Raw genomic sequence first — 72,089 nt, forward strand, 5'->3', positions numbered from 1 at the left:
GGTCCAGGGTGTCTCCCCCTTTGAAGAGGGGGATGACTGCGGCAGCTTTCCAATCCTTGGGGATCTCAGACGATATGAAAGAGAGGTTGAACAGGCTGGTAATAGGGGTTGCGACAATGGCGGCGGATAGTTTCAGAAATAGAGGGTCCAGATTGTCAAGACCAGCTGATTTGTACGGGTCCAGGTTTTGCAGCTCTTTCAGAACATCTGCTATCTGGATTTGGGTAAAGGAGAACCTGGAGAGGCTTGGGCGAGTAGCTGCGGGGGGGGCGGAGCTGTTGGCCGAGGTTGGAGTAGCCAGGAGGAAGGCATGGCCAGCTGTTGGGAAATGCTTGTTGAAGTTTTCGATAATCATGGATTTATCGGTGGTGACCGTGTTACCGAGCCTCAGTGCAGTGGGCAGCTGGGAGGAGGTGCTCTTGTTCTCCATGGACTTCACAGTGTCCCATAAGTTTTTGGAGTTAGAGCTACATGATGCAAATTTCTGCCTGAAGAAGCTGGCCTTTGCTTTCCTGACTGACTGCGTGTATTGGTTCCTGACTTCCTTGAACAGTTGCATGTCGCGGGGACTATTCGATGCTATTGCAGTCCGCCACAGGATGTTTTTGTGCTGGTCGAGGGCAGTGAGGTCTGGAGTGAACCAAGGGCTATATCTGTTCTTAGTTCTGCATTTTTTGAACGGAGCATGCTTATCTAAAATGGTGAGGAAGTTACTTTTAAAGAATGACCAGGCATCCTCAACTGACGGGATGAGGTCAATGTCCTTCCAGGATACCCGGGCCAGGTCGATTAGAAAGGCCTGCTCACAGAAGTGTTTTAGGGAGTGTTTGACAGTGATGAGGGGTGGTCGTTTGCCTGCGGATCCATAGCGGATGCAGGCAATGAGGCAGTGATTCCTGAGATCCTGGTTGAAGACAGCGGAGTTGTATTTGGAGGGCCAGTTGGTCAGGATGACGTCTATGAGGGTGCCCTTGTTTACAGATTTAGGGTTGTACCTGGTGGGTTCCTTGATGATTTGTGTGAGATTGAGGGCATCTAGCTTAGATTGTAGGACTGCCGGGGTGTTAAGCATATCCCAGTTTAGGTCACCTAACAGAACAAACTCTGAAGCTAGATGGGGGACAATCAATTCACAAATGGTGTCCAGGGCACAGCTGGGAGCTGAGGGGGGTCGGTAGCAGGCGGCAACAGTGAGAGATTTATTTCTGGAGAGAGTAATTTTTAAAATTAGTAGTTCGACCTGTTTGGGTATGGACCTGGAAAGTATGATATTACTCTGCAGGCTATCTCTGCAGTAGACTGCAACTCCTTCCCCTTTGGCAGTTCTATCTTGACGGAAAATGTTATAGTTGGGTATGGAAATCTCAGAATTTTTGGTGGCCTTCCTGAGCCAGGATTCAGACATGGCAAGGACATCAGGGTTAGCAGAGTGTGCTAAAGAAGTGAGTAAAACAAACTTAGGGAGGAGGCTTCTGATGTTGACATGCATGAAACCAAGGCTTTTTCGATGACAGAAGTCAACAAATGAGGGTGCCTGGGGACATGCAGGGCCTGGGTTTACCTCCACATCACCCGCAGAACAGAGGAGGAGTAGTATGAGGGTGCGGCTAAAGGCTATCAAAACTGGTCGCCTAGAGCGTTGTGGACAAAGAATAAAAGGAGCAGATTTCTGGGCATGGTAGAATATATTCAGGGCATAATGCGCAGACAGGGGTATGGTGGGGTGCAGGTACAGCGGAGGTAAGCCCAGGCACTGGGTGATGATAAGAGAGGTTGTATCTCTGGACATGCTGGTTGTAATGGGTGAGGTCACCGCATGTGTGGGAGGTGGGACAAAGGAGGTATCAGGGGTATGAAGAGTGGAACTAGGGGCTCCATTGTAAACTAAAACAATGATAACTAACCTGAACAACAGTATACAAGGCATATTGACATTTGAGAGATACATACAGCGAGGCATACAGTAATCACAGGTGTTGATTGGGAGAGCTAGCTAAACCAGTAGGTGAGACAACAACAGCTAATCAGCTAGCACAACAACAGCAGGTCAAATGGCGTTGACTAGGCAGAGAGAGTCGGATTAGCTACACACAGAGCCTGAGTGCGGCTGGGGCCGACAGATAAAACATAAACAAACAGAATGGAGTACCGTGATTAATGGACAGTCCAGCAGGCATCAGCTATGTAACCAAGTGATCACAGTGTCCAGGGGGCAGCGGTGGATGGGACAGGGAAGCTAGACTGGCGAGTATTATCCAGGCTAAAAAAAACTGGCTGACTGTGCTGAAGGTAAAAGCCGCTAGCAGTGGCTAACAATGACTAAATAGCTTGTAGCTAGTTAGCTGGTTAGCTTCTGGAGGTTCTTGAATATGTTCTAAAAATTAAAAATAATAGTGATTCCGTATCACATTGGGTGAGGCAGGTTACCGGAAGGTATAATCGAATTAAAAATCGAAAAGAGATTGAAAGTAAATATGGGTCCAGTGAGTGGATGGGCTGGCTGGCGATGCGGCGATTCAGACAGGTAGCAGGCCTGTGCTAACAAGCTAACAGTTAGTAGGCCAGGGCTAAACAAGCTAGCAGTTAGCAGGCCGAATTAGCAAGCAAGCAGATAGCAAGGGCTAGAAAGTTAGCCTTTGGGGGACGTCGCGATGGGGGTTACGTCTGTTTATGCCTCTTCATGCGGTGACATCGATAGACCGGTTGTGGGTCCGGATATTGTAGCCCAGGAGTATGCTTCGGTGGTAGCAGAGGAGCTCTGGCCGGGCTAGCTTCAAGCTAAGTAGATGGGAACGCTAGCCAGGAGTAGTCATCCGGGGTTGCGGTTAGCTAGTTAGCTAGTTGTAAAGATCCAGATGAAAAAGTTCAGTTTGCGGTGGGAATCCAGGGATAAAAATAATAGGTCCGTTATGCTCTGGGTAGAGTCGCGTTGTTCGAACTGGTGAGAGCTTTCTGAGCTAAAGGTTAGCTGATGACCGCTAGCAATGGTTTGCTGACTGATATCTGGTAGTGAGCTGGCTAGCTTCAGTTGAGGGGTTCCGGATCCGAAGTAAATATAAATACTTTAGAAAAAAAGCAGATCCACCCTACATTGGGTGAGGCGGGTTGCAGGAGAGTATTTAGATGTTGAGGTTTAGAAAAATGTTTTAAAAGATATGCGAAGAAAAATATGTTTAAAAAAAACAAACATATACAAGGGACACGACACGACAAGACGTCTGACTGCTACGCCATCTTGGTTTCATCAGACCAGAGAATCATGTTTTTCGTGGTCTGGGAGTCCTTTAGGTGCGTTTTGAAAACTCAAAATGGTCTGTCATGTGCTTTTTACTGAGTGGCTTCCGTCTGGCCACTCTACCATAAAAGCCTGATTGGTGGAGTGCTGCAGAGATGGTTGTCCTTCTTGAAGGTTCTACCATCTCCACAGAAGAACTCTGGAGCTCTGTCAGAGTGACCATTGGGTTCTTGGTCACTTCCCTGACCAAGGCCCTTCTCCTCCAATTGCTCAGTTTGGCCGGGCGGCCAGCTCTAGGAAGAGTCTTGGTGGTTCCAAACTTGCATGGCGCAGCAGTCTTAGGCACCGCATCGCAGTGCTTGAGGCGTAACTATAGACCCATTTTCGATCCCAGGCTATGTCAAAGACGGCCATGACCGGGAGACCCAAGGGGCAGCGCACAATTGGCCCAGCGTCGTCCGAGTTAGTGGAGGGTTTGGCAGGCTGGGATTTCCTTGTCCTTGTGGCAGGCCGGGTGCCTGCAAGCTGACTTTGGTCGCCAGCTAGACAGTGTTTCCTCTGACACAGTGCGGCTGACTTCCGGGTTAAGCGAGCAGTGTGTCGAGAAGCAGTGGAAGGTTCGTGTTTTGGAGGACGTATGGCTCTCAACCTTCGCCTCTCCCGAGTCCTTAGAGGAGTTACAGCGATGGGACAAGACTGTAACTACAAATTAGATATCACAAAATTGGGGAGAAAAAGGGGTAAAAGTTTTTTTATTTTTTATAAATATAACATTTGATGGAGGCCACTGTGTTCTTGGGGACCTTCAATGCTACAATCATACCATCCGGTCTCAGAGCTCTATGGACAATTTCTTCACCCTCATGGTTTAGTTTTTGCTCTGACGTGCACTATGGGCTAACTAACTAACTATGGGCTGTTTAACTATTGAACTAACTATTTATTGTATTCTCACATGTGAAGGTGCTGGAATTATTAGGGAATTAAGTCAAGGTCAGAAAGCGTCAGGGTTTTCCAACCCTCTCCTCGGCCCCCCCAGACATTCCCCCAAAAAATGTAACGCTAAACTGACACACCTGATTCAATAAATCAACTAATCATCAAGCCTTTGACTAACTGAATCAGGTGTGTCAGTTTCTGTCCCCCTGTCTGTATGTCCCCTTTCTGTTGGTCGGTTCCCTCATTTTGGTACTGTCGGGGAGCACGGGTGACCTCAGCCAAGAGAGCGAGAGAGAGGGGCGGAAAGGAAGGGCGGTGCGAGTTATTGATAGTGAGAATCAGTCATGTTTGTTCTGCATTGCTCACCATGGATTACCCCATTTTGAGTGACTCATAAGGCCGTCATTGTAAATAAGAATTTGTTCTTAACTGTCTTGCCTAGTTAAATAAAGGTTAGATTTTTTTAAAGTAAAAAATAAGAAAGAAAAGTGTGAAAACCAAAACGGGACTGAGACAGAAACTCACCCGCCTGCTACATGTTGAAGAAGACAGCATTGTATCCGAGAGAACAAAAGTCACCTGGCTTAATATTGATGGGAAATTCAAGGTGTGACTGGTAATGGCGTCTGTCTGCTCTGACTCTGCTTTGAAGTTGTGTATGTGTTAATCATTAAAGTCATCCTGAAATGTGGGTTCCCTGCTTGGACATCCTATATCTTAGCAGGGCAGGTACGGCAGAGGAACCAAAGTCCAGCAGGTAGGAGCCTAGTGAAAATGAACTCAGTCTTACTGACAATATCAATAGGCGAACTGACTTACGCAAAGTGGACAGGCCTGTATATTCAGTCCCCACCCAGTTTTATGGCTCGGTAGCCTATATTAAAGGACGCACCAGATGACTTGGGCATGAGGCAAATTTCCGGGCTTATTTGCAGTTCTCTGTTGTTTCGTTTCTCTTTCACTGGAACAGTGCATGTCGGAGCTTTTCACACACAGAGAAGCAGAACGGGTAAGTGACAAATATTAGTCTTCCTAATCCTAAGCACACTACAGTAGCATGATTTGTAGGCCTACACTTGTAGCCTACATGCATTTAGCTTTTAGCTGTTGAATATACGGTGCCTTCGGAAAGTATTCAGATCCCTTCACTTTTTCCACATTTTGTTACATTACAGCCCGATTCTAAAATGGATTAAGTTTAAAAATAATAATAATCCTCAGCAATCTACACACAATACCCCATAATGAAAAAAGCGAAAACAGGTTGTTAGACATTTTTGCAAATGTATAAAAAAAATGAAAAACAGAAATACCCGATGGGTAAGTATTCAGACCTTTTGCTATGAGACTTGAAATTGAGCTCAGGTGCATTCTGTTTCCATTGATCACTCTTGTGAGGCTGTGTACACCAAGACAGACATAAGGCGGGAGATGGGTGATGGGTCCTCAGATCTCCTGAGGTTCTACAGCTGCATCATCGAGAGCATCCTGACAGGTTGCATCACTGCTTGGTATGCTCGGCCTCCGACTTCAGAGGGTAGTGCAAACGGCCCAGTACATCACTGGGGCCAAGCCATCCAGGACCTCTTTTTATTTTATCTTTATTTAACTAGACATCTTTATTTAACTTAAGAACAAATTCTTATTTTCAATGACGGCCTGGGAACAATGGGTTAACTGCCTGTTCAGGGGCAGAACGACAGATTTGTACCTTGTCAGATTGGGTATTTGAACTTGCAACCTTCCGGTTACTCACCCAGCGCTCTAACCACTAGGCTACCCTGCCGCCCCCAGTTGGTGTCAGCGGAAGAACCCTAAAAATTGTCAAAGACTCCAGGCACCCTCGTCATAGACTGTTCTCTCTGCTACCGCACGGCAAGCGGTACCGGAGTGCCAAGTCTAGGTCCAAAAGGCTTCTTAACAGCTTCAACCCCAAAGCCATAAGACTCCTGAACATTTAGTCAAATGGCTACCCAGACTATTTGCATTGCCCCCCCCCCCTACCCTCTTCACACCACTGCCACTCTCTGTTGTCATCTATGCATAGTCACTTTAATAACTCTACCTACATGTACATACTACCTCAACTAACCGGTGCCCCCACACATTGACTCTGTACCGGCACCCCCCTGTATATATTGTTATTTTTTACTGCTGCTCTTTAACTACTTGTTACTTTTATCTTTAATTCTTATCCATATATATATTTTTTTTACCTACACTGTTGGTTAGGGGCCCGTAAGTAAGCATTTCACTGTAAGGTTGTATCTACACCTGTTGTATTCTGCGCATGTGACTAATAACATTTGATTTGAGATGCTTCTACAACTTGAATGGAGTTCACCAGTGGTATATTCAATTGACTGGACATGATTTAGAAAGGCACACACCTGTAGCAATTGGTATGTGAGGGTGCAAGAACACTGGGTTAAAATGAACAATAACATTCTGCCTTGGAATCTATTTCTCTATTGTCAATGTCATTGAGTAGCCTATACAGTGTCGGCCCAAACTAGAGTGAATTGGATCAGAATTCATGCAGGATCAATGATAACTTGATTTCCAAAATTAAATAGACTGGTGATGGGGAGATTTGTGGAGTAGATTTTGGTCACATAAGATGCTCCAAAACGTCATATTGTCACATTAAAATCAGTGTAGATCTGATGATCTGATTCGTCTGCATATGTCAAACAATACTGTAATCTCCTTTCTTCAGACAGATCAGTCATCAGCCATGGCTTCTATCAGCAGCTCTAACACAGCCTTTGCCTTGGAGCTGTACCGCACTCTGGGTCAGACCAACACAGGGAACGTCTTCATCTCCCCATTCAGTATCAGCTCAGCTCTGGCCATGGTCTACCTGGGAGCTAAAGGAGACACAGCTGCTCAGATGGCAAAGGTAACGCACACATACTCAGATACACAGACATGGGCACATGCACACACACACACACACACACACAGATACACACTGAGAGAGATAGACACACATTCACACCCTTAAAGTAGGCTACATGTAACGTAGATGGAAGACATGACTAACTCTGACTATTGCTACTCAACTTGTACTTTGGAACGTACCACAGCAGTATCTACGTACGTATCACTGTCCAGCTAGTTACCATGGAGAGGGCTATAAACCCACAGGTTACTTTTTCCCAAATGGCACCCTATTCCCTATATAGTGCACTACTTTTGACCAGGGCCCATAGGGCTATAGGCAGGGAATAATAGGGTGCCATATGGGACGCATTTACATTTACATTTACAGTAGCATATTACACCATAACAATTTCTTTGTGTGCGAGATGTACACTGCACTTTATCTGTACACAGTCCAAGCTTGATTTAGTCACCTTTATTCATTTCATCATCATAACCCAAAGGGTTGCAAAGGGAGGGTATATTACCAATAACTTTCTAGATTTACCAGTAAACTACCAGAATTTAGGAAACTTGGGTATGATTTAGACATTTTAATAATGTAAAATATATAAATTAATAAAAAATAAGAGGATTTTAAAATGTTTTAAAAAAATTGACAAAGCTGTAAAATATTATTCTAAATATAGAATACTTGTAAATATTTTTATACTCTTTTATTTATTTTGCTATGTCAACATGTCTTTGTTGTAAATGTTTTGGCACTTAACTGGTGGCAGTTGTGAAAAAAGTTGGAAGAGTTGAAAATGATTCCATTGTTAATTAGAATTTGTTTTTAAATTAATTACGCCATTTTCTCATAGTTTATCCATTAGAAACTCATGGACACCATGGACACAGATATAAAAATGAATACGAATACGAATACATTTTTTAAAAGTTATTCAAGTATACAGTATTTACCAAAGTTACCTTCAATTGCAATAGATTAACTGTAAATGACCACAAATTCTGGTGACTTTGGTAAATGATCAGTTGTTTTGCAACCCTAACCACCATTATCATCACTTTAACCATCTTTCCTCTCTGAATTCTCTCCAGGTTCTGTCATTCAACTTGACTAAAGACGTCCACACAGATTTCCAGACACTCAATGGAGATATCAACTCTCCCTCTGCATCTTACATCCTGAAACTGGCCAATCGCCTGTATGGAGAGAAGACCTGCAACTTCCTGACTGTGAGATTCACTATAAACTATACTTTTCATGCAAGTAACAGCCACACTACCACTTTAGAGTCTACTAATCTATACAATCTTTACACTTTTCGGATATGTTGAGGTAATAATTACATACCCGATGTTCTCTAGTAATACTAGTCCTGTGCGAATAGGGCTTTATTGAAACAGACAACAGACTGGCTGTGCTATTACTGTCTCCAGAAGTTCTACTGTGTTTCCCTATATGCTTATTGAACTGTTCTCTCTGCTGTGTTGGTTTTACTGTCCTCTATATGCTAATTGAACTGTTTCACTCTGCTGTAGGAGTTTTTAGAATCCACCCACAAGTTCTACCATGCAGACATGAAGGCAGTGGATTTCCTCGGAGCAGCAGAGGAGGCCAGAGGAGAGATCAATGGCTGGGTGGAGCTGCAGACAGCGAGTATGATCATTCAACATATCAATCAATCATTCAGTTAATTAATCACATACAGTAACAGTCACAAGTTTGGGCACACCTACTCATTCCAGGGGTTATCTTATTTTTTCTGTTTTCTACATTGGAGAATAATAGTGAAGACATCAAAACTATGAAATTACACATATGGAATCATGTAGTAACCAAAAACGTGTTAAACAAATATTTTAGATTTCAGATTCTTCAAAGTAGCCACCGTTTGCCTTGATGGCAGCTTTGCACACTATTGGCATTCTCTCAACCAGCTTCATGAGGTAGTCAACTGGAATGCATTTCAATTAACAGGTTTGTCTTGTTAAAAGTTAATTTGGAATTTATTTCCTTCTTAATGCGTTTGAGCCAATAAGTTGTGTTGTGACATGGTAGGGGTGGTATACAGAAGATAGCCCTATTTGGTAAAAGACCAAGTCCATACAGTGCCTTGCAAAAGTATTCATCCCCTTTGCGTTTTTCCTATTTTGTTGCATTACAACCTGTAATTTAAATGAATTTTTATTTGGATTTCGTGTAATGGACATACACAAAATAGTCCAAATTGGTGAAGTGAAATGAAAAAAAAGAAAAGAGAACAAAAAAAACGGAAAAGTGGTGCGTGCATATGTATTCATCCCCTTTGCTATGAAGCCCCTAAATAAGATCTGGTGCATCCAATTACCCTCAGTAGTCACATAATTAGTTAACTAAAGTCCACCTGTATGCAATCTAAGTGTCACATCATCTGTCACATGATCTCAGTATATATACACCTGTTCCGAAAGGCCCTAGAGTCTGCAACACCACTAAGCAAAGGGCACCACCAAGCAAGCGGCACCATGAAGACCAAGGAGCTCTCCAAACAGGTCAGGGACAAAGTTGTGGAGAAGTACAGATCAGGGTTGAGTTATAGAAAAATATCTGAAACTTTGAACATCCCACGAAGCACCATTAAATCCATTATTAAAAAATTGAAGGAATATGGCACCACAACAAACCTGCCAAGAGAGGGCTGCCCACCAAAACTCACAGACCAGGCAAGGAGGGCATTAATCACAGAGGCAACAAAGAGACCAAAGATAACCCTGAAGGAGCTGCAAAGCTCCACAGCGGAGATTGGAGTGTCTGTCCATGGGACCACTTTAAGCCGTATACTCCACAGAGCTGGGCTTTACGGAAGAGTGGCCAGAAAAAAAGCCATTATTATAGAAAAAAATGGTGGTGGCAGCATCATGCTGTGGGGATGTTTTTCATTGACAGGGACTGGGAAACTGGTCAGAATTGAAGCAATGATGGATGGTGCTAAATAGAGGGAAATTCTTGAGGGAAGCTTGTTTCAGTCTTCCAGAGATTTGAGACTGGGACGGAGGTTCACCTTCCAGCAGGAAAATGACCCTAAGTATACTGCTAAAGAAACACTTGAGTTGTTTAAGGGGAAACATTTAAATGTATTGGAATGGCCTAGTCAAAGCCCAGACCTAAATCCAATTGAGAATCTATGGTATTACTTTAAAGATTGCTGTACACCAGCGAAACACATCCAACTTGAAGGAGATGGAGCAGTTTTGCCTTGAAGAATGGACAGAAATCCCAGTGGCTAGATGTGCCAAGCTTATAGAGACATACCCCAAGAGACTTGCATCTGTAATTGCTGCAAAAGGTGCTGTACAAAGTATTGACTTTGGGGGGGATGAATAGTTATGCACACTCAAGATTTCATTTTTTTTCTTATTTCTTGTTTGTTTCACAATAAAACATATTTTGCATTTTTAAAGTGGTAGGCATGTTGTGTAAATCAAATGATACAAACCCCCCAGAAATCAATTTTAATTCCAGGTTGTAAGGCAACAAAATAGGAAAAATGCCAAGGGGGTGAATACTTTCACAAGCCACTGTATTATGGCAAGAACAGCTCAAATAAGCAAAGAGAAATGACAGTCCATCATTACTTTAAGACATGGAGGTCAGTCAATACAGAAAATGTCAAGAACTTTGAAAGTTTCTTCAAGTGCAGTCGTAAAAACCATCAAGCGCCATGATGAAACAAACTCTCATGAGGACCGCCACGGGAAAGGAAGACCCAGAGTTACCTCTGCTGCAGAGAATAATTTAATTAGAGTTATCTGCACCTCAAATGCTTCACAGAGTTCAAGTAACATACACATCTCAACATCTGTTCAGAGGAGACTGCGTGAATCAAGCCTTCATGGTCAAATTGCTTCAAAGAAACCACTACTAAAGGACACCAATAAGAAGAATAGACATTTTTCAAAGTCTCGGGCCTAACAACACCAGTGCCTATAATCTGGTTCAGGTTATTAATCAACCTACTAAGGTGTTTACAAACACTACAGGAACAAGATCACCCCCATGTATCTTTCACATTTTTACTAATACTGTAGAACTTTGCTCTAAAGCTGTATCCATACCCATTGGATGCAGTGATCAAGATATAGTGGCTATAAAGTTCCAACAGCTGGGCCTAAAATAGTGTATAAAAGATTCTGCATTTTGCAGCGATACGCCATCCCATCTGGTTTGCTTTTAGTGGGACTATCATTTGGTTTTCAAACACACCTCCAGGCAGTGTAAGGGCTATTTGACCAAGGAGAGTGATGGAGTGCTTGCATCAGATGACCTGGCCTCCACAATCACATGACCTAAACCCAATTGAGATGGTTTGGGATGAGTTGGTCCGCAGAGTGAAGTAAAATCAGCCAGCAAGTGCTCCTCATGTGTGGGAACTCCTTCAAGACTGTTGGAAAAGAATGCCAAGAGTGTGCAAAGCTGTCATCAAAGCAATGGGTGGCTACTTTGAAGAATCTAAATTCTAAAATATAGTTAGATTTGTTTAACACTTTTTTGGTTAATACATGATTCTATATGTACTATTTCATAGTGTTGATGTCTTCACTATTACTCTATAATGTAGACAATAGTAAAAATAAAGAAAACCCCTTGAAAGAGTAGGTGTGTCCAAACTTTGGACTGGTACTGTATATTGTCTAAATTGGGAAATTTGTAGTGCAATACAGGGAGGAAAAAACACAACATAAATACAACAGCATACACAGCCAGAAGAGAACTGGCCACCCCCTCAAAGCCTGGTTCCTCTCTGGGTTTCTTCCTAGATTCCTGCCTTTCTAGGCTGTTTTTCCTAGCCACCGTGCTTCTACATCTGCCATGCTTGCTGTTTAGGGTGCTAGGCTGGGTTTCTGTATAAGCACTTTGTGACATCTGCTGATGTAAAATGGGCTTTATAAATACATTTGATTGATTGAACCATCAGATCTGTAACTAGGATCAGCTAACATGGAACTCAACAAAATATGAATAAATGTGTCTTTGCTTAAATTACATAATTAGAACCATATGGTACTTCTTGTTTTAGATTGTTTCATTTTGTGTGTGTACGTGCATGTGTGTTTGTATGTTTGTGTTTACAGATAAAATCAAAGATCTGCTGAAGCCGGGGACAGTCAGTGCTATGACAAGGTTGGCTCTAGTCAATGCCATCTACTTCAAAGGAAACTGGCTGAATCGATTTGACCAAAAAGACACCAAAGAGATGCCCTTCAAACTAAACCAGGTATTTAGATAGATATCTATGCTGAGTAATTCAATAATGGAATTATAATATAATTATATACTACACTACTAGAAGATATGATGAAAATGGATTCAAAAGCTCACTTTAAATGGGCCTTATTTACAGCAATGGTACAGGCAAAGATTTGACACGTGTGTGTCATCCAAGAGACAAAACAAACCTTCAAGTTACACTGTATAGGCCTATTGTGAATTATATGGTGGTCAGATGAACTCATTCTCCTTGTCTGTTATATTCTGTGATTTTTCAGAATGAAAGCAAGCCAGTTCAGATGATGCACCAGATGAAGAAGTTCCCCTTTAACTACGTCCCAGATTATAACCTCCAGATCGTGGAGCTTCCGTATGTGGACGAGGAGCTCAGTATGTTTGTCCTGCTACCTGAGGAGGCCACTGATGGATCTGATCCCCTAGTGAAGGTATACACAACCTCCTGTAACCTTTTCACACTACTGAAGAAACCCTTACTAATGAGCCATGTTACAAATCCCACAAAGTGGGCTCACCCTATTGGCTCGATGCGTAGGGGGGTTTGCCTTTCATGCCAGCAACCCAGATTCGCTTCGCTGTCCCTCTGTTCAATACACTACAAAACCTCCTACAGTTAAAGTGATACTTCACCCAAATTACAAAATTACATTGGTTTCCTTACCATGAAAACAGACTATGGTCAAGGTACAGTGATTCTGTGGCACGTTATTTAAGTGACAGCCATTGTTGCCATTAATGCTAGTTTTACCACCAGAGGGCATCTTTGAGAAGTTAAGTTATTGAAATGACATGGCGCTGTAGACTTAAGAGTCCTTAAGAGCTGTTATAGCTTAACTTACTTATTGGCATACAGGCCTACTTCAATATACAGTATATCAATCAATCATTAGTTAATTTGTGCGTGTCATCACACAGCATACAAGTCTTACATGTCTTTAAATGCATTCAAGCATTTTAGTTATAACTTGAAATAACAAAGGGAGCCATGAATATTTAAACAATGAATAAACCTCAACATGTCGGCTAAAGCGATTGAATTCAGGAATGCATTTGACGGTTTTTAATATTAAGAAAATATGGCGCTGTACAACGTGACTGGTCGGGAGTAGGCCTAGGCTACTAAGTGACTGCGAGTGAAGAGCAAAAATAATCCTAACATTTCCCACCCTATTTGTAGGCTAACCAATACCCAAACGGAGATCAAATTAAAAAAATAAAATCTCATTTATTCATCAAGCCCAGTCCCCATGCTTGTCTCAGAGCAGCACAAAATGGTGCTGAAAACCACACGTGGGTAGGCTATTGCTTCAAATCCTATTATAACAATTGGATGACTTTGGGAGTTTCAGTAAGCAACAATTTGTTGCCTTCTTTAGCCGACTTTATTCCACTTTATTCCAATAGTTCTTTTATTCAGTGATATTTATGCCCATAGTAATTTGTTATGGATCCATCCAGATGTGGTTAGAAAACAGTGCATTTGGTGGGCTATGCAAAAGTATGGGAGAGGTGACATGCCTTGCAAACATCCATTACTACATTTAAAGTCCCTAAACTCGGCAAGTGTCTATTGTCCTGCTGATAGCCTATCAAGGGTGGAAGGCTTCTTTTGTAGTCAAGAACTCCAGCACAAAGAGAAAGGAGACTTAAATAATTCAACAATGAATAAATCACAACATGTCAGCTAAAGAGATTGAATTCACTAATGCATTTGACTGTTTTAATATTGGCCATCAACCAAAAACACAGCATCTACCTTGGTAGAAATATGTTAATGAATTCATTTTTTTTACTATTTCAAAATGCTTATGTTTATTAGGCTACTGTGCAATGTCTTTAAATACATTGGTCCCCCTACCCTCCTTTCCTATTGTTCTGCTAATAGCCCATCCTCGGTGGATAGCTTCTTTTGTATTAACTACATTTTTTAATTACAGTCATTTACCATTCTCATTCTCGGAATGTAAACGTTGTTAACAACCTGCTACACTTGTGTGAAAAACAAGTGTTTGAAAACATGTTTTCAAAATGTCTCCAACTGTTAATCAACTGTATTCTAAAAAATAAAAACACAGGATCTACAGTGGTACAAATATATTATTGAATTGGGTTTTAAAAAACTGTTTTAAAATGAATATGTTTACTAGGCTACTGTGCAGTCTGACGAAACCAACAGGGCAATGAGAATAGACAACAGAAGCAGGAACAGCATAGGGCTGATTGACTTACTCATTCCTGGCTTTCGTTCAAAATAAGTTATATTATTAAAACAGCGTCTGGTGCTCTCTAACGTGTGGATAGGCCACTGGGAGTAAACGGATACTGTACTGCACTCTGGTCAAAGAGTGATGACAGACACAGAAGACCAGTCTAGGACTTTAATGATGAACCAGAGTATACATGTGGTCTGTGTACAGAGGGAAACAGGATACAAGAAATAGAAAATTACTACAATGTAAATCCAATAAACAATGTTACATTAAACACTCATGTCAACAATCTCTATACACAATTGACAATAAGAGAAAAATAACACACCACAGTTCCTCTCAAGAGAATGAACATTACAGTTACACCAACGGGTAGGCTAATCACACAATTGTACAAAGTGGTAAGGGAACTGGTGAAGAAAGTTACATGCACATTTCTTGTATTTCCATATAGCAACAGGAATATTATAAAAGTGACATAAGTATTTGTTCTGACTTAAATTTGGTCAAAAATGCACAAATATCCTTGCAAATGAAAATAGTCTGATCTACACAAAAGCCAACCTAACTAAGAAATGCATTTAGTTTGTTGCCATGGTGAATAATCCAATAATAATTGGTAGGACACATAAAAGGATACATCAGAGTTTACCGGAACCTCGAAATTAAAATACTGGCAGATCAATAAAATGTCCTTGTAAATCTTATTACATTTAGAGGATTCTAAATTAATATCTAAGGGGCTTTTATACAATTATAATGCAGGGTTAATAATAAATTAATATATTTGTAGGGGTTGATACATTTTTTTGTTGGGGCAAATCTGTTTTTAGAGTACTTAAGCATTGTAAGTTTGCCCATTTTGGGCCTGAGGCTACACTTTAGAATAGGACAAATTTGGGGATTTTTCACACCTAGCCAAGCTATTATAGTATCCTTTTGTGAAAAACAAGTGTTTGAAAAGATGTTTTCAAAATTCCTCCAGCTGTATATAACTACTGTAAATAAAAACAGAATCTACAGTGATACAAATATATTATTGAATTAGATTATTTTTAAACTGTTTTGAAATGTATGTTTATTAAGCTACTGTGCAGTCTGACAAGTAGACATAGCCTACAGTACATAGTAAACATGGCAAAGTGCCTAATTCCTTACATAAGGGAGAGCAGGCCATGTCCAGACTTTCTCTGTGACCTCAAGTACTCATTAACTGTGTCTTTAATGCTTTTTCGGGTTCCATCAGTCAAGGACACAAACTTCTGAGACACACCCGGAGGTTCACTGGTAAGCCACAATTGTCTCGGATTCCATCCCAGTTGGTATTCTGTGTCCACTCGTGGTATCTCTTTGGTTACACATCCTAGGAATAGCAGAACAGCATAACGGTCCGGACGGCCATTGCTGTGTCTGGTGAGCAGTTCGTCAAGTTTTCTTGTCAGAAGAGGAATGGAAATGTCAGTGTGAACCGACGACCTGACGAACCCGCCACGTATGTTGACTCTGCAGGTCAGAGGTGGCGTTCCAGAGCGCACAGGTGTGCCTGGCATGGATTGTGACTCCATCTCGTTCCTCGCCCTCTTCGACGTGTCATTCTCCACCTGACTCTCCGCCAATACCGCCTGGCTCTGGACCAATGGATCAGCTGTCGCCCGTATCTCTCGTATCCCTCAGAGAATGTTTCTCTTTCTGCTGGTCTGCCGTCAATGACTTCATCTCGGTCTTCAAAGTTTGAATCTGATCCATGTGCATCTTCATCAGATGAGCCGAATGGTACAGCCCTGAGCCCACTATCGATTACAGTGGCCTATGGAATAAACGGTAGATAAATGAATATTAAAAGTGACTACAAACACGCAAATGCTGCGTACAGAAACACATTTTAAGAATCTAGCTAAACTAACCGCTTTTTGGGGAACCAATGTATTTTTTTATGTTGTCTAGCCCTTTGTCCACTGATCTCCATGGATGGTTGGGTCGGGTGAGAATGACCAGGATCTCTATTCATTTAAGTGAGCAGATTATGGTTTTCAGGAGGAACGGTAAATCTACTGGTTTACTGTTAGACTTGGGGATTATGTAGCTGAGATGTACAGTAGTTGAAATGAACATCTACATTTTGAAAGAGTATTTTTATCATTATTTTATTGACAAAAGCATAAAGATGTTGATGAACAAATACTGTACTGTACAAATACTGTACTCCCTCCAATTTAGGATTGGAGGATTCTAAATTTAGATCTAAGGGCATTTTTCGTTAGGGCAAATCTGGTCTGTGAGAATCTAAGGGGCTTTTATATAATTTGAATGCAGGGTTAATAATAATAATAATCGCTAGATAACAGATTTGCTTTCAAAACTCATTAAGAGACAGCTTCTGTCTTCAATATAATCATTAATTCAGAAGATTAAACCCATAGGTTTTAGGCCTGCAATAGAGTATAATAATCCCTGCCTTCTGGGAATGTTACAAATTAGAATTTTGGCTGTTAGATGCACTAAAATCAGCCAAAGTCAGCCTTTAAATGCTTTATTATCCAAATGTTTAAAGTGCGTGTGGGTGATGGAGAGAAACAAAATGGTGCAGTTTGAGGCCATGAGGCGGAGGGTGACGCAGTGCTGGAGATAAAATAAATGAGAAGGGGAAAAAAGCTGGAAAAATAAAGCTTTGCAACATGCGTCTGATTATTCATTATGAATACGATTGATTTTGTTGACATTCTTCATTGCAACCACAATGTCACGAATAATTGAACACACACAACATGAGCAGATTAACTTGGTCCAAACAGGCAGAACATTTATTTTTAAAGAGTATCAGAAAGAGTGTTGGTACTTATTTATTTTGATCCAAAGCCATGAATGAGTGAGTCACTCTGCTGACTCTTTCATTCCGTTTCTTCTTCACATCAGCAAAGAAGGACTCCGTGTTTCAGAAACTCACTTTATATAGAGGGGCTATCACTCTTTCACACGGTGGTAAATAAAGCCTGTTTTTTTTATTTAGAATGATTTATTTCTGTTTTCAGTGAGAGAGAAACCAAAAGCCCACCCTGCCTATAAATCCTCGTTCGATGGTCCTGGAGTTAAGTTCTCTCTAGTGCCAGAGAAGAGAGACTCTCAGACTGTAAATATTTCCATTAATTCTTCAAAAAGATAGTCAATTTGTGCCACAGTTTAGACATCCAAGAGATCAGCGTTCTAATTCCCCCTTGTGATAGTGTGGTGCAATGACAGAATCTACCACTAACAGAATCTACCACTAAACTCTAAACTTTTAAAGAAGAACCACTGTGACAGCATTCCATGTGTTGGTTTTGTTTCCCTGGTTTCCAAATGCTAACGTTTTAGCATTTGTGGCAAAATCCAATGCAAGTCATGGTACCTATATTAGCATTTTCCACGCATCATTTGCCACTAGGTGGTGGACTTGGCTCAGGCCCGGGTAGGCTGCTGAAAATCCCACTACTACAATATCATCTATCATATGTAGGAGTGTCAATGCTGCTACGCCTCTCTACACTGATTGGGTTTTAACTGTGTGTGTTTCACCTTCTTTCTATACTTTCTGGGTTTTAACTGTATGTACCATTTTAGCTGGAGAGAGAGCTGACCATGGAGAAACTGGACGAGTGGACCAGCAGGGACAACATGGACACGGGCACAGAGGTCATAGTTCACCTGCCCAAGTTTAAACTGGAGGAGGACTACGAGCTGAACGAGCCCCTGACCCAGCTGGGCATGAAGGACGTGTTTGAGGGGGGCAGGGCCGACCTGTCTGGGATGAACGGGGAGGGGGGGCTCTTCCTGTCTACGGTGGCCCATAAGGCCTTTGTGGAGGTGAACGAGGAGGGGACGGAGGCTGCCGCCGCCACTGCTGGGATAGTAGCGTTCTGTATGATCCGAGAGGAACACTTCACAGCTGACCATCCCTTCCTTTTCTTCATCAGGCATAACAAGAGCAAAAGCATCCTCTTCCTCGGCAGATTCTCCTCTCCTCAGTAGAAGACTGGTTAAAAAAAGCATAAAGATTTAATTTAATTTCTAACATTTATTTGACAGGGACAAATGAACATCATTCAACATTTCTGTAAATGTGGCAGATTTAGCAAGCTAGCTAGTAGCTAGTTCCATCAGCCCTTGATTGAATCCGCTATAAAAAAAAAAAAAAAAAATAAAATGTCTATATTTGTCTGTTTGAAAAGTATTATTGTGTGCGATCTTGGTTCCCTTATACACTTATTTTGACAACAGAGCAATCTGGGATTCAAATAACAAGGGGGAGAAGTAAACAGCTGAGAGTTGGGTCTGGAAAAATGTAGTCAAGTAGCCTTGCACAAGCTGATAAGACTGCTCATCAAGGAGCCTGTCTTCTGTTTCTGTAGCGTGAGGCAGCTTGTATTCCCCCTGGACAGGATGCTAGTCTATTGCAGGGACTTACCCCAATCTGTCTACTTAATGCTGAGTGCTAAGCAGATATGCACTGGGTACTATTTTTACAGTCCTTGCTTGGTATGACTCGGCCGGGGATCGAGCCACTCAAAACACAAGGTCTCTGAAATGATTGAACAAATGCAACCACTCAAATACATAGGCAGAGCTATAGATGCAAGGACCGACCATCCATTTTTAACCATGTTTTGAAGCTGTGTTTGTTTACAATATCATAACAGAGTTGAACTAAACTAATGAGAAGGATGTATGAGATGTATTCAGAAATCAATGGCTATCCAGTGCATTAAAAACCTATCCAGACCCCACATTTTGTTATGTTACAATCTTATTCTGAAATGAATTAAATTTGTTTTTTCCCCTTATCTGCACACATTACCTCATAATGAGAACGTGAAAGCATTTATTAATTTTTTTTGCAAATTTATTTAATCGAAAAAATAAAAATAACTTATTTACATAAGTATTCACACACTTTGCAAAATTGAGCTCAGGTGCATCCTGTTTCATTGACCATCCTTGAGATGTTTCTACAACTCAGTTCACCTGTGGTAAATTTAATTGATTGGACATGATTTGGAAAGGCTGACACCTGTCGATGTAAGGTCCCACAGTTGACAGTGCATGTCAGAGCAAAAACCAAGCCATGAGGTTGAAGGGATTGTCTGTAGAGCTCTGAGACAGGATTGTGTTAAGGCACAGATTTGGGGAAGGGTACCAAGAAAATGTCTGCAGCATTTAAGGTCTCCAAGAACACAGTGGCCTCCATCATTCATAAATGGAAGAAGTTTGGAACCACCAAGACTCTTCCTAAAGCTGGCCGCCCGACCAAACTGAGCAATCGGGGGAGAAGGGCCTTGGTCAGGGGGGTGACCAAGTACCCAAATGGTCAGTCTGATAGAACTCCCGTGTTTATCTGTGGAGATGGGTGAACCTTCCAAAAGGACAATCATCACTGCAGCACTCCACCAATCAGGCATTTATGGTAGAATGGCCAGATTGAGCAACTCCTCAGTAAAAGGCACATGGCAGCCCGCATGGAGTTTGCCAAACGGCACCTTGTGCTCAGGTGCATCGTGTTTTCGGCAGGAAAAGGAAGGAAGCACCTTGTTTCTCAGATTCTCTGGTTGGAAGAAAACGAGATTGAACTATTGTGACAGATCCTTGATGAAAACCTGCTCCAGAGCACTCAGGACCTCAGACTGGGGCGAATGTTCACCTTCCAACAGGACAATGACCCTAAACACACAGCCAAGACAACGCAGGAGTGGCTTTGGGACAAGTCTCAATGTCCTAAAGTGTCCCAGCCAGAGCCCAGACATGAACCCTATCGAACATCTCTGGAGACCTGCAAATAGCTGTGCAGCGATGCTCCCCATCCAACCTGACAGAGCTTGAGAGGATCTGCAGAGAAGAATAGGAGAATCTCCCCAAATACAGGTGTGCCAAGCTTGTAGAATCATACCCAAGAAGACGAGGCTGTAATTGCTGCCAAAGGCGAGGCTGGCTGATGCTGTAATTGCTACAATGTACTGAGTAAAGGGTCTGATAACTTATGTAATTTGTAAGTCGCTCTGGATAAGAGCGTCTGCTAAATGACTTAAATGTAAATGTAAATGTGTTTACAAGTAAGGTATCAAGACGGCGCCGAAGAACATGGCTGACATTTTACATTCTCCCAACCAATTGTGCTATTTATTTTTTTGGTGCGTTTTGTATAACTTATTTTTTACTTATTGGGTACATAATGTTGCTGTTACCGTCTCTATGACCAAAAATAACTTCTGGACATCAGAAAAGCGATTACTCACAGTGGACTGGAAGAAAGTTTTTCCTTTAATAAGTCCGACGAGACTCACGGGAACAGGCGCAGATCCACACCTTTTGTGTGAAGAAAAGACACCGGAAAAGGGAACACAGATCGGGGATCCTTCTGAGAAGCCGAAGGCGAGCGAGTAAACTCCCAATGTCTTCCATTCTCCTGGCTAACGTGCAATCGTTAGAAAATGAAATTGATGATCTACTATTAAGATTATCCTACCAACGGGACATTAAAAACTATAACATCTTATGTTTCACCGAGTCGTGGCTAAATGAACAAACGGACATTATAGAGCTGGCGGGGTTTTCCATGCACCGGCAGAACAGAGACGCCACCTCTGGTAAGACGAGGAGTGGGAGTGTGTCTCTATGTCAATAACAGCTGGTGCGCAATGTCTAATATTAAAGAAGTCTCAAGGTAAAGCTCACCTGAGGTAGAGTACCTTATAATAAGCTGTAGACCACACTATCTACCAAGAGAGTTCTCATCTGTACTATTCGTAGCTGTCTATTTACCACCGCAAAGCAAAGCTGGCACTAAGACCACTCTCAACCAACTCTATAAGGCAACAGGCAAAAAAGAAAATGCTCACCCAGAAGCGGCGCTCCTAGTGGCCGAGGACTTTATTGCAGGCAAACAAATCAGTTTTACCACATTTCTACCAGCATGTCACATATGCAACCAGGGGAAAAAAAATCTTAGACCACCTTTACTCCAAACACAGAGATGCATGCAAAGGTCTCCCCTGCCCTCAATTTGGCAAAACTGACCACAATTATATCCTCCTGATTCCTGCTTACAAGCAAAAACTAAAGCAGGAAGTACCAGTGACTCGCTCAATACGGAAGTGGTCAGCTGACGCAGATTTGCTAGCACAGACTGGAATATGTTCCTTGATTCATCCAATGGCATTGAGGAATACACCACATCAGTCATGGGCTTCATCAATAAGTTTATCGATGATGTCACCCCCACAGTGACTGTACGTACATATCCCAACCAGAAGCCATGGATTGCAGACAACATCCGCATCGAGCTAAATGCTAGAGCTGCCGCTTTCAAGGAGCGGGAGACTAATCCGGACTCTTATAAGAAATCCCACTATTCCTTCAGACGAACCATGAAACAAGGAAAGCATCAAGTCAGGATTAAAAATTAATCCTACTACACCAGCTCTGACGCTCATCGGATGTGGCAGGGCTTAAACTATTACGGACTACAAAGGGAAACCCAGACGCGAGCTGCCCATTGACGTGAGCCAACCAGACGAGCTAAATGCCTTTTATGCTCTCTCCGAGGCAAGCAACAATGAAGCATGCACGAGAGCACCAGCTGTTCTGAATGACTATGTGATAACACTCTCGGTAGCCGATTTGATCACAAGCTTTAAACAGGTCAACATTCACAAAGCCGCTGGTCCAGACGGATTTCCAGGACACCCTGGACCCACTCCAATTCACGTATCGACCCAACAGATCCACAGATGACGCAATCTCAATCGCACTCCACACCGCCCTTTTTCACCTGGACAAAAGGAACACCTATGTGAGAATGCTGTTCATCGACTACAGCTCAGCATTCAACACCTTAGTGCCCACAAATCTCATCACTAGCTAAGGACTGGGACTAAACACCTCCCTCTGCAACTGGATCCTGGACCTCCTGACGCACCGCCCCCAGGTGGTAAGAGTAGGCAACATCTGCCACGCTGTTCCTTAACACTGGGGACCCCCAGGGGTGTGTACTTAGCCCCCTCCTGTATTTCCTGTTTACCCATGACTGAGTGGCCAAACACTACTGTAACACCATCATTAAGTTTGCTGACAATGCAACAGTGGTAGGCCTGATCACCGACAACGATAAGACGGCCTATAGGGAGGAGGTCAGAGAGCTGGCAGTGTGGTGCCAGGACAACCTCTCCCTCAATGTGAGCAAGACAAAGGAACATATTGTGGATTACAGGAAAATGCAGGCCAAACAGGCCCCCATTAACATCGATGGGGCTGTAGTGGAACGGTTCGAGATTTAAAAGTTCCTTGGTGTCCACATCCCCAATGAACTATCATGGTCCAAACATACCAAGTCAGTCGTGAAGAGGGCACAACAAAACCTTTTCCCCCTCAGGAGACTAAAAAGATTTGGCATGGGCCCCCAGATCCTCAAAAAGGTTATACAGCTGCACCATCAAGAGCATCCTGACCAGTTGCATCACCGCCTGGTATGGCAACTGCTTTGCATCTGACTGTAAGGCTCTACAGAGAATAGTGCGAACGGCCCAGTACATCACTGGGGCCAAGCTTCCTGCCATCTAGGACCTATATAATAGGCAGTATCAGAGGAAAGCCAATAGAATTGTCAGAGGCTCCAGTCACCAAATTATTGACTGTTTTCTCTGCTACCGCATGGCAAGCGGTACTGGAGCGCCAAGTCTAGGACAAAAAGGCTCCTCAACAGCTTCTACCCCCCCAAGCCATGAGACTGCTGAACAATTCATAAAAACCGCCACTGGATAATTTACATTGACCCCCCACACACTCCTTGTACACTGCTGCTACTCGCTGTTTGTTTGTTACCTATGCATAGTCACTTCGCCCCCACCTACATGTACAGATTACCTCATCTAGCCTGTACCCCTGCGCACTGACTCAGTACCCCCTGTATATAGCCTCGTTATCGTTATTCTTATTGTGTTACTTTTTATTTTATCCTACTTGATAAATATTTCCTTCTTCTTGAACTGCACTGTTTAAGGGCTTGTAAGTAAGCATTTCACGGTAGTCTACACTTGTTGTATTGGGCGCATGAGTATCTATAATTTGGATGGGTTCGGACGCATTCAGACTTTGTGTCCCTGGCAACAGCTTTGGCCACGATCTTCTCATAATTATTACTTGTCGTTACATTGTGTTCACAATAGACCCAATATAGCATTATGGAGTTGCTTCCAGGTTCACACAACTCCCTCCAACTACAGTACACAGGACAGTATTCCCAAAAGCAAACATTATAGGATGGATGTATTTAATGCTTACCCTACGAAGTCTGGAGCCTGCTGGTTCGGTTCTACCTGATAATTAATTGCAACCGCCTGGTGTCCCATTTCTAAATCAGTCCCTGATTCGAAGGGAACAATAATTTTGAGAGATATTAAGCCTTGTTCACACTGCAGGCATTATTACTCAAATCAGACGTTTTTCAAATCAGTTTTGGACTACTGACTATCCAAGCAGCAAGTTACAAGCGACCAAATCGGATGTGTGTTCAGACAGCAGTCATTTGCTGAAATGCTACGCTAGTTGTCATTGTTATGACGGTGGTATAGGCCGAGTGGTGGTGGTGCTCGTGCTTCCTATCCCTCAGAAGTTATGTAGCAAGCTAAGGTGACAATAATGCCTGCCGAGGACGTTTCCCCAGTTGCTTTGAATGTTCAAAATCATAGTGTAAGAACACTTTGAAATTCTCAAAGGATAAGATGATCCAACTTTCAAAATTTTTGGCTAGCCACAGCAGTGGTTAGCTTTCTAGCACATTTACCAATTTGTTTGTAAACTATTAACAAACGAGTTAGCTGCCACGTTCTTGTCAAACTGTCAGAGTAGCTAGCAAGCAACAAGATATCCCAAATAAGTCTAAAAACTAAATAAATCAGATTTAACCATTTTGACAAAAGTCACATGGCTGGGAATCAGATTTGTATGAACATCCTACGAAGTTGGTTTTAAATATCCAATTCCATTTGCGTTTTGGCTGTTCAGACTGCAGGAAAAAGCACAGATTTGAACAAGATATGCAAATAGGTGTCACGCCCTGATTTCTATGGGTGGGTCATCGAGGTGAATTATATTTCTATGGTGGCCTGATATGGTTCCCAATCAGAGGCAGTGTTTTTCATTGTCTCTGATTCGGGATCATATTTAGGTAGCCGTTTTCCCCATTGCTGGTTGTGGGATCTTGTCTACATTTAGTTTCCTGTGTGCACACCAGTAGCGTCACGTTTCATTTGTGCTAATTGAGTTTCGATTTATTAAAAATGTGGAACTCTACGCAAGCTGCACCTTGGCCTACTCATTACAACGAGCGTGACAATAGGTTTTGAGTCACTTCAAATTGCCAATGTGAGCACAGCTGACAAAATCCATGAGTATGTCTCAAATGCCATCAATAATGTGAAAAATATCCCTGTTGATCTTTCCTTCTTGAACAGGCACCATTTTTCTGTTAACAAACTCCTCCATACGGTTAAGACTGAATTCCCTGAGGATTTCTACCTTGTGCTTTATCTTGGTTTGTGATCCACTGTGGGGATATGACAAAAGGAGAAAGAGCATGCAGCAAAGCTCCACGGTTACACAGATTATGATAAGTATTAAGATGTTACAGAACAATGAATGATCATTATGTTAGCAGGAGATGGATGAGTTTACAGATAGGCTCTAAGGAACGGGCTGGGAAATCCCAGTCATTTTACCCATTCGTATAGCTATAACTTCTTCTACTGTATGCCGTTTTGCTGTCAACTTTCAAAATAATTCACAAATAAAACTCTACATCCACTAGTGATCACCTCACCTTGTTTGAATACAGAAATGCACACAATGTAAGAACAGTTGATTTGGTAAAGTGGTCCAGAGACTTCTCTTAATAAAGAGAATGACTGATATATCTTGCCACTACCGCATCCATTTAGGGGATACATTTGACCCTTTATTTCCTACCATTGTTCCCCACGTGGCTGCATACATATGTTAATACTCACAGAGAGACAGACAAGAAACTAGTTAAAGTGCACCAAAAGCTCTTTATTATTAACCATGAGTGACACAGACAGCAGCAAGGGACGGACTGGGAACATGGTTACGTCCCACATGACACGCTATTCTCTATATAGTGCACTACCTTTGAACAGCTCATAGGGCTTAAAGTAGAGCACGACAGAGTGAATGGGGTGCCAGGTGGGACGGGCCCAATGAAAAGGAAGAAGGTCGGAATCAGATCTTGTTGAAAGCTGCTACGTCAACACTCTGGACCTGCAGAACAAGAGACTAGAGATAACATTCATCAAGATAAAGTACATAACCATTTATAATTTGGGAAAGCTAACCTGTACAAAGTGTGTCAGTTACATTTTTATATTTCATTGTGGACCCCCGAAGGATTAGGTAGGTGTGTGTGTGTGTGTGTTCGCGCGCCTGTACTCACAAAGTCCTCGAACTTTGTAATCTCCTCCTCTAGCAGGTCTGTCCCAACCTTGTCGTCCTCGACAACACACTGGATCTGTAGCTTCCGGATACCATAACCCACAGGAACCAGCTTAGATTGACCCCAAAGTAGACCGTCAGCGACAACAGACCTCACACATTCCTCCAGCTTAGCCATGTCTGTCTCATCATCCCACTGTAAGAGAGGAGAGGGAGGGAGGTGGGGTATAGAGAGAGGGCAGGGGGGAGAGGGATGGGAAGATAGTAATGTCAGGAACACAAACACACAGAGGAAGAGACCAAAATTCTATTCATATTTTTAAAAAAAATACTGTATAGTGATTGGAGAAAGTATTAGGAAAGGCGTGGGGTCTATGTGACATACAGGCTTGACGTCCAATAGGATGGAGGACTTTGCAATGAGGGTGGGTTTCTTTGCCTTCTTCTCTGTGTACTCTTTCAGCCTCTGCTCTTTGAGTCGCTCAGCCTCCGCATCCTCCTCTTCATCGCTGCCGAACAAGTCCATATCATCATCATCATCATCTTCATCCTCAACTGGGGGGCTGGTCTTCTGCTGCTGGACAGAGGTTCCCTGAAGAGAAGAGGCGATTAAAATACACACTCATATTGTACCAGACAAAAGTTTGGATACACCTACTCGTTCAAGGGTTTTTCTTTATTTTTTTACAATTTTCTACATTGTAAAATAATAGCAAAGACAAACTATGAAATAACACATTTCATATTGAGATTCTTCAAAGTAGCCACCCTTTGCCCTGATGGCAGCTTTGCACACTCTTCGCATTCCCTCAATCAGCTTCATGAGGTAGTCATCTGGAATGCATTTCAATTAACAGGTGTGCCTTGTTAAAAGTTCATTTGTGCAATTTCTTTCCTTCTTAAAAAAAATTGAGCCAATCAGTTGTGTTGTGACAAGGGAGGGGTGGTATATACACAAAATAGCCCTATTTGGTAAAAGACCAAGTCCATATTATGGCAAGTACAGCTCAAATAAGCAAAGAGAAACCACAGTGCATCATTACATTAAGACATGAAAGTCAGTCATTCTGGAAAATTTCAAGAACTTTGAAGGTTTCTTCAAGTGCAGTCGCAAAAACCAAGCGCTATGATGAAACTGGCTCTCACGAGGACCACCACAGGAAAGGAAGAGTTACCTCTGCCATGGAGGATAAGTTCATTAGTTAGCAGCCTCAGAAATTGTAGCCCAAATAATTGTTTCAGAGTTCAAGTAACAAACACATCTCAACATCAACTGTTCAGAGGAGACTGTATAAATCAGGCATTCATGATCAATTGCTGCAAAGAAACTAAAGGACTACTAAAGGACACCAATAAGGAGAAGAGACTTGCTTGGGCCAAGAAACACGAGCAATGGACATTAGACCTGTGGAAATCTGTCCTTTGGTCTGATGAGCCCATATTTGAGATTTTTGGTTCCAACCTCTGTGTCTTTGTAATACACAGAGTAGGTGAACGGATGATCTCTGCATGTGTGGTTGCCACTGTGAAGCATGGAGAAAGAGGTGTGATGGTGCTTTGCTGGTGACACTCTCAGTGATTTATTTAGATTTAAAGGCACACTTACCCAGCATGGCTACCACAGCATTCTGCAGCGATATGTCATCCCATCTGGTTTGTGCTTAGTGGGACTGTCATTTGTTTTTCAACAGGACAATGACCCAACACACCTCCAGGCTGTGTAAGGGCTATTTGACCTAGAAGGAGAGTGATGGAGTGCTGCATCTGATGACCTGGCCTCCACAATTACATGACCTCAACCAAATTGAGATGGTTTGGAATGAGTTGGGCCACAGAGGGAATGAAAAGCAACCAACAAGTGCTCAGCATATGTGGGAACTCCTTCAAGACTGGCATTCCGGGTGAAGCCAAGAGTGTGCAAAGCTGTCATCAAGGCAAAGGGTGGCTACTTTGAAGAATCTAAAATATAATTTGATTTGTTGAATACTTTTTTGGTTACTACTTGATTCCATGTGTAATTTCATAGTTTCGATGTCTTCACTATTATTCTACAATGTAGAAAATAGTAAAACTAAAGAAAAACCCTTGAAGGTGTGTCCACATTTTTGACTGGTACCACACACACGGGTAGACATAAAAATATATGCCGCTTTGTGTGACGTCAGAAGGCTCAGTCTGCACTGAAAATAGTCCATGGCTACTTGTCTCATAAGAATGACATCTGTCGAAAGAATGGCCACTTAGCAGTCTTTTATTCAAAGCGACAGACTACAGTGAGTGCATGCATTTTTAGTTGGTGTATGTGATCCTTGCGGTAATTGAACCCACAACCTTGGCATTGTGCGCACCGTGCTCTTCCCGACTAAGCCACATAGGACCAGAGCAAGAGGGACTTACATTTGTACAGGGGCCTGCAGAGACTGGGGCTGCAGCTGGCGACGGTGATTTCTCCAGCACCGCTACCCGACACTCCAATTTAGACAGAGCCAACCGCAGGTCCTCCACCACTTAAACACACACAAAGGAAGTCGGTAAGATTACAGACTAGTTATATCATCTGTAATACAGATTAGACATTCTGTATACAAATAGGGAAACAAACACCTTTCAGTAACATTTTCAAAGGGTAATTTGATCTCTATACATGTGGACACACATACATACACTGAACAAATATATGAAAATCATACACTGAACAAAAATATGAAAATGCAACAATTGCAATGATTTTACTGAGTTACAGTTCATATAAGGAAATCAGTAAATTTAAATGAATTCATTAGGCCCTGATCTATGGATTTCACATGACTGGGCAGGACCGCAGCCACGGGTAGGCATGGGAGGGCATAGGCCCACACACTTGGAAGCCAGGCCCAGCCAATCAGAATGATTTTTTCCCAACAAAAGGGCTTTATTACAGACAGAAATACTCCTCAGTTTCATCAGCTGTCCAGGTGGCTGGTCTCAGACGATCCTGCAGGTGAAGAAGCCAGATGTGGAGGTCCTGGGCTGGCATGGTTACAGTCTGCGGTTGAGAGGCGGGTTGGACGTACTGCCAAATTCTCTAAAACGACGTTGGAGGCGGCGTATGGTAGAGAAATTAACATTCCATTCTCTGGCAATAGCTCTGGTGGTCATTCCTGCAGTCAGCATGCCAACTGCACACTCCCTCAACTTGAGACACCCGTGGAATGGGTTGAGATAAAACGGCACATTTAGTGGCCTTTTGTTGTCCCCAAGCACTAGGCGCACGTGTAATGATTGGTGATGCACCGATATTACATTTTTGGCCAATACCAATATCCGATATTTTCCTTGCCAAAAAAAACTATACCTGATATTTAGAATTTTAGCTGCCTTTTAAGCATTCTAGTACAGTTAAACACACACACACACACACACACAGCGGTCAAAGGCACTGTATCTCAGTGCAAAAGGTGTCAATACAGTCCCTGGTTTGAATCCAGGCTGCATCACATCCGACCGTGATTGTGCTCCGCCCTATGGGACTCCCAATTGGTCTAGCGTCGTCCGGGTCGTCATTGTAAATAATAATTTGTTCTTAACTGACTTGCCTAGTTAAATAGAAGGTTACACACACACACACACACACACACACACCAAAAAGTAATTTTGTTGGCATTTACGTATGTCCCCGTTACCAGTAAAACATAATCAAATCCTATTTCTTTCACATACTTGCTGTGCTGTTTCGTGGTTAATTTGTTCAGTCGTTTCATTCTCAACCAGGATTTCTATGGAACGCCGTTTGGGTCTTTGTATGTCAAAAAAGATACACGTCCAATAACACTATTTGACGTGTCCAGTAACAATCTGTTTCAATAGCTAGCTAACTATATAGCTAGGTGTCATTTGCATCACTGTCAATGACACTTTTTTTTAAGGCAAACTGCAAATTCGACTATTGTGCCTAATCTTTATTGGGGCTAGCTTCACAACACATAACTCGTTCCGGTCGAGCCTCACTAGACAGATGATGCTAGCTGGCTGCTTATTATGGTCGCTTTGGGCAACAGGGTTAAGTAGCTGGCTAGCTATTTATTTTCATGAACTTGAGTTCAATTTCAATAGGCGAACAACAAGTGGCAACCTAGCTAAAACGTACTCACAAGGATTCCTAAATCATAGCTAAGAATAATGAAAATGACTGCAGTTTCTACTGGTCATTGTTTTCAGGCTGAATGTATTGGTGCTAGCTATCCCAGAAGTTGCGGTTGAACAAATGATGCTTTATTACCAACGCAGTATTGTAAACACATTGTTCCGTGGCCGGTGTTTGCATGTTTGCAGACTTTTGTACAGCTTTGACAGCGCTACCGTATCTTTTTTGACGCGCAAAGACCCAAACGGCCTTCCATAGTAGGCATGTCGTGAAGCTAACAGCAGTGAAGCTATTATTAACTCCGGTAGGGCAACATCTGAAAAATAGTGCACTCGGTAGTGTGTACCAGTGCTCGACCAGTCAGTGAAAACCAACATCACCCACAACAGAGAACGGTTGATTGTCAAGGACAATGTACTCTTTCAAATGACTGCTCGACTTGTTGACTGCTCGATCCACACAGGAGACATTGTGTGGGCTAGGTTAGGAATGCTGTGTTACACGTTTAGCATAACATTTTATGTGGCGTTATTATGTCATGTACCTACGTTATATAGGTATGCACAGCTTTGACATCGGTTTTTAACATCGGTGTTAAACTAGACATCGGGCCGATGTTGATGTCGGTATTTTTAGCTAATATCGGTCGATTCCGATATGTTCACCAATATATCATGCATCCCTAGTAAAGATCATGCTGTTTAATCAGCTTCTTGATATGCCACAACTGTCAGGTGGATGGATCATCTTGGCAAAGGAGAAATGCTCACTAACAGGGATGTAAACAAATTTGTGGACAACATTTTTATGTGTATGGAACATTTTGGGGATCTTTTATTTCAACTTTAAAATGTTGTGTTTATATTTTTGTTCAGTACATACACACACACCTTGGTTCAGACTGTTGTTCTCTAGCTCCAGGCTCTTAATCCGTGTGATGAGTTCGCCTTGATCTCCTGCCCCATTAGCTGCACTCTGAACACACACACACACGAAAGAGTGTCAGGATATCCCTATAAGCATATCACCAGCGAACTCTAGTGGCTAAACTCAGGTACCACCACAACCAATTGAGGAGACAGGGCAGACATGAATAGAATGAGCAACACATTATATCACCTGTACACGTAAATAACCACCATCACCTAGAGGCACAGATTGGACAACAACAGCTACAATTGCAGCTCATGCAAAACTGTCTCACTCAGGAATAAAAAGGTACTTTAGAGTCTGTGGTCATGGTGACGACCAGAGGAAAGTTTCAGGAAATCCAGGTAACCCCTCTGGAGCATTATACATGGAGGTGTCCAAATATTAGAATCCTGAAGTTGACCAATCACAACTCTTCAAAAACCAAAGAAACAAGTGTCCATCTCAGCACCACCTAGAGAGAGAGTAAGCTCAGTGGAGGGTGGCCAAGGACAGGGCAGACAATGGAGTCAGAGAGAGAAGCAGACCCATCATACAGGGAGAATGAAGGAGGGTGGTTGGGTTTGTTTGTTTGTGTGTGTGTGCACAAGTCTGTGACATTGCTCTTAGTCGGGAGGGGGGGTCTAGCTACTGTCACACAGGGTGGGACACTTACGGGATGGGGGTTCTGGGGTTGATCAAAGCCTCTGCTAGGTAACAGCGAATTCTTCAGCTGGGGTGCGGGGAGGGAGGAAGGGAGGAAGGGAAAGAGGGAGAGTTGAATGAGGTTGGAGGTGCAGAAGGGACACTAGCAGAAAGAGAGAGAAAGCTACAAAAAAGGATCAGGCAAAGTTAAAGTATACCCAGGGTTGGTCTAAAGAGGAATCAGAGAAATTAAGAACTAGCCAGCAATACAAGAAATCATGCTTTCAGGGAAAAAAAATATGGAAATCTTGCTTCATGAATACGACCCAGGGTATTCAATGCTCTCAGCAGCAGTTCAGAGTCAAGGTATCCACACAGTGCGTTTCCCCGTGACATGTAGCCTTAGCCGTGTGATCACATATAGCTGGTTCAGCCTTGCTTACACGTTTGTGTGTGTGTCTTTGACCATGTAACAGAAACTAGCCGGCTGGCTAAAACTGGCATATTTACAGTAATGGTGTGCACTGTCCCTGTAAAACTTACTTTCAGTGCAGCTTTAAAAACAGATCATGTGAGATTTATGTGTTGTATGAAGGGTCGGATGGGTTTATATTATACTCACTCCTGCTAGGGACTTCTGGATGTTCTCTCTGGCCCGGGCTATGTCCTGCAGGATGGTGTTGGCTCCCAGCTCCTATAGGGTACAGGAGACCAGGTCTGACAGGATGTAGGCATACACACACCAGAGACGTATCCAAGTTTTAAGTACAGTGAAACGCCTTTCTTGCTTCCCAACAATGCGGTAATGGATATCAGGTGGCGACACGTGTGAGGAAAAGACCGACAATGTGGGGGAGGGCATTGGCACACACACACACACAAACTAAAAGAAACGCTCTCTACCTACCTGTGCTGGGTGTGAGGTGCTGTTAATGCGTTCGTAGAAGTGTCTCTCCGCATCATCATAGCGAGGCTTATCAAACCAGATCTTCTCCTGGACAAAGTAGTCTACTGCTGAACTCATGGTGCTACACACACGGACAAAGAGAGAGGCACAGAGAGAGACAGGATAACAAATGGTTAGTAAAGTAACATTCAGTCCACCAGAAAGCTTGTATCCCTCTGTTTTAACCATCTGTGTTCCACTATTTACAGACAAGACCAATTCTCTTTCCCCGTCAACGCCACACTAACATCATCCTTAGAAGTAAGCTACATCTTTGAAAACCACTAACATTGAGTAAAATAAATCAAGCATGCAAAAAAAATAATGGAAAAGGATAACATCTAAAAACCAAATAAAACAAAAGAGACAAATGAGCAAGCCAAACAAAGTTTAATAAATTATGTGAAACAATCAAATGAACCAAATCAAGACACAGACAAAACCAAAAATGAGAAAAAAATAAGGGGGGAAAAAAGGAGTAGGAGTAAATGAAGCTGGCTGTGTTTGTAGAGGTCCAGTCTCCTGGGATGGGTCATACTTGTCCCTCAGAGGGCCGGTGCAGGCGACCGATGACGGTTGTGGTAACAATGTTGCCGACACCACAGCATCTTCTTGCCCACGAGCCCCCTCCTCTCTGTCTGCTACTGTTGACTCAGCAGGTACAATCTGACGGTAACTGTAGAAACGGCTCTCTGCAGCCTCGTAGCGTCTCTGGTCCAGCCAAACCCTCTCGCTGTCTGGATGCAGGAAGTAGCAGACTCCTCTCATCGACATGGCCCCACCTTCCTCCTCTGCGACGTCAGCAGGCTCCTCCTCCTCCTGAATGGTGCGCAGAGCGTGGAAGACTTCTAGCTTCCCCTGTGAGACCACGGCTTCTTCTTCTACCACTTCTTCCTCCTCCTCCTCCTCTTCTTCCTCAACAAGACTCTGTGGGTGGTCTCCACTACCTCTGGAGGTTGAGGGAGCGTTGGGGTTGGTACGTGAGGTGGAAGCTCCACCACCCAGGTTGTTGCCGGTGGGAGAGCGGTTGTTTCCATAGAGGCTCTGGTAGAAGGCTGCCTCGGCCCGGTCGTAGAGAGGTTTCTCCAGCCACACGTCCCTCAGCAGCTCCATGGGGAGACGGGGGAGCCCATTCACTGGCTGGCCAGGGGCCGGGGTCAGTGGAGATGTGGAGGCTGCCTGGGGGGTCTGGGCCAGGGACAGGTACCCCTCGTCTGGCGTGGCTGGTGTGCTGGGGCTGTTGGCAGGGATGGCTAGGAATTCTGGGGCTGTTGGCTGCAGTGGCTCTGCAACAATGCAATGCTCTTTGGCAACTATGGGTGGATGGTTGCTGGGGTGGTTCGGGGCTTGGGGTGAGGGTGATAGTGAGGGTTGAGGGGAGGTGGGGTGGTTGTCAGTCGTCAGCGTTGGGGGTGAGCCGATGGGCCGTGTCATCGACCCGTTGGCAGAGTGTGCCAACCAGCACTGATACAGACTCTCAGCCTGCTCATACACACTGCGGTCAAACCACACTGAACCACACTCAGACCGCAAGCCAAGCAGGACCGCGCCGGGGGAGTCAGGAGCAGGGTCAGGAGAGGTGCGGCTACTGCCCTTCTGGCAAAGCTGGGGTGGCTCCCCTTTCTCCTGGCCAGGTGGTGGCAGCGGAGTCATCATGGCAACAGGAGCCGGGCGGTTATCGGGTTGAGCGGAGCGTTTACGACGGCGACGCCTCTTCCCACTGCGTTTCCCATTGCCGTCTCCATTCACACTGCTACTCTCTGGGGAGGACGAAGCAGCACCACCCCCGTTCCTCTGACCTCCCTCCACTGCCACCTCAGTGGCACAGTCCACCTGGCAGCGTCTGGAAGGGAGATCAGGATCGGACTGATCCATTGCTGAACACAAGGGGTTCCTCTGAGGCATCATCTTTGATCCGAAGCAGAGAAAGAGAGTGACAGGGACATGCCAGAGGGTTAGTTACACAGTGAGGAATTTAGAGAGACAGATTGATCCATATAGATTATAGTCTTTTAAATATCTTCTAATTTTAGTATCTTTGTAAATTTTACTTACGAAGCGAATCTCTGTTTAACAGAGCTAAGAGAGAATTCAACGGACCAATCCCAGAATGCTTTTAGGCATGCAGGAAAGGAAGAGAGCGGAAAAGAATGTGAAAAGAACCAGATCAAGCAGACCAACAGATTATGAAAAATGAACTGAACGATGGATGATGTCCACTTCACTGGTTGTGTTTGAAGAACACAAGAGAAAAAAGTATTCAAAGTGTACACTAAGTAATATAGGCTAGTGCCGCTATCACAAGTTTTACTCCCATTCCATGCCTTCTGAACACAACTCCTAATGTCCAATGTTACATTCTGGAGTTCTTGTGATTCTCAGACTTCTGAGGCTACCCATAGTAGATAAACATCCCTTTAACCAGCATGTCTCTGGACTACTTCTATTCAGGTCTACATAGAGGTAGAGGACACCACAACATAGTATCTTTCCCATTATGGAGTCTGTGAGAAAATGGGCTGCGCCATTGAGGCCATCTCCATTTTGAAGTAGTCAATTTCCTTATTTTATTACTGCTACGAGTTGGTAAACAAACTGAAAGGATGCATACTGCCACCTGGAGCCTGTTGTTTGAACAGGTATTAAGCCACGGTTGGCGATTTACTGCCACCTGCAGTTATGTAATGCTTGCTCATTTTATTTATTTGTTGTACCCTTATTTTAACAGGTCAATTGAGAGAGAACAACTCATTTACAGCAACGACCTGGGGAATAGTTACAGGGGAGAGGAGGGGGGATGAACAAGCCAATTGGAGTATAATTCATTGGCTGAGTCCTCCTGGTTACCTGGATGGAATTATGTGATGCCTCTTTAACCGATAGAAAGTCCCACCCAGTTGACTACTTCGAAATGTTGAAACTGTAAAGATGACCATTACAAGCAAATGGCAATAATGACAGCATATACCAACATGCAAATTCTGCAAGCAAACTGAAAAGGTTTCTGCATAACCTTAAAGGGCAAAGCATGTAATATGATCACTCAGCAAGGTTACTGGACAGCCTTGGTGAATGAATGATGTGTTGTGGTGATGATAACAGTAACAGCACTGGCATGCTCAGTCAGAACTAATGCAGGTAAGACCAACTCGCACTGTGGAGCGGACCAAGTGGCACCCTATTCCGTTTATAGTGCTAGAGCTCTGGTCAAAAGTAGTGTACTATAAAGGGAATAGGGTGCAATGTGGGACAAATCCGGTGGGTTCTATGTACACCGCATAGAAAGAGAATCAGATTCTATACAGTATGTCTACACAACATAACCAACCACAGTCATTAGCAGTGCGGGATGCAGCTGTGGTTTTGATGAAGGAGGACGAACCATGCAACATTCATGCAGTAGCATTGTGAAACAGGAAATACATTTCCTTATACCAATTTCCATGTCCCCCCCCAATTGTTTTTAGGCCTACTAATATCAAACTTGGCTGTACTATTGCTGAGCAATGTGCTTTAAATGATTTTTTAAAAATATATTTGTGTTACTATTATTCAAATCCTGATGAATTCACCATTCAGAAAAATATTTTGTGCATTACAGGTGTGTCTATTGGTGGCCTATATGAAACCCTACGTAACTCACCTTCCTTGGTGAGAATAAGACCAAAAACTGTCGTGATTAGATTAGAATGTTCATCCATTCAGCAGCCGCCAGCCATGAATGAACAAACAAACATTATAGCCTAATACGCCATACAGACCTAGCAGAAAAGCAACACGTTTGGGAATAGGGTACAGTATGCTTACAGTAGCCTAAATGGTGGCAGCTTCATAAGTAGTCTAAAGTGCCTTCACTTCCTGTTGGATCCTCCCCACGGAGCATGCAAGAGCAACGTGTGAGTGAGAGGAAATCTAAGGTATTCATTCAATGACTGCCTTTGGAGTGGGGCCGTGTGGGGGTGGGAAAGGCTATAAAGACTGCATCGTTGCAACGAAAACGTTTAGATTTGTATGTCATTAGAGGAATAATCAATAGCCTAAACCACATTTTACTAATGTTAGGCTACACGTCGGAATCATACTCACTTTTCCAATTCTTGAGAACATAGAAAAGGGAACAGAGGCATACTGGTTATCATAGAGGTTATCGTATTGTAAACGGTGACAAGAAACAGTAACACATTATAGCTTGTTATTAGCTGACTAATAGCAACATTGTATCAAACGCGGAGCTATTCCTTTGTTTGATCGGTGTTACAATGTAACTATTTCAGGTCACTAGCTCGCATTGCCACTGCAGCGTCGACATCTTCAATCGCTCTCAAGATATCGAGGCAGGTTGTGACAAAGTAAAGCCTTAATACACATCTATATTCATTAGCAACGAATTCGCTGAAATGTTGGATTATTTTTTAATATTTCTTCTCGGTATCTCAGTTTATGTAGACATTCATTTTTAGCCGGTCGGCCCAGTCTTGGGCGCCCATCATGGCTCCACGACATTTCGCTTTTCTTAGCCATTCACATTATTTCTCCCTCCCACCAAACAAGTAGACTATCGACTCCCGTGTTAATTTCTCGAGAATCCCCGGCTCGAAAAGCGAACTGTCAGTTACTTACTGTTCTGTATGTCGGTGGTTAACCGGGCCGGTGGTCCTCGTGCGATTGTTCAGCTGGGAGCCTAGAACAGAAAGAGTGACGAGTGGGAGAATAAAATGCGAGTGAACCGAAGGGGGGGTGGGGGGGGGCCTGTTCTTTTAAACACCGGGTTGTTTTACACTCAAACGCTGAAAATAGTATTTTTTTTAATCCACATATTATTAATGTCCAGAACAGTGTATTAATGATGTTTTTAATTATTTTTTGCACATCAGTTTTATTTAGGGTTGGTATGTTCCTACTGCACTTGCTCATGACAGAATCTAGAACTAAATCATAAATGATTTCGCCAGCAGGCTGAATACATTGACCATCGTTTGTCACCACCTTTCAAAGTGTGTGGCATTATGGTTATAAAAATCGTCAGACTTGCGACGACATGTCAACTGCACGCACTTTACATAAATCATATGATCAAAAGGTCAGTTTTTGATGAAGTCGCTGCAGTTGCTTCTCACTAACCGCACCATGCAGCCATCATCTGCATTGTGAGAGGCATTATTTGTCAACCAATCATTAGGGTTGTTTGAACCACGCTAACCTATCGTAGCAGACGTAAAAGAAAACGGCTGAGCGGACTTTCCTCGTCCAGTTTTCAGCGGAAACGGAAGCTAGATTGAATTTGCTGTATCATTTATGTAGCACTATATTGTATCACTCCAATAGGGTATCCTTCCGCGCGGCAGGATACATTCTGAGTAATTTCAGATTAGTCCAGTGTACCGGGGCACTACTTCCACCTCTTCATTTTCTCTGCTCATTCCAGAGAGGATTCGTTTTATAAGAGCTGTATGTTGGAGTGCATAAGCATAACCGCAGATATTCAATAGCTCGGAGCAATTAGCCTCTCCATCAAGGTGCTCTGCTGTCCTCCCACTCGGTGTGATTTGTGCCATCTCGTTTGGGTTGCGTCCTAATGACGGTGTACTAATTTGGGCGATACTCGGTTTAGTCTACTAGTTTTGCGGCGCTGAGGGTTGGTCATAGTTGTCTGCATGACTTGTCAATCAACCGGAACCCTCCCGGTTATAGCCTTCAGAATCGTGGTCCTCGCCTACCCCGCACGATCGGGAGACTGTATGTTTCGCACCAGCGGGCTTGCAGTTCTCCCTTGAGTGAGCTAGCTGTCGCGAGGCGCACCACTATGGGATCAATATCATGCCAAATATATTCACAAATGTAAATCACTAACCACAAACAAATACTTTTTTGATTTGTATTTGTAAATCGATATATATTGCATTAGATTTGTTTTTATAACTGCAGATATGCAGGTCATTTCCAAAGGACAGACGGTTTTTACGCATTACAGCTTCAGTACTCTGCAGTCCCGTTCTATAAACTTGTGTGACCTACCACTTGGCGGCTGAGCCTTTGTTGCTCCTAAACGTTTCAATAATAGCACTTACAATAGAACATCTTTGGAGGGAGCTGAAAGTCCGTATTGCCCAGCGACAGCCCCAAAACCTGAAGGATCTGGAGAAGATCTGTATGGAAGAGTGGGCCAAAATCCCTGCTGCAGTGTGTGCAAACCTGGTCAAGAACAACAGGAAACATATGATCTCTGTAATTGCAAAAAAAGTTTTTTGCACCAAATATTAAGTTCTGCTTTTCTGCTGTATGAAATACATATGTCATGCAATAAAATGTAAATTAATTACTTAAAAATCATACAATGTGATTTTCTGGATTTTTGTTTTAGATTCCGTCTCTCACAGTTGAAGTGTACCTATGATAAAAAATACAGACCTCTACATGCTTTGTAAGTAGGAAAACCTGCAAAATCGGCAGTGTATCAAATACTTGTTCTCCCCACTGTATTTGCTGACCATTAGTAGTGTAAAAAATTGGGAAGGCGGCAGGCTTAGGTCTCTCTAGATACATGTTTTCTCATTTGTGGATTTGACTTATTCCAAATGAAGTTGGAAATGTAGCTGTCCAGTTGTTTGAACATCGACTTTGGCAGGAAAATGGGGATCATTTGGAAAAAGTACAAAAACCTAGGTAGTACAGTCATCTTAACATAATTAATGCAACCTGTTAATGAAATGGGAAGAGACGACAACCTTATGAAATCCTGCTTAGTGCGCTCCAAGAGTGTTTTGAAGTTTAAACAGAGCCTTAAATGAGCGTGTAACCTTTATCCCCAAATTAGTAAAGACCTGATGCTCCACCTTAAATGGGAAATTGGCATACCCAATTCCTTCTGCTAACTGATTAATGAGGTGGAGCACACTTTTAGTTAGGTTTCATTTATAAGCAGAGAATGTCCCAAAACCTTGTAGCATGTCCAAGAGATAGGGTATGGACTCCACTGGGTTAGAGATGTATAAAAGAAGATTGTCTGCATATAAGGACACCTTGTGAGATATGTTGCCCCTCAATATTCCCTTAATCCTCTCCTCCGCACGCAGGTCGATAGCAAGAGACTCAATAGCAATATCAAATAGGAAAGGGGATAAACACCCTGCCTGGCCCCCCTGTGGAGAGGGAAGTAGCTGGAGGTAACATTGTTGGTGAGAACGAAAGCCATTGGGGATGAGTACAAAATCTTAATCCAGGAAAGGAATGACGGGCCAAACCCAAATTTCTCTAGTTCTGTAAATAGATATTCCACCTCAACCCGGTCACCTGGGTAAGTGTCTGTGGCAGTTTCTGACTAGAAATGATTTCATTGTACATTGACCTGAGAATAGGTGATAATTTAGAGCAGAATGCTTTATAAAATTCAATAGGGAAGCCATCTTGCCCAGGGGCTGGATTGTCAGAGTAGCTTCATCCTCACTTATTGAGGCATCCATGTTGGTTTGTTCATCTGAATTGAGGCAGGGGTTGTCCAGATTGTCTAGAAATGCATGCATAGGAGATGTGTCAGGACGAGCCTCTGACAAGTAAAGAGCAGAATAGAATTCCTTCAATTGATTGTTGGTTTCTTTGGGATTGGTAGAAGTTAAATCAACTGCAACACAGATTTCAGGTATGATGCTGCTATTCTTTTTATTTTTACCTTTATTCAACTAGGCAAGTCAGTTAAGAAGAAAATCTTATTATCAATGACGGCCTAGGAACAGTGGGTTAACCTCGGTGTTCAGGGGTAGAACGACAGATTTTAGCAGCGGATTGTCGGAGCTGGTGAGATAACAACTTGCCAGCTTTCTCTCCGTGTTCATAGACTTTTTGCCCCGACTTTAACAGAAGCTGCTCTGTTTGTTTGGTGGAAAGATTGTCAAATTCCGATTGGTGTCACAGTCTCTTTTTGTAGAGTTCAGGATTTGGAGAAGAGGCATAACTGATGTCCACATCTAGATAGCTCGATAAGCGTTTGGTGTGCTGTTTGTTGTCATACGATGTGTCTGGCTAGACTGCAAACTCTCCTTCCAGACCCATATCAAACATCTCCAATCGAAAATCAAATCAAGAGTTGGCTTTCTATTCCGTAACAAAGCCTCCTTCACTCACGCTGCCAAGCTTACCCTAGTAAAACTGACTATCCTACCGATCCTCGACTTCGGCGATGTCATCTACAAAATTGCTTCCAACACTCTTCTCAGCAAACTGGATGCAGTTTATCACAGTGCCATCCGTTTTGTCACTAAAGCACCTTATACTACCCACCACTGCGACTTGTATGCTCTTTTCGGCTGGCCCTCGCTACATATTCGTCGCAAGACCCACTGGCTCCAGGTCGTCTACAAGGCCATGCTAGGTAAAGCTCCACCTTATCTCAGTTCACTGGTCACGATGGCAACACCCATCCGTAGCACGCGCTCCAGCAGGTGTATCTCACTGATCATCCCTAAAGCCAACACCTCATTCGGCCGCCTTTCGTTCCAGTACTCTGCTGCCTGTGACTGGAACGAATTGCAAAAATCGCTGAAGTTGGAGACCTTTATCTCCCTCACCAACTTCAAACATCAGCTATCTGAGCAGCTAACCGATCGCTGCAGCTGTACATAATCTATTGGTAAATAGCCCACCCATTTTCACCTACCTCATCCCCACAGTTTTTATTTATTTACTTTTCTGCTCTTTTGCACACCAATATCTCTACCTGTACATGATCATTTATCAATCCAGTGTTAATCTGCAATATTGTAATTATTCGCCTACCTCCTCATGCCTTTTGCACACATTGTATATAGACTCCCCTTTTTTTCTACTGTGTTATTGACTTGTTAATTGTTTACTCCACGTGTAACTCTGTGTTGTCTGTTCACACTGCTATGCTTTATCTTGGCCAGGTCGCAGTTGTAAATGAGAACTTGTTCTCAACTAGCCTACCTGGTTAAATAAAGGTGAAATAAAAAAATAAAATAAAAAATGTCTATGAAATAGTTTGGTCCCTTAGATATGCTTTTAACACTCCCACGCAGTGGAGTGAGACATGTCAGGGGTGCAGTTGATCTGTAAAAAGACATCAATGTGAGTTGATATGTATTTTTAAAAGGGACTACAGGATAGTAGTAGTGGGTCCAGTTGCCACGCGAGTTGTAACACAGTACTGTCCGGAAAGTGGATATGTAGCTGGACAGGGCTACGGTCTGAGATAATGATGCTGTGATATTGGCTATTAGTTACAAAAGGAAGAATTCTATTGTCCAGCAGGAAAAAGTCAATCCTAGAGTATGAGCGGTGGACTGGAGGAAAAAAAGAGTATTGTTTAGCAGTGGGATTGCTCCTCCTACATGGATCAGACAAATTATAGGATTCTAGAAATGAGTTGATTTACTGCGCCTGATTTTGAAATGACATTGTTGGGCTTCGGGCTGATATCTGTCTAGACTTGGATGCAATACACAATTGAAATCTCCGCCCAATATCAAATTATGAGAGTTAAGATCAGGAAGTTTGCGATGAGGTCAGAGGAAAATTGAGTTTCATCCCAATTAGGACCATAGAGGTTAGCCAGAATAACCTGAAATAGCTGAAATAGCCGAATCCACTCATTTGAAGGGGTGTCCAAATACGTTCGGCGATGTAGTGTGTATCCCATCGTCAACCCATTACTCGTCATCACAGTCCTGGTCACAGCCAATGAAAGAATGTTTGAGTCAATTCTATTTCTATTGACTGAATTATACCCAACCCTAAATGATAGTAGGTAAAAAATAATTATCACAAACATTTAAAAGACCAATTAACTCACTTTAAAGTGGCAATCTGCAGTTGCTTCATCCATTTTTGCACTTCTGAATGAATGAAATGTACCCATTGAGAATATAATTCAAGAAATGCCTCATGAGTTTAGTTCAACTGTCCAACCCCATCAGAACCCAGAGGGTGAGGGTTGGAGGATGGATGGAAGGAAGGAGTGTGACAGAGAACATAACATTCAATTATATGTCAAATTACATTTTCTTTCCTTTTTCTTGTCTGCCCAAAAAATTATATAATTGCCAGATATACTGAGCAATAGTTTAAAAACCCAACCCTCCTCCTCAGGACTCACCCCTCAAGCGTTGCCAGGGTTACACCTGCTGCCACGGAGATGATGATGTGTTTCCAGGTGACATGGTCTGTGATCTCGCTGAGAACGGTCGCGGCAAGTTGTGGTTTGACCGCCACGAACACCAGGTCACAGCTATTGACCAGCTCTGCATAGAAATGGGTGCCCGACTCCCCCAACTCCTGAATACAATGAAAACAGAGGTAAATGTTAGCCCTGTGCACTGTGCATAACACACACGCACACACACAAGTATGTAGAGCAATAGATTCACAAATGCAAATACAGTGATGGACATCGACTGTGGGGGGTGGAGGGGGAAAAAGTGGGTATAGAATGAAAATGAACATTAGGCAAGTTAAGAGCCACACACACAGAGAGAGACACACCCAACAGGTGAGGTTGGGTGAATTCCAATTGAAGGCAGTCAATTCAGGAAGTAAACTGAAATTCAAATTCAATATTTGAAAAAAGGGCATCTAAACTCAGCAACCAAAAAAACGTCCTCTCACTGTCAACTGCGTCTATTTCCAGCAAACTTAACGTGTAAATATTTGAATGAACATAAGCTTCAACAACTGAGACATAAACTGAACAAGTTCCACAGACATGTGACTAACAGAAATGGAATAAGGTGTCCCTGAACAAAGGGGGGGGGGGGTCAAAATCAAAAGTAACAGAGTATCTGGTGTGGCCACCAGCTGCATTAAGTAATGCAGCACATCTCCTCCTCATGGACTGCACCAGATTTGCCAGTTCTTGCTGTGAGATTTAGAGAGTTACCCCATTCTTCTACCAAGGCACCTGCAAGTTCCCGGACATTTCTGGGGGGAATGGCCCTAGCCCTCACCCTCCAATCCAACAGGTTCCAGATGTGCTCGATGGGATTGAGATCCAGGTTCTTCGCTGGCCATGGCAGAACACTGACATTCCTGTCTTGTAGGAAATCACCCACAGAACGAACAGTATGGCTGGTGGCATTGTCATGCTGGAGGGTCATGTCAGGATGAGCCTGCAGGAAGGGTACCACATGAGGAAGGAGGATGTTTTCCCTGTAACGCACAGCTTTGAGATTGTCTGCAATGACAAAAAGCTCAGTTCGATGGTGCTGTGAAACACCGCCCCAGACCATGGCGGACCCTCCACCTCCAAAATCGATCCCGCTACAGAGTACAGGCCTTGTTGTAACACTCCTTCCTTCGACGATAAACACGAATCCCACCATCACCCCTGGTGAGACAACACCGTGACTCGTCAGTGAAGATCACTTTTTGCCAGTCCTGTCTGGTCCAGCGACGGTGGGTTTGTGCCCATAGGTGACATTGTTGCCGGTGATGTCTGGTGAGGACCTGCCTTACAACAGGCCTACAAGCCCTCAGTCCAGCCTCTCTCAGCCTATTGCGGACAGTCTGAGCACTGCTGGAGGGATTGTGCTTTCCTGGTGTAACTCGGACAGTTGTTGTTGCCATCCTGTACCTGCCCCGCAGGTGTGATGTTCGGATGTACCGATCCTGTGCAGGTGTTGTTACACGTGGTCTGTCACTGTGAGGACGATCAGCTGTCTGTCCTGTCTCCCTGTAGCACTGTCTTAGGCGTCTCACAGTACGGACATTGCAATTTATTGCCCTGGCCACATCTGCAGTCCTCATGCCTCCTTGCAGCATGCCTAAGGCATATTCACGCAGATGAGCAGGGACCCTGGGCATTTTTCTTTGGGTGTTTTTCAGAGTCAGTAGAAAGGCCTCTTTAGTGCCCTACGTTTTCAAAACTGTGACCTTAATTGCCTACCGTCTGTAGGCTGTTAGTGTCTTAACGACCGTTCAACAGGTGCATGTTTGTTAATTGGTTATGGTTCATTGAACAATTATATTTGAAAGACAGGGTCCTGAAAAAGCGACTTCTTTTTTTGCTGAGTTTATTTTCAAGGACTTCTCAATAAACTTAAAAGGAGAAGAAGCTATTTATATCAGAAATGTTTTTTGTTGTATTCAAATCACTTGCTGAATTGACCGATTTCAATTCGAATTAACCCCAACCCTGACACACACACTAAATAGCACACTAGATTATTATTCTGACCCTATTGACTCACTGACCAGGCTGCAGGACTCCCTTGGCTATCCCGTGTTGCCTGCCCCGATGAAGCCAATTCTCAGGTTGGAGTCCATCTCTGGAGGGGTTTTTGGGTGCTGTCTTGATCTGCATGGGGGGAATGAGGGGTTAAGATGTAGGTTGACACTCCTTTTCATCTGAACTCGTTCAGAAACACTCAGTCAACCAGGGTGTCAACACTAGGAGACCCTGAGACATTAGAGGCGCCAGGAACTAAATATGTCTGAGAAAAAAAAAATATGACAATCCCGGCTACACACTGTGGAAGACCAGCAGTGTAATCTAGCTGTTATGTGAGTTTCTAAGGGAAACCAGGATAGTTACTGTCTGTACTGTAAAGTAGTGAAACAGAACTCTAGTAAACCCAGCTAAAGGAGGAAGGCCCAAGAACTTGGCGCTCCAGTCACACAACTCATAGACAGTTCTCTCTGCTATCGCATGGGAAGTTGTATCGGAGTGCCAAGTCTAGGTCCAAAAGGCTCCTTAACAGCTTCTACCCCGAAGGCATAAGACTGCTGAAAAATTAATCAAATGGCCACCTGGACTATTTGCATTGACCCCTACCTACATGTACAAATTACCTCGACAAACCTGTACTCCCATACATTGACTGTACTGGTACCCCCTTTATATAGCCTCATTATTGTTATTTTATAGTTCTTTTCTTATATATTTATTTTTTCCTTAACTCTATTGTCTTAACTATATTGTTGGATCAGGGCTTGTAAGTAAGCACTTCACATTCGGCGCAATTTTTTTTTCTCAAATGTGTATATACAGTACAAATGTCTCCGACTATCAGTCAATTATATACACGCTCCTCGATTCAGACCAGATAGATGGCTTTTTATTGCATTGGTGAACATGTGTATTTTTTAATTGCAGTAAGAACCAACATCTCAGTCAACGGTGCATTTATCAGGTACACCACTCACACTCCTTTTGCAGAATTGACATGTCATTGTTCTGTCCCTCACTGTGTTCCTCTCCTGCAGGTCTGAGCCTGGCTGCAGTGTGGACGTGTGTGGTGCATGCTGGGATCTTACTGCTGTGGGCGGTAGTGCTACCATTACTAAGCTGTCCCGTTTTCTCCCGAGCCATGCTGCTCTTCACTGACATGCTCAACGCTGTGGCCGAGGTCAATCGACAACCTGCCTTGTACCTGCCCAGCCTCAGCCTCAGCATGTACCTGCCCAGCCTCAGCATGTACCTGCCCAGCCTCAGCATGCTGCTGCTCACACTCTCACTGGGTATAGACATGGCTGTGTGCATTTATACATAAAAATAATATATTCACATACTGTATTTCAGCAGTTATACAAACCTCTTTACTTTTTCCCCATACTGTTTTTATTTACGTTTCTGCTCTTTTGCACAGCAATATCTTTACTTACACATCATCATCTGCTCATCTATCACTCCAGTGTTAATCTGCTAAATTGTAATTCTTTGCTACTATGGCCTATTTATTGCCTTACCTCCTCATGCCTTTTGCACACACTGTGTATATAGACTTTCTTTTTTTTCTACTGTGTCACTGACTTGTTTGTTGTGTTATTGGCTTGTTTATCGTTTATTCCATGTTATTCCATGTGTAACTCTGTGTTGTTGTTTTATGTCACACTGCTTTGCTTTATCTTCGCCAGGTCGCAGTTGTAAATTAAAACGTGTTCTCAACTAGCCTACCTGGTTAAATAAATAAAATAAACATTTTAAAACACAATACCCCATAATGACAATTTTTAACAAATTAAAATTTGCACAAAAAAAATGAAATATCACTTTTACATAAGTATTTAGACCCTTTACTCAGTGCTTTGGCAGCGATTATAGCCACAAGTCTTCTTGGGCATGACGCTACAAGCTTGGCACACCTGCATTTGGGGAATTTCTCCTATTTCTGAAGATCCACTCAAGCTCTGTCAGGTTGGATGGGGAGCGTCGCTGCACAGCTATTTTCAGGTCTCTCCAGAGATGTTCGATTGGGTTCAAGTCCGGGCTCTGGCTGAGCCACTCAAGGACATTCAGAGACTTGTCCCGAAGCCACTCCTGTCTTGTCTTGGCTTTGGTCGTTGACCTGTTGGAAGGTGAACCTTCGCCCCAGTCTGAGCTCCATTGGGTACTTGGTCACCTCCCTGACCAAGGCCCTTCTCCCCCGATTGCTCAGTTTGGCCGGGCTGCCAGCTCAAGGAAGAGTCTTGGTGGTTCCAAACTTCTTCCATTTAAGAATGATGGAGGCCAATGTGTTATTGGGGACCTTCAATACTGTAGAAATGTTTTGGTACCCTTCCCCAGATCTGTGCCTCAACACAATCCTGTCTCGTGGCTCTACGGACAATTCCTTTGACCTTATGGCTTGGTTTTTGCTCTGACATGCACTGTCAGAGTGTGTGCATTTCCAAATCATGTCCAATCAATTAAATTTACCACAGGTGGACTCCAATCGAGATATAGAAACATCAAGGATGATCAATGGAAACAGGATGCACCTGAGCTCAATTTCGAGTCTCATAGCAAAGGGTCTGAATACTTATGTAAAATAAGGCATTTCTGTTTTTAATTTTCAATACATTTGCAAACATTTCTAAAAACCTGTTTTCACTTTGTAAGTATGGAGTATTGTGTGTAGATTGCTGGGGAAAAAATGTAATCCATTTTAGAATAAGGCTAACTTAACAAAATGTGGAAAAAGTCAAGGGGTCTGAGTATTTTCCGAATGCACCGTATATATTTGATCAATACATTTTCACAATATTTAAATATATTAACATTTCATTGAAATATACTTTAAGATATAATTTTCCCTTGTGTGTGTGCGTTTCTGCCCCATCACCGGATACTACAGACGTGTGTGTGTTGTTTGCACAACATATCACTGGCTTTCGGTTTGACAGGGATATGCATGATTATCCCTGTTATGGGTGGTATGATTACTGTTGTGATCTATGTAAAGCCTTTGCCTTTTACTCAGGTTATTGGTTAGTGTTGTGGGCGTGTTCTCAGATGAGAGGAAAGGAGGCCTTCAGCCTGCTCCCCCCTCCTCCCTCACAGAAGACCTTGGAACCAGAGAGCCCCCCCCCCACACTACCACCACTGCGTGGTGTGTGGTGGGGCTGGGGTGTCTGGCGTGATATCGTGGTTTCTGGTATGTATGAGTCGAGTCTGATGGCCTGTTTTAAAGTGATTTAGCTAATACGCCATGCGTTGTTGTATTTTTATCCTGAACTCTCTCGCTGTATCTTCAATCACTCAACTGTTCGATTTTTTAAATGAGAGATCTGAGTCAAATTCACTTTATATTAGATGCTCTCTCTGGCTGTGTGTGTGTTTGTTTCTCTTACCTCCTCCTTACTTTCAGAGATGGGCTCATGAAACCAGGAGACCTGCTGGATCAGGACAGCTTCATGACTGGTGTGTAACATGCTCTATACACTGAGTATATCAAACATTAGGAACACCTGGAAAATCAGTGTCATTGGTCTTGTTTTTGCTTTCTTTCATTATTTAAAGGTGACCCCTGCATAACAGCACTGTCTCCCTCTCATGCACACCACATGGCTGAGGCAATGTTTGTGCCTGTTAAGGGCACACCGGACCACTCTACTCCCAGGTTCAAGGGCCGGACTAGTCTCTCTGTGGTGAGCATGAATTTAGAAGATGAATTTCCTCGAGAAAGAGGGATGGAGGCCATTAGCGTCGTCATACTAAGGGTTGAACCTGGGCCAGGATTCAATCTGATCGTGGGTTGTCGACAATGCAGATTTTACAGGCAATGTCCCGTGTTTGCTGAGATCACCTTCGCAGGGAACGCTGTAGATGTCGGCTCAATCGGAAATGGCCTTTATATTCCGCTTTTGACAACCTGCAATCTGATTGAATTCCGGCCTTAGTTATAAACCAGACACACACAATCGGATTATGATTGATGCTGTCGTCACTGACGTACTGTTTTCTTTTTGGTGGGCTATTCTTGACATGCTTTGTTCTGATTGGCAGGTCTGCACCAAAGGAACCTAGGAGAAATGATGGATGCACTGAGTGAATCATGCAGCGCCTGTACTAACCAATCCCTGGTCAGCAACAGGTTGGTAATCTAACTAAACCCCGCCTCAGATGTAGCCAAGTCAACTCTGTGTGCAATACAATGTATATGATCCTTGTGTGTGTGTCTGACCCCCTGACGTAGTAAAACCAATAATGACACACACCGTATCACATTTGTGCTACGCCACACCTATACTCTATATTTATAGGTGTGGCAAGGATTTATAGGTGTGGTTATGGGTTGAAGGACAAGGGATTACTTGTGTCAATTGTGAGCAATTTTAATGCATGGTTTATCTTGGTACAACTATAGATGACCGATGCATAATATCAGATCACATTATTATGCCATACCACATAAACTGTATGTTTATAGTGGAGGAACAAGGAATGACTTTACTGCCTGGCTTATCTTAGTGCAACCAATGAACCACACCTTTGTTTGAAACTTGAGCGTGCATAACTATTCACCCCCCCCCAAAGTCAATACTGTCTCCATAAGCGTGGCACATCTAGCCACTGGGATTTTTGCCCATTCATCAAGGCAAAACTGCTCCAGCTCCTTCAAGTTGGACAGGTTCCACTGGTGTACAACAATCTTTACCACAGATTCTCAATTGGATTGAGGTTTGGGCTTTGACCATTGGGCTTTTGGTTTGGGCTTTAGGCCATTCCAAGACATGTAAATGTTTCCCTCGAAACCACTCAAGTGTTGCCTTAGCAGTATGCTTAGGGTCATTGTCCTGCTGGAGGGTGAAGCTCAGTCCCAGTCTTAAATCTCTCGAAGACTGAAACAGGTTTCCCTCAAGAATTTCCCTGTATTTAGCACCATCCATCATTCCTTCAATTCTGACCAGTTGCTTGGTGGTGTTGCACACTCTGGAGCCTTTCAGAACAGGTGTATATATTCGGAGATCATGTGACAGATTATGTGACACTTAAATAAAGTCCACCTGTGTTAAATATAACTAATAATGTGACTTCTGAAGGTAATTGGTTGAACCAGATCTTATTTAGGGGCTTCATGGCAAAGGGAGTGAATACATATGCACGCACCACTTTTCAGTTTTTTTTTTGAATTTTTTTGAAACAAGTAATTTTGTTCATTTCACTTCACCAATTTGGATTATTTTGTGTATGTTCATTACATGAAATCCAAATAAAAATCAATTTAAATTACAGGTTGTAATGCAACAAAATAGGAAAAATGCCAAGGGGGATGAATACTTTTGCAAGGCACTGTACAGCTTTATGTGAATGTAAATAGTCTGGGTGGCAATTTGATTAATTGTTCAGCAGTCTTATAGCTTGGGGGAAGAAGCTGTTAAGGAGCCTTTTGGACCTAGACTTGTCGCTCCGATACCACTTGTCGTGCAGTAGCAGAAAGAACAGTCTATGACTTAGGTGACTGGAGTTTTTGACAATGTTGTGGGCCTTCCTCTGACCTTCCTAGAATATAGCTTCTGGATAGCAGGAAGCTTTGCCCCAGTGATGTATTGGGCCATACGCACTACCCTCTGTAGCGCCTTATGGTCAAGTGCCGAGCAGTTGCCATACCAGGCAGTGTTGCAACTGGTTAGGATGCTCTTGATGGTGCAGTGGTAGAGCTTGACAATCTGAGGACCCATACCAAATCTTTTCAGTCTCCTGAGGGGGAAAATGTGTTGTTGTGCCCTCTTCACGACTGTCTTGGTGTGTTTGGACCATGGTACTGTAGTTTGTTAGTGATGTGGACACCAAGGAACTTGAAACTCTCGGCACGTTCCACTACAGCCCTGTTGTAGTTAATGGGGGCCTGTTCGGCCCTCCTTTTCCTGTAGTTCACAACTGCTTCAATGTTAATAATGGGGGCTTGTTCAAGTAGTCCATGATCATCTCCTTTATCTTGCTCACATTGAGGGAGAGGTTGTTGTCCTGGCACCACACTCCCTGAGGGGCCCCGGTGTTGAGGATTCGTGTGGCAGATGTGTTGTTGCCTACCCTTACCACCTGGGGGGGGGGGGGTGGTCCGTCAGGAAGTCCATAGCTTAGCGATGAGCTTTGTGGGCACTATGGTGTTGAACGCTGAGCTGTAGTCAATGAACAGTATTCTCACATAGGCGTTCCTTTTGTCCAGGTGAGAAAGGACAGTGTGGAGTGCGATTGAGATTGCGTCAACTGTGGATCTGTTGAGGCAGTATGTGAATTGGAGTGGGTCTAGGGTTTCCAGGATGATGGTGTTGATGTAAGCCATGACCAGCCTTTCAAAGCACTTCATGGCTGCTGATGTGAGTGCTATGGGGCAGTAGTCATTTAGGCAGGTTATCTTCGCATTATTGGGCACAGGGACTATGTTGGTCTGCTTGAAGCATGGGTATTGCAGACTCGGTCAGAGAAAGGTTGAAAATGCCAGTGAAGACACTTGCCATTTGGTCCATGCATGCTCTGAGTACCTGCCCTGGTAATCCATCTAGTACGATTACCAATCTTAGCCCTGTATTGATGCTTTGCCTGCTTGATGGTTCATCTGAGGGCATAGCGGGATTTCTTACAAGTGTCCGGATTAGTGTCCCGCTCTTGAAAATGGCAGCTCTAGTGTTTAGTTCGGATGTTGCCTGTAATTCATTGCTTCTGGTTGGGATATGTACGTACGGTCACTGTGGGGATGACTTCGTCAATGCACTTATTGATGAAACCGATGACTGAGGTGGCATACTCCTCAATGCCATTGGATGAATCACAGAACATATTCCAGTCTGTGCTCGCAAAACAGTCCATGATTCTGATTTGTGCGTGTGGAAGTAGAAGAAACATGTTGACTCACCCTACTTGTAGAGAAACGCCAATGCCATCCTGTACTCTGTCATACAGTACACACTTTTAGTATTTGTTGTCCTAGGCTACCTGGCTAAAATGCTTGCTCACTAACTTCCTTTCATGAGCAAAGTTAGCTAGCCTTCTTCAACATTAGCCTTCTACATCTAGCTACATATTGAACCCCCATCCACTTAGGCCAATGTATGAATTTAGGGTTGGATCAGAATCACTGTTCTAATCATTGGCCAGCACAAAGAATTAAGTTAAAATCCATATCTCCATCAATTTTAGCTAGCTAACTAGCATGAGGTATTGCTTTCTATGTGATTGGAGGGCAGCCCTTGACACTTTTCTTTTTTGGTTGAGCTCACTCAGTTAAGTGCAATGTTGATTGACTGTTATATTATAAAAATGTTTAATCAAGGGAGATCAAATGCTCACTGGCTTCCCTTGCATTCAATGCTACGGGCGACAACAACGTCATACTCTTTTATGAGACAGCATCAGATAGATGGCCTAAAGCACATATGTCAGAGTCAAGGCCCGCGGGCCACATCCGGCCCGCGAGAAGGTTTTTTACGGCCCCTGGGATGATCTTGATTTATTATTAGAACCGGCCCGCAGACCGCAGCAAGCCGGCAGCCCGCAGATCTTTTACACGCACCAATACTACATTTCCCACAATGCAACGGTGACGCACCGAGCAGTAGGCTGCTTCATTTCAATATTTATTGGCACAGCAGTCGTCAGCATCACAGTAAAATTAACTTTCAGATACCCATCAAAAATGGCAAAACGGAAGGTGGACACTGAGAACCGGGGTTTCAAACAAGGTGGGAGTCGGAGTATATGTTCACGGAGGTAGCTGGAAAACCTGTGTGTCTTCTGTGTGGAGAAAGTGTGGCGGTACTGAAAGAGTATAATCTGAGACGACATTATGAAACGAAACACGCGGACAAAAACAAGAATATGGACATGGAACAAAGGCTACAAAAGGCAGAGGAATTAAAACGAGGCCTCAAATCTCGACAGGCTCTGTTCAAAAAAGCCAAATCACAAGGCCAGGCTGCTGTCAAGGCCAGTTTTATTTTGGCAGAAGAGATCGCTAAATCAGCCCGGCCATTTACGGAGGGGATTTCATCAAAAACTGCATGATTAAAGTTTGTGACGAAGTTTGCCCAGAAAAAAGGCAACTCTTTTTAAATGTGAGTCTGAGCAGAAACACCATTGCCGAGAGAGTAGACCAGTTGTCCATCAATCTAAAAGAGCAGCTTGTGAAAAAGGGAAAAGATTTCATTGCATATTCCTTGGCTGTGGATGAGAGCACCGACATTTCTGACATTGCCCAGTTGTCAATTTTCATCCGCGGAGTGGACTCCAGCCTAAGCGTGACAGAGGAGTTTTTGGCTTTACGTCCTATGCATGGCACAACTACGGGGCATGATTTGTATGAAGAGGTGTCAAGATGTGTAAATGAGATGGAGCTGCCTTGGGAAAAACTCGTGGGTTTGACAACCGACGGAGCACCTGCGATGTGTGGACACAGGAGCGGACTGGTGGCGAAGATACGGGAAAAGATGCAAGAGGAAAACGCGACAGGTGAGCTGACAGCTTATCATTGTATCATACACCAGGAAGCGTTGTGCGGTAAAGCCTTGAAAATGGAGCATGTAATGAGCATCATCACGCGCACAGCATGTTCATGTTATGGGGATTTTTATATAAAGGAAATTTGTCTTTTGTGTCTGTTGAAAATTAAAGATTACTGACAGAGCCATAAGAAAATATTGCTTTATTTATCTGATCATATTGGAATATATTTGTTAGGTTTTCAGTAGGTTCAATTAGGTTCACTAGACTATATGCGTCATTTAAAAATTTTTCAATGAACATTCGAACAGTCCGGCCCTCGGCTTGTAGCTAAATTTTTTATTTGGCCCTCCGTCCATTTGACTTTGACACCCCTGGCCTAAAGAGACAAAGGGGCGCTGTTTTGCACGCATCAATAGCCTATAATCACATCATGCAACCCATATTTTTAATTTCTAATACATTAGGTTTGTATCATTCACAAGTTAAAGTTTCCAAATAACTCTAAATCTAGCGTAATAGACGTGTTTCAAATTATCACTTTTAGGCTCAACATATCCACTTCATATGTGCACTCGCTCCAGAATGGGATGAATATCCCTTCTATTTTATTTGGCTAAATTCAATTATATTATTTTGACTATAAAATGTTTAGTATAAAAGCCTACAGCCTATGGCATGGAACATAGCATAGTTCTTCTGAAAGGCATTTTCTTAATGGGTTTCTTTAGACCTGACTAAAATAATGGATTTATTGTGATGGTGTATATTAAACGTATTTATTAGATTAAAAAAAAAACTAATGTAGATTTTCCAAAAGTGCACATTGGCGGCTTGTATAAGTGGAGGGAGGCCTGGAGATGCTAAACTTTGTTAAAGGGTTAATTACCGTGAGACCGGCAGTCTTTTGCGTCACAGTAACCGGTTGACAAAATTAAATGACTGGCACAGCCTTACCAATGATGACATCATATAAGATCACTTTATGCCACACCCCATACAATATTTGTATAGAGGAACAAATGGTTACTTGCACTGTGGTGTTGTACGGTGGTGGGCTCGTAGACTGGTATTTGATATAAACTGGACCAGCTCTGGCGGTTAAAAAACATATTTCCTTAAATGACCAACAATTGTCCACTCTCAAAACACTGGAGTTTAAACATCTTCCACTTTCTCCTGTTAATTTAATATAAAAATATATAATATAGGGGTACTGCCATGTCCACGAGGGTGGAACTTCCTATGGGTTAAGGAAGGATCACATAATTCTATTCAGGTCAAAGACAGATCAGCCAATGAATTATACTTGTGAGGAAATGTTCCATAGCTGCAGGTGGCAGTAAATCAGCAACCTTGGCTTTATACCCGTTTAAACAAACTCGGTGGCAGTGTGCAGCCTTTCGGTTTGTTTGCCAACTCATAGAAGTCGTTAGAAGAAAATTGACTTCAAAATAGAGACGGCCTTAATGGTACTGGCCTTGTTCTCAGATGCAGAATGGCACAGATACAATGATGTGATGTGGAAGTCTATGGGAATAGCCTTCCATTTGGGATGCAAACCTTGCCCCCGACCACTTCCTCCATCCACCTGGGGCAGATGGAGGAAGTGGTGAGGTACTACCTGAACATTTCCTAATAAGAACACTGATGTTTTCCTTTGCAAACGTTTTTGCTATTGTGCCCTACTCGACACCTGTCATGTGATCATCCTCCCCGGAGGGCCATTAAGTACCTGGGCTATTCTCCTACTCTTATTTTTCTTTTAACCAATTTAGTTACCATGGTTTCTCTGTTGCTGTCTCTAAAGCAATGACCAGTTATCATGAGTATTAACTGTATGTCTGTGTGGATGAAAGCGCTTGCCTGTGACATCCTGTATAGGAGGATACTCACCTCTGTCTGGCTGCAAATGTGAATGTACTGTGGTAAAGCTGTGGTCTCAAGCTTTATTACAGTACTAAACAAAGTTACAATATTCTACAAGGGATTATGGAGGCAGGATTGTTTGCACCCTGTGTGTACAGTACACATGATAGACCAGTCTCTTTGCTTAGGTTGTGTAGATTTGTAGTTTGCATTTGAGTTATGGAGAGGACTAGGGAGCAAATTCTAACATTCACTGAAGTTGAATTTTTCCCTTAGTCATGTGTTGATGTCAATAGGAGACTACATTAAATTGGTCTGAAGTAGCAGTTAAGATTTTCCCATAAACCACTAAATTCCTCTAATAAGGTACTCTTGACTTGACTAAATGTTTGGACTGTGAGGTTGGGAAGATTTGTTTTTTTCTTCTCTTAACTCTTTTGGTACTTTGAGTTTGAACGTCACCTATACAAATATTCTTGCCTATTATTTCAATAATGCAAAGTTTGTATAATCATTTCAATGTGCCCTTGTCAACTGGGAAGAGCAGGACACTGCAAACCACATTCATTTAGTAAATGTTCTATCTTAAAGGAAATCATGTCAAAAGAAAGTTCAATGACACGCTTTGACTATATTAGTTGATGAGGGAATGATGATATTACTAGTTTATCTAGCGTGTCCTGCATATAATCAATGCAGTGCACATTCGCGAAAAAGGACTGTCGTTGCTCCAACGTGTACCTAACCATAAACACCAATGCCTTAAAATCAATACACAGAAGTATATATTTTTAAACCTGCATATTTAGCTAAAAACAAATCCAGGTTAGCAAGGCAATATTTTCCAGGTGAAATTGTATCACTTCTCTTGCGCTCATTGCACAGAGTCTATGCAACAGTTTGGGCCGCCCGGCTCGTTGCGAACTAATTTGCCAGAATTTTACGTAATTATGACATAACATTGAAGGTTTTGCAATGTAACAGGAATATTTAGACTGATGGATGCCACCCATTAGATATAATATGGAAAGGTTCCGTATTTCACTGAAAGAATAAACGTCTGGTTTTCGAGATGATAGTTTCCGGATTCGACCATATTAATGACGTATGGTTCGCATCTCTGTGTGTTATGTTATAATTAAGTCTGATTTGATAGAGCAGTCTGACTGAGCGATGTTAGGCACCAGCAGGCTCATAAGCGTTCACAGCACTTTCGTGCATTTTGCCAGCAGCTCTGCTGTTTTGACTTCAAGCCTATCAACTCCCGAGATGAGGCTGGTGTCACCGATGTGAAATGAATAGCTAGTTAGCGGGGTGCGCGCTAATAGCATTTCAAACGTCACTCGCTCTGAGACTTGGAGTATTCCCCTTGCTCTGCATGGGTAACGCTGCTTCAAGGGTGGCTGTTGTCATTTTGTTCCTGGTTCGAGCCCAGGTAGGAGCGAGGAGAGGGATGGAAGCTATACACTGGCAATACTAAAGTGCCTATAAGAACATCCAATAGTCAAAGGTATATGAAATACAAATGTTATAGAGATAAATAGTCCTATAATAACTACAACCTAAAACTTCTTAAGTGGGAATATTGAAGACTCATGTTAAAAGGAACCACCAGCTTTCATATGTTCTCATGTTCTGAGCAAGGAACTTAAATGTTAGCTTTTTTACATGGCACATATTGCACTTTTACTTTCTTCTCCTACACTTTGTTTTTGCATTATTTAAACCAAATTGAACATGTTTCATTATTTATTTGAGGCAAAATTGATTTCATTGATGTATTGTATTAAGTTAAAATAAGTGTTCATTCAGTATTGTTGTAATTGTCATTATTACAAATAAATTAAAAACATTTTAAAAAATTGGCCGTATCGGCTTTTTTTGTCCTCCAATAAATCGGTATTGGCATTGAAAAATCATAATCAGTCGACCTCTAATGGATTCTAAATTGAGTTTGCCTTTAGTCCAAGACTAGCCTTAATCGGTGTCTTGAGAAACTGGCTCGAGAATCCATTATTAATCCAACTTGAAATTATGCCACATTCACATGCCATCAGAAACTGGGAACCTTCATGTTGAAATGAATGTAAATTATGTAGAGATTCATATTGGCTCATTCTGATACTTCCCAAGTTGGAAACTCAGGACCATTGTTCTACACGTTAGCAAGTTGGAAAATTCACCCCTGGTAGGTCACTCCCCCAAGTATTTTTTTAAGTTCATGGGGACACTGTACAACAAAAAATATAGGTCTCAGAGCACTGAATTATGCATTGCAACAGATTTAGCTAAGAATTTAAATCTATACACCACTGATCAACCAGACAGGTGTTCCACATGCCTTACTTCACCCCACATGGTGTAGAATGAAGTTTGCCTGGCCTGGGGTGAATTTCCCCCACCTCACTGCTTCACTGTTCTGCACCAAGGCAAGGCCGAAAGTAGTTGTACAATGACACCCAGACAGTGGTTAAAATAAACATTCTTGATTTATTCTCAGCCCGCCACCAATATACATACCGCACCCTTTAAAACAATTAGTTTTTTTGTAAAGATAGATATAAAAGAACCTCTCAAACCACCTAGTATTCTACACTGGACAAATAAACACATGTAAAGTGTTGGTCCCATGTTTCATGAGCTGAAATAAAAGATCCCAGAAATGTTCCATACACACAGAAAACCTTTCGCTCAAATCTTGTGCATAAATTTGTTTACATCCGTTAGTGGGCATTTTTCTTGGCCAAGATAATCCTTCCACCTTTCAGGTGTGGCAAAACAAGAAGCTGATTAAACAGCGTGTACATTGTGCTGGAGACATATGGCCAATCAAATGTGCAGTTGTCACACCACAATGCCACAGATGTCTGAAGTTGAGGGAGCGTGCACATGGCATGCTGACTGCAGCAATGTCCACCAGAGCTGATGCCAAATAATTGAAAGTTAATTTCTCTACCATAAGCTGCCTCGAACGTCATTTTAGAGAATTTGTCAGTATGTCCAACCAGCCTCACGACCGCAGACCACGTATATGGAGTCCTGCGGGCGAGTGGTTTGCTGATGTCAACGGAGTGCCCGATGGTGGCAGTTGGGTTATGGTGAAGGCAGGCATAAGCTATGGACAACACAATTGCATTTTATCTATGGCAATTTGAATACACAGAGACACTGTGACGAGATCCTGAGGCCCATTTCTTTTTTTTAAGGTATCTGTATTCCCAGTCATGTGAAAGCCATAGATTAGGACCTAATGTACAGATTTCAATTGATTGATTTCCTTATATGAACCAACTCAGTAAAATCTTTGAAATGGTTGTATATAGAACAAAAATATAAACCCAACATGCATCAGATGATACAGTAGACAAATTGTGAGTAGTGTGAACAGCCCACTCTATAGAACAGAATTCACCAGAGCCTTCATGTTGTGGTTTATTTTTGGACAATTCTATTCCTATGGTGTAGGCATGATTATAGCGAGGGGACAGGGGAGACGAGACAGTGGAGTCAATCTGGTCACTCCAGACATAATTTTATAGGATGCGTCCCAAATGGTACCCTATTCCCTACATAGTGCTATATGGCTCTGGGTCCAAAGTAGTGTACTATATTGGGAATATGATGCAGTTTGGGACTCATCCAAAGTGGTTTCGACAGAACGTTCAGACAAGCCCAAACTTCACATTCTTCAAGGAATTTCAACGACATGTTCTCTAAATGAATTGGCATTCGCACAAATGTAATGTGCACGCCGCCACCTACATTTAACATTATAATTATTCCACAATACTGAGAGAACAACTCAGACACTACAAGCTACACTGCCAATTCCACTCACTCCAGCCAGAGCCAACATCAATCTGACAAGACAATGTAATGGCAGATAACATTCTTCATGCGAGGTCTATTTAGTACATTCTTCAGTTCTAGAACCTTCAGCTCCTGAAGATTTGACTCCCCATGACTTCTTCCTGCTCCCGCCTTCCTGGGACTGTTGCTTGACAGCCAATCAGATCAAGTATAGGTAACTGCATACTTCAAGTGTGACTGAGTAGTGGGAGTTTCAAAAGAAGTGAGTGGATCAACAGCGATGGATGTAACATCAGGGGGGATTTTACTAAACTAACATATGGAATTGTTTTAAGACGGTCATACCATGGATTATTTAGCTATTTGATTTAGAATTGTAGGACCCCTGTAGGTATCACCACTTTTTTGGGGTATTGAATTTGGCTCTTACTACTATTACTAACCCATAGCAACACACTCACATTGATTACAATTTTGGACAGGTACATTACATTTAGAATGTAACCTACCCAACCCTGGTGGTAGGTTAGGAAAAGGGTTAGCTAAAATGCTACAGTTGTCAACAATCAACTCGTCGTGCAGCCCAATCTGAGTGGCAACAAATCTGCCCAATTAGCGGATTCGCTTTCCATACACCGGCTTCTGTTGATCCTCCCACTTTCAGACACACTCCATGTATGCAGTTACCCACGACTCAATCATATTGAAGGAATATTCACTTGCGGGCGTTGTCGTAATTGGCCACGAACCAATCACACGTCTGCTTCAAGGCTGCGACAGAGGGAAGAACAAGGAGAATCAGCAATTGCAAACGTTAATAAAAAGATGGCTGAATACAGATACATTGTTTTAGAACAACAAACAGAGTTTCTGAACTACTGTGTGCAACATGGTTCAATGTGCAAATAAAAATAATGTTTTAAAATCAGCCCAATCTACTTTTTTTTTCTTTTTTCTAATTGCCGGGGTTAGAGAAGTAGGTACCTTGTTTGAAGGGGGTAAAGGTGAAGTTGGGGTGGTGCTGCAGCAGCTTGGCATTGCTGGCAGTCTTCTTGAACTGACCGTCCGATTTGGTAGTGTCAAACTGGAGGTCATGAGTTAGGGAATAAAACACACATGGGTATCACTGCCACTACTACTGGCAGGTTGTGCGTGTGTGATAGTGAGAGAATGAGTACAAGAGAGAGGGAGTGTGGTGTGTGTTAGCGCTGTAATCTGGCCATGCAGCCAGGTGAAAGGATACAGTCACTTGACCTTTGAACCCCAGCGCTTCGACAACGGCCTCGGCTGCCTCCTTGATGGACACCTCATCCTCCTCACCAACTAAAATACAAAGCGAGAGGGAGACAACACTGAATCCTGAAAATAATCTTTTGTTTAATGTGTGTGTTTATGCGTGCGTGTGTGTGCGTGCGAGCGCAAGGCTCACCAGACAATATAATGGGGTCCACCTCATGGTACTCTCTCAGCACCCAGAGGAAGAGATGCGCCAGGTCCAATGAGTAGATGAACTGCCTTCTGGGAGTTCCTGAGCCCCACACCACCAAAGGACTGCCCTCCTCTAACACACGGATGAGTAAAGGCTTGTTAGAAGAAATATAATTTCCCGTGGGCAGATTCTGCGTGTAGACAGGGAGAATCTACCAGGGATGAATGGACGTGTGAGAGCCGAGCAGCATTAGTTCAGTTGTTTTTAATTTTTTTCCTCACTGGTTAATTGGACGTATTAGGACTGGGCGAAGGTGGTGCTAAAACTGCTTTGCCTCAAGTGTTTCGTGCATGTGCCCACACGGATCAGAAAAGAGCTTATTTGGCTGAGAGCTTCCTTTCGGGAGGGTGGAGACGTTGTTTTTGGCAGAACTAAGAATTTCTAACACTATGAACACAGAGTTAATCACGCAGCTGACCAAGTTCTGCAAATCTGGATTAACAGAGATTAGATGTAGGGAGGTATACTCTAAAGGTTTTATACATTTAATAAATGTTATACACTTTTGTATACATTCAGAGCTATAAACCAAATTGCAGTATACAGACCCCAAAAAGATAGCAGGCTACAGTTGGCTGGAGAATAAAGAAATAGATATCGTTATAGCTATTAGTAGGTGTTGTGTAGTTGTTATCTTACTCTGAGCAATGTAGGCTTTGTGTATGAGACCTGGTAGTACATGTCCATCCTCAATGTTGAAGTTATCATGAGGACCAAACACATTTGTTGGTATCACTGCTGTGTAGCACCGCCCATGCTTCTGGTGATACGCCCTGCAACACACACACACACACACAACTATTTGGACACCTGCCCGTCCAAAATCATGGGCATGAAAATGAAGTTGATCCCCCCTTTGATCTCGGCAGTCCCTCGCTTATGTTGCCACCACATGGCAGCTGACAAGTTGTTGCTCATAGACGTTTCCACTTCACAATAACAGCACTTACAGTTGACCAGGGCAGCTCTAGCAGGGCAGAAACATAATGAACTGACTTGTTGGAAAGGTGGCATCCTATGAAAGCGCCATGTTGAAAAAGGCACTGAGCTCTTCAGTACGGTGCATTCTACTGCCAAAGTGGAGATTGCAAGGCTGTGTGCACAATGTTATACTCCGGTCAGCAATGAGTGTGGTTGAAATAGTCTAATTCAATTTGAAGGGGGGGTCCACATACTTTTGGCCATACTACGCACTTGGTTTGAGGAGTTAGGAGTTTAACGCGGGATAACTGGTACCACTGAAATTAGCCAGGTACATTTTTACCCGGTACCACCTTTTAGCCAGGTACATTTTTATGGCAACGAATCCTTCAGAACTAACATTGATCACAAAAAATAAATAAAATAAATAATTTTTTTTTGGCATTAATACAATGAAGACGGCACTTCATCAAGCCTAATTTCGCACCATAGCCTGCTAAATTTGCAAGATGACTCTTCGATTGATGTTTCAGCATTATCCCAACGAAGAGATCGGCGTTCGACTAGCCACGTGTGACATGCACGCAGTTACATGCTGGACAATCAGGACGAGCAATATCCATGGTCGTAGTACAGATGAAGCCAGAGCTGGAACACGAAGGTAACTGAAACTGGCTAGCTTTAGAAAACCGTGAGTAGATCTAGCTTCAAATCGTAGTATACCCTTCTAGTCTCCCTTGTAATAAAGGTTAAAGACATGCTACGGAACTTTGGCGACTACTAAGTATTTTTTTAAACCTCCCGCTTTTTGCTGGATGCATTAATGTGTCGTTTACACACGCATAATCTACGAGCAGAATTACTGTCTTACCTCAATTAGCCACGACATCCCTAGTTTGAAAGCGACTTTTCTGGGAGCTGTGCTGAGCCATTTCCCCCAATTTGTTTTACTGTGGGCCAGCTCCCTTGCAATTCAAGTTCCAGCCAATCAGCTTTAGCCCCTTGCCATTTGAGTGACAGCTAGGAAGATGCAAACAGCAGAGCGAGAGAAATCACAATGACGTGGTGCACATATGTGGCATATTACGCACATGTTGGGGACCACTTTTGTCTCGTGACCGCTAGTTTCATAACTGGCTAAAAAGTACCGGAGAAACTTTAAATAAAACAAGCACACACCTATTGTGGACATCGATCATTCTCTTAGCATAGGCGTAACCATAATTAGACTCATGAGGAGGGCCGTTGTGGATCTGGAAAAAAAAAGATCAGAGAGTCAACTACCATCATGTCTACAACACACACACAAACACACACACACACACACACACACACACACGCCGTTACCATGGTCTCGTCAATGGGGTAGGTAGTCTTGTCAGGGAAGATGCAGGTGGAGAGACAAGAGACCACCCTGACAGCGTCTACCTCGTGTGCTGCCTGAAGAACGTTGTCATTGATGTAGATATTGTTCCTCTGGAGACCATGGATGGATGAACACATTGGTAAATAAACATGATCAAAATCACACATGGATGGATAAGTTTGAGTCCCCATTGGCACCCTATTCACGATATACTGTAGTCTACTACTTCTGACCAGTGCCTATAGTTAGTGATTAGGGTGCCCATAGGTATGTGTCAACTAGCACACTCCCCATCATGGATTTTAAGACAGGACTGTTATAAGTTTCCACCATTGTAAAAGTAATGTGAGGAAATTGTGCAAGTGCACACTTCGGGAAGTGTGGAGAATCGGGATGCAGCCCGTTTCATCACAACTCCTGAACCACTTACCCAGAAGTCTAGGTTGGCCCTCATGTTCTTGAAGAGCCCTCCCACCATGGCTGCCAGGTGGATGATGTGGGTGGGCTGGTGCTTCTGAAACACAGCCCGTGTCTCACCCATGTCCCTGAGGGAGCACACACAAGTTAGCTTGACTTTTCAAAGACACAGGAACTCAGAGGCTGGGCGACAAAGCCACCCAGAGCAAGGACTGAGGCAGGCGAGGGAATGTTGGGTCAGGTGTGTGTAGCTCTCACATGAGGTTTGCGTCCTTAGAAGAGAGGAAGATCCACTCCTCTCCCTCCCTGGCCCCTCCCTCTTCTTTGACCACATGTTCTATGGCCCTGCCCACCAGACCAGTTCCCCCAGTCACCAACACCCGCATAGGACCATTTTGATCCACTTTACGATCTCCCATCTGCGCACACACACACACACACACACACACACAGAGAAATGGGGAGAGGGGAGCAGGAGAGAGAACAGTGAATTGCTTACATGTAGATCAGTGAAGTTCAAGGTAATCTACAGTTGAAGTTGGAAGTTTACATACACCTTAGCCGAATACATTTAAACTCAGTTTCACAATTGCTGACATTTAATCCTAGTAAAAATTCCCTGTCTTTGGTCAGTTAGGATCACCAATATTATTTTAAGAAAGTGAAATGTCAAGATGGTAGAGAGAAGGATTTAATTCATCACATTCCCAGTGGGTCAGACATTTACATACAGTCAAAAAGTATTTGGTAGCATTGCCTTTAAATTGTTAAACTTGGGTCAAATGTTTCAGGTAGCCTTCCACAAGCTTCCCACAATAAGTTGGGTGAATTGTGGCCCATTCCTCCTGACAGAGCTAGTGTAACCCAGTCAGGTTTGAAGGCCTCCTCGCTCGCACACGCTTTTTCAGTTCTGCCCACACATTTTCCATAGGATTGAGGTCAGGGCTTTGTGATGGCCTCTCCAATACCTTGACTTTGTGGTCCTTAAGCCATTTTGCCACAACTTTGGAAGTATGTTTGGGGTCATTGTCCATTTGGAAGACCCATTTGCGACCAAGCTTTAACTTCCTGACTGATGTCTTGAGATGTTGCTTCAATATATCCACATAATTTCCCACCCTCATAATGCCATCTATTTTGTGAAGCACCCCCAACAACATGAGTCTGCCACCCCCGTGCTTCACGGTTGGGATGCTGTTCTTTGGCTTGCAGGCATCCCCCTTTTTCCTCCAAACATAACGATGGTCATTATGGCCAAACAGTTCTATTTTTGTTTCATCAGACTAGAGGACATTTCTCCAAAAAGTACGATCTTTGTCCCCATGTGCAGTTGCAAACTGTAGTCTGGCTTTTTTTTAAAAATGGTGTTTCTGGAGCAGTGGCTTCTTCCTTGCTGTGCAGCCTTTCAGGTTATGTCGATATAGGACTCATTTTACTGTGGATATAGATACTTTCGTACACGTTTCCTCCAGCATCTTCACAAGGTCCATTGCTGTTCTGGGATTGATTTGCACTTTTTGCTCCAAAGTACGTTCATCTCTAGGAGACACAACGAGTCCCCTTCCTAAGCGGTATGACGGCTACGTGGTCCCATGGTGTTTATACTTGTGTACAATTGTTTGTACAGATGAACGTGTGTGGAGGTGTACAATTTTTTTTCTGAGGTCTTGGATGATTTATTTTTATTTTTCCATGATGTCAAGTAAAGAGGCACTGAGTTTGAAGGTTGGCCTTGAAATACATACACAGGTACACCTCCAGTTGACTCAAATGATGTCATAGCTTTTAGAGTTACTGAAAGACTAATCTCTTTCTTTCTGTCAAGCCCGGGGACGAGGCTATACACGCCTACACTTACAGGTTCTGGGACACGTAGTGAGACGCAATGATGCATTGTCCCAGCATTTTGAAAGATTAAATTCCTTTAGTAACCAAGAAAGAATCCAAGAGGGAGTGGACTAAAACACTACTAGTCTATTTTTTTACTAGCCTGAGTGCCAGTCTGTTTGTGCTTTGACAACTCCCTGTCACTCATTGTTATGTTTGGCTTGACAATGACAGCAATAGAGTACACAACAGTATTTATATAGATCTGGGTAGATTTGAACTAGGTTGAATATAGGGTATTAACCTAGGCTTTTTACAGGAAGAGGTAGAGGATGTAACTTCGATGACATTTCAAAAGCAAACAAACCCACAAATGTAAAATTGTATCTGATAAGATTTAGCCTAAGTGGAAAGTACACCATGTCCTTGATCTAGTCTCTAGATCCAAGTTCCTATTCTAGTTTCACGAATTAGCCAATAGTCTACAATGCAATGAAGGAAAGAGGAAGACAACACTTGACAATGGGTTCTCTGTTTTTCAATGTTGTTGGATTGGACTTTCCCAAACGAAAGGGGCTTTACGACTTTGTATATGGGTCAATGACATGTACATTTCAAATGAAATATTTTCCAAAATCAACAGCTGGCCTAATATACATTTTATGTTATATATACTGTAAACACAGCATTTAACAAATTCACATACTTTGAGTTACAGTTCATAAGGATATCATTCAATTGAAATAAATAAATTAGGCCCTAATCTATGGATTTCATGGCTGGGAATACAGATATGCATCAGTTGGTCACATATACAGTACCTTAATAAAATAAAAGTAGGGGTGTGGATGAGGAAGCCAGTCTATCTCGTGTGACCACCATTTGCCACATCATGCTGTTGATTATGGCCTGTGGGATGTTGTCCCACTCTTCTTCAATGGCTGTGAGAAGTTGCTGAATATTGGCGGGAACTGTAACATGCTGTTATACGCGTCGATCCAGAGCATCCCAAACCTGCTCAACAGGTGACATTTCTGATGAGTATGCAGGCCATGGAAGAACTGGGACATGGTCAGGCTTCCAGGAATTGTGTACAATTCGTGCGACATGGGGCCGTGCATTATTAGGCTGAAACATGAGGTGATGGGGGCAGATGAATGGCACGACAATGGGCCTCAGGATCTCGTCGCGGTATCTCTGTGCATTCAAATTGCCATCGATAAAATGCAAATTGGGTTTTTTGTCCGTAGCTTATGCCCGTCCATACCATAACCCCACCGCAACCATGCGGAACTCTGTTCACAACGTTGACATAAGCAAACCGCTCACCCACACAATTCCATATTAGGGCTTGGCGGTATACCGTATTTTACGATATACCGGTATTGAGGCATGGACCGGTTTGAGTTTTTAACTTTACCTTCTATAACTGTACTTGAATGTTGTTTTTTAAATGCGATACTCCATGTGTAACAGCAATTTAAAAAAATTGTTTCCTCTCCATGCAAACCTAGCCCCGCCCTCTGTCACTCAAGGAGCGCATTCTCGCATTCCCTTGACCATGAGACACTTGCTTAGAGTCTGCATGGTCAATGTTGCACAAGCAACAACGTTGATGACGATGCAGTTCTCAGGTTGCTTCTTAAATGGAAATCCCACTACCGTCAATTAGACAACGATGAATTCTACCAATCTCTTACATTCAACCATACAAAGGACCTAAAAACTGAATTGAAAGGGCTCCTCACAGAAAGGAGAATGGCTACATTTCAGACAATGAGTTCAAATGTATTTTCAATGGCAGCCCGCATATGGCTTCATTCTTATCTTCTTCCAAAAGTCCACAAGAATCTTGAAATCCCCCCCAGGCAGACCAGTCATTAGTGGTAATAAAAGTGTGACAGAACCCGTCTCCAAGTCCATTGATGACTTTATTAAGCCTTTTCTGACGTCACTCCCGGCCCATCTTCAAAATACCACAGATGTGTTGAACAAAATCAAGGGATTTAACAATATAGGTACAGCTTCCTTTTTAGTCCCCATGGGTGTGAAGTCTCTATACACACCACCATTGAGCATGAACAAGGTTTGGCAGCTATGCACCGTTTCTTGAGTACCCGGCCTGAGACGGATGCCTCCCACAGAATTCATTGTCTCACTGACTGAATGGTCTCTCAATAATAACATTTTTGCCTTTCAGGCAAGTCAAAGGACGTGCCATGGGAGCTTGCTACAGCCTTTTCTACGCTGGTTTGTACGTAGGTAAATTGGAAAATGACTTCCTTTAAGCAGATTAAAACAGGTGGGGACACGATATTGATGATGTTTGCCTGTTCTGGTATGGCTCAGGATAACTTAATTCCTTCCACCAATACCTTAACCCTATCAAACTAACTATGGAGTACAGCAAGGATAATCATTTTTTGGACCTTAACATCAGTAAAAATGACCAAGGTTGTTTGTGCACATCAATCTTTAGGAAGCCTACAGATGGGAATACCATTCTGAGGGCAGATATGTTCTTTTAGCCTTTTGGGATGGAAGCTATTCCATATGGCCAATTCCACAGAATTTTCAATCAGGAAACAGACTACAGTGTCAAATCGGCTGAATTGCTTCTTGAAAAATCGGGGCTACAGAGCTCAGTTCCTGAAAGATGCAGGTATACGGGCTGGACGACTTGACAGAGAGAACTTGTTGCGAAGGGGAGTGCCTCATGACGCACCAGAGAGTGTACTTTGTTACAAAATACAGCACTGAAGCAGAGAACATTAAACATAATAATTTAAAATAATTGGGGAATCATCCAAAGTGATACGCTACTATGTAAAGTGTTCCTAGAGCCACCAGTCATAAGGTTTAAGAGATGTCCTACCCTAAATTACAAATTAGTCCACAGCTATCTTCCTTCTGACTCAAACTTGGCTAAACCACAAACCCACAGGCTCTTTTAAATGACTAGCTCAATATGGAAGTGGTCAGATGACGCGGATGCTTCACTACAGGACTGTTTTGCTAGCACAGACTGGAATATGTTCCAGGATTCATCCAAAAACAGCTTCTATCTCAAGGCCATCAGACTGTTAAACAGCAACCACTAACATCGAGTGGCTGCTGCCAACACACTGACTCAACTCCAGCCACTTCAATAATGGGAATTGATGGGAAATGATGTAAAATATATCACTAGCCACTTTAAACAATGCTACCTAATATAATGTTTACATACCCTACATTATTCATCTCATATGTATACGTATATACTGTACTCTATATCATCTACTGCATCCTCATGTAATACATGTATCACTAGTCACTTTAACTATGCCACTTTGTTTACATACTCATCTCATATGTATATACTGTACTCAATACCATCTACTGTATCTTGCCTATGCTGCTCTGCACCATCACTCATTCATATATCTTTATGTACATATTCTTTATCCCCTTACACTGTGTATAAGATATTCGTTTTGGAATTGGTAGTTAGATTACTTGTTGGTTATTACTGCATTATCGGAACTGGAAGCACAAGCATTTCGCTACACTCGCATTAACATCTGCTAACCATGTGTATGTGACAAATAAAATGTGATTTGATTTGATGGCATTGAGGAATACACCACCTCAGTCATGGGCTTCATCAATAAGTGATAAGTGAGTGTACGTACACATTGAAAATAAGAATGTGTTCAACTGACTTGCCTAGTTAAATAAAGATTAAATAAAGGTGTTAAAAAATATATAATAATAATAAATAATAATAATATCTGCACCCAAAAATATTGATTTCCGATTGTTATGAAAACATGAAATCGGCCCTAATTAAATCGACCTCTAGTCCAAACATACCAAGAAAGTCGTGAAGAGGGCACAACAAAACCTTTTCCTCCTCAGGAGACTGAAAGGATTTGACATGGGTCCTCAAAAAGTTCTACAGCTGCACCATCAAGAGCATCCTGACCAGTTGCATCACCGCCTGGTATGGCAACTGCTCGGCATCTGACCGTAAGGCGATACAGAGGGTAGTGCAATTTTTTTAACCTTTACTTAACTAGGCAAGTCAGTTAAGAACAAATTCCTATTTTCAATGATGGCCTAGGAACGGTGGGTTAACTTGCCTGTTCAGGGGCAGAACAAGATATTTGTACCTTGTCAGCTCGGGGGTTTGAACTTGCAACCTTCTGGTTACTAGTCTAACGCTCTAACCACTAGGCTACCCTGCCGCCCCAGGGGAAAGTCCATAAAATTGTCAGAGACTTCAGTCACCCAAGTTATAGACTGTTTTCTCTGCTACCGCACGGCAAGTGGTACCGGAGCTCCAAATCTAGGACCAAAATGCTCCTCAACAGCTTCTACCCCCAAGTTATTAGACTGCTGAAAAATTCATAAAAATCACCACTGGACAATTTACATTGACCCCCCCCCCTTGTACACTGCTGCTACTCGCTGTTTGTTACCTATGTATAGTCACTTCACCCCCACCTACATGTACAGATTACCTCAACTAAAATGTGCCCCTGCACACCGACTCAGTACCCCGTGTATATAGACTCGTTATTGTTATTCTTATTGTGTTACTTTTTATTTTAGCCTACTTGGCAAATATTTTCTTCTTCTTGAACTGCACAGTTGGTTAAGGGCTTGTAAGTAAGCATTTCACGGTAAAGTCCACACTTGTTGTATTCGGCCCATGTGGCAAATAAAGTGTGCATTTCAAATCAATCAGTGCAACCATTGATTGCACAGAAAAATAATTTTGTTGACACAGCTTCTAAAATGGAGTGTCAAGCATTTAATTAACTACAAAACCACACGTCATCTACAGATTGTAGAACACCTTCCACTGTGGACACTCAATTGGACAGACAAAGAGACGCCTTCAAGACCATTTTGGAACAGCTTTATCCAATCAAACCTGATTTGAAGAGGGAGGGAGTGGTTACATAATGCAAACTGTAAAGAGTACTTTTGGGTGTCAGGGAATAGAATTTAAATCATTATATTTACATGATTCCAACTGTTCGCCCAAGTGTTTTGCTCTAGATCGTAAGTAAAATGGCAACATATGGTTATTGTTTGCCCATATCGTTCAGCCCTACGCTGCAATGTAGAAATTCTCAAATGAGTGCAGGAAATGCAGAAATTGATAAACTGCTGAAAATTGTTTTATACTGTTCAATACAACCAAAAACAATCAGAATGGATTAAGACCCATTGCAATCACTCAAAACTTGAGACATCTGTGGCATTGTGTTGTGTAACAAAACTGCACATTTTAGAATGGCCTTTTATTGTCCCAAGCACAAGGGGTACCTGTATAATGATCATGCTGTTCAATCAGCTTCTTGATATACCACACCGGTCAGGTGGATGGATTATTTTGGCAAAGGAGAAATGCTCACTAACAGGGATGTAAACACATTTGTGCAAAACATTGAGAAATACGCTTTTTGAGCGTATGGAACATTTCTGGAATCTTTTATTTCAGCTCATGAAACAGCTCAGGACACGTTCCATTTGCGTTGATATTTCTGTTCAGTATAGCTAAGTGTCTCTAAAATACCCTATGAAAAAAAATGAATGGTGGAAAAACTATTTCGATTGATACCATTTCCCTGTTTGACAGCTGGGTTTTATGGGGATTCTGACACCTCAACTGTGGGGCTCTATTAGCCCTTTAAACAGAACGTGTAGTGTCCTTTAGTCCAGTATTGGGCTAGGACGTCCCAAGGATTCTGTATAGCATGGACCATAGAGGAACATCATGTTATAGTTAGCTAGCCTTCGCAATTTAAGAGAAAATGTTATCTAGCTATAACGTTTTTTGAGCGGGTTGAACTGAACCAATGTTACGGTCTTGTGTGTCAGCAAGAGAATGCTTAGCTAGCTAACATAGTGGACATAATACACATCATATAACATAGTTAGCTAGACACGAACAGCTTTCGACGGAAACGCAATCAAATGTTAATTTTACATAGCAACCTTTGTAATCGAAACTACAAGTATTACTGCTAGCTAGCTACAGTTACATAAAACGTGTTTTACTTACCAGTTACTCCAGAGCTTGATTCTTCTCCTAGCTATGAAGTTAGACGCTTCTATTAAATGGGATTGTGATTCTGAACAGTCAACCCTCCGCTGGTCTCAACGAAGGACGTGGTTCTGGTTGTTCTTCTTCTTCGATGAGGTTTAAGGGATGTTTGAATATGTTATATGTTTTATTACCGCCACCTACTAGACTGGAGTACATCTGTCATATACTCTGCCTGAATAAATATCGGTTTTCTATCGCTCATTTGCACGTCACGTCAATGAGATCATGTCACCGTGTGGGACTGTGGGTCAATTAACCTTGTCGGGGTTGGCACCCTGATTCTGGATTGTGAGCTAGGCAGGCTAGGAAGGTCTCCCACTCAGAAATATGAGATGGGGAGGGGGGCGGGGGTTGGTTGACCTCAGGTCTCCCCACTGGAAGGCCGAGATAGGGATAGCGGGGTAATCTATCAAATAGCGCACTTCTAACTTTCTACAGTACTAATGCAATTAGTCAAAACAGTCACACTACGAAATGCTACCAAATAAACAACAATTCATTCATAATACTGTGAATATATAGTTTCACGGACATGTTGAATTTTTTTTTCTGGTTTGTGCGAAATCGTTCAGAATAATATAAAAGCAGTCTGCACACCACCAAGGTGTGTTGGGGGGTTGAGTAATGTGTTGACGCTCGAGTGCCAAATCAACACAAAGGGCCAGGAACAAGCAAAAGATAAAGGTACGCAGCTATGTCATCTCTTTATGAGTATAATATTATGCATTTAATGAAATAGGCTAGTATAACACGTATGTTTGTTCGCCTATGTTGCTATGCTATTACACATCGAGTGACAATATACCGTTTTATGTCCGACTAGCTTACATAACATTGGATATAATTTAACACAGTTTCATCATGACAATGTGTGTAGCCTGCAGGTCCTGAGCTCAGTAAGGATCATTTCCAATGCTGTAGGCTAACTTAAAAGACGTCTATATTATGCTGATATTTTGTATATTTTGTGATATATTGAGTCTTTTGGGGTGTCTTATGCCTA

General features: G+C 42.7%; 4 protein-coding genes across 5 annotated transcripts; 1 reads left to right on the forward strand and 3 right to left on the reverse strand.

Annotated features, from left to right (window-relative positions):
• Window positions 1–5,048: 5,048 nt before the first annotated feature.
• Window positions 5,049–19,302, forward strand: LOC135556229 (leukocyte elastase inhibitor-like). Its single transcript, XM_064989247.1, has 7 exons — window positions 5,049–5,183; window positions 6,894–7,076; window positions 8,162–8,299; window positions 8,606–8,723; window positions 12,179–12,321; window positions 12,593–12,760; window positions 18,140–19,302. Exons 1-7 carry the CDS (start codon window positions 5,148–5,150, stop codon window positions 18,545–18,547), a joined length of 1,194 nt encoding a protein of 397 aa, XP_064845319.1. The 5' UTR covers window positions 5,049–5,147; the 3' UTR covers window positions 18,548–19,302.
• Window positions 19,303–25,594: 6,292 nt separating this feature from the next.
• On the reverse strand, window positions 25,595–37,367 carry LOC135556232 (elongation factor 1-delta-like). Of its 2 annotated transcripts, XM_064989249.1 has the most exons (9): window positions 37,258–37,367; window positions 32,599–32,719; window positions 32,314–32,385; window positions 31,723–31,779; window positions 31,028–31,112; window positions 28,412–28,521; window positions 26,400–26,606; window positions 26,016–26,210; window positions 25,595–25,843 (listed from the first exon to the last, which is right to left on the reverse strand). In XM_064989249.1, exons 2-9 carry the CDS (start codon window positions 32,713–32,715, stop codon window positions 25,805–25,807), a joined length of 882 nt encoding a protein of 293 aa, XP_064845321.1. In that variant the 5' UTR covers window positions 32,716–32,719; window positions 37,258–37,367; the 3' UTR covers window positions 25,595–25,804. The 2 variants fall into 2 exon arrangements, with proteins under 2 accessions (XP_064845321.1, XP_064845322.1); XM_064989250.1 differs by lacking the exon at window positions 31,723–31,779 and having other exon boundaries at window positions 37,258–37,366.
• On the reverse strand, window positions 32,726–37,243 carry LOC135556230 (uncharacterized). The gene is made up of 2 exons (XM_064989248.1): window positions 34,693–37,243; window positions 32,726–34,545 (listed from the first exon to the last, which is right to left on the reverse strand). Exon 2 carries the CDS (start codon window positions 34,543–34,545, stop codon window positions 33,049–33,051), a length of 1,497 nt encoding a protein of 498 aa, XP_064845320.1. The 5' UTR covers window positions 34,693–37,243; the 3' UTR covers window positions 32,726–33,048.
• Window positions 37,368–57,623: 20,256 nt separating the features above from the next.
• On the reverse strand, window positions 57,624–71,214 carry LOC135556233 (GDP-L-fucose synthase-like). Its single transcript, XM_064989251.1, has 10 exons — window positions 71,042–71,214; window positions 63,415–63,575; window positions 63,170–63,284; window positions 62,721–62,849; window positions 62,553–62,626; window positions 61,092–61,225; window positions 60,393–60,524; window positions 60,207–60,286; window positions 59,948–60,047; window positions 57,624–59,734 (listed from the first exon to the last, which is right to left on the reverse strand). The coding sequence occupies exons 2-10, from the start codon at window positions 63,573–63,575 to the stop codon at window positions 59,679–59,681; spliced, it is 981 nt and encodes a 326-aa protein (XP_064845323.1). The 5' UTR covers window positions 71,042–71,214; the 3' UTR covers window positions 57,624–59,678.
• Window positions 71,215–72,089: the final 875 nt, after the last annotated feature.

The sequence above is a fragment of the Oncorhynchus masou genome, chromosome 15, assembly GCF_036934945.1.
Source record: "Oncorhynchus masou masou isolate Uvic2021 chromosome 15, UVic_Omas_1.1, whole genome shotgun sequence".
In the NCBI taxonomy this organism is placed as follows: domain Eukaryota; kingdom Metazoa; phylum Chordata; class Actinopteri; order Salmoniformes; family Salmonidae; genus Oncorhynchus; species Oncorhynchus masou.

Coding starts and splice junctions, on each gene's coding strand:
- LOC135556229 (XM_064989247.1), top strand. CDS start 5,148: ATGTCGGAGCTTTTCACACACAGAGAAGCAGAACGG. Junction 7,077..8,161: donor CAGCTGCTCAGATGGCAAAG/GTAACGCACACA, acceptor AATTCTCTCCAG/GTTCTGTCATTCAACTTGAC. Junction 8,724..12,178: donor GGTGGAGCTGCAGACAGCGA/GTATGATCATTC, acceptor TTGTGTTTACAG/ATAAAATCAAAGATCTGCTG.
- LOC135556232 (XM_064989249.1), bottom strand. CDS start 32,715: ATGAGTTCAGCAGTAGACTACTTTGTCCAGGAGAAGATCTGGTTTGAT. Junction 31,780..32,313: donor TCCAGAAGTCCCTAGCAGGA/GTGAGTATAATA, acceptor CCCGCACCCCAG/CTGAAGAATTCGCTGTTACC. Junction 26,607..28,411: donor CTGCAGGCCCCTGTACAAAT/GTAAGTCCCTCT, acceptor TCTTCTCTTCAG/GGAACCTCTGTCCAGCAGCA.
- LOC135556230 (XM_064989248.1), bottom strand. CDS start 34,545: ATGATGCCTCAGAGGAACCCCTTGTGTTCAGCAATGGATCAGTCCGAT.
- LOC135556233 (XM_064989251.1), bottom strand. CDS start 63,575: ATGGGAGATCGTAAAGTGGATCAAAATGGTCCTATGCGGGTGTTGGTG. Junction 63,285..63,414: donor TCTAAGGACGCAAACCTCAT/GTGAGAGCTACA, acceptor GTGCTCCCTCAG/GGACATGGGTGAGACACGGG. Junction 59,735..59,947: donor CTTTACCCCCTTCAAACAAG/GTACCTACTTCT, acceptor CCTCTGTCGCAG/CCTTGAAGCAGACGTGTGAT.